The sequence below is a fragment of the Bos taurus genome, chromosome 8 (assembly GCF_002263795.3).
Source record: "Bos taurus isolate L1 Dominette 01449 registration number 42190680 breed Hereford chromosome 8, ARS-UCD2.0, whole genome shotgun sequence".
NCBI lineage: Eukaryota > Metazoa > Chordata > Mammalia > Artiodactyla > Bovidae > Bos > Bos taurus.
The window spans coordinates 67,225,739-67,297,827 of record NC_037335.1 but is presented as its reverse complement, the minus strand read 5'-3'; the positions used below and the strand labels follow the sequence as shown (position 1 = coordinate 67,297,827).

At 42.4% G+C, this 72,089-nt stretch overlaps 1 protein-coding gene across 1 annotated transcript; it reads left to right on the top strand.

Moving 5' to 3' along the window:
• The first annotated feature begins 15,467 nt into the window (after nt 1-15,467).
• SLC18A1 (solute carrier family 18 member A1) lies at nt 15,468-67,352 on the top strand. Its single transcript, NM_001193171.1, is given in 18 exon segments — nt 15,468-15,509; nt 21,684-21,877; nt 23,957-24,171; nt 26,628-26,832; nt 26,835-26,987; nt 27,586-27,644; nt 32,996-33,079; nt 33,942-34,034; nt 36,318-36,407; nt 36,643-36,686; nt 42,877-42,937; nt 43,019-43,114; nt 61,275-61,353; nt 62,309-62,360; nt 65,144-65,207; nt 65,492-65,611; nt 65,835-65,968; nt 67,239-67,352. Coding segments are annotated over 16 exon segments (1,572 nt in total). The 5' UTR covers nt 15,468-15,509; nt 21,684-21,877; nt 23,957-24,047.
• Nucleotides 67,353-72,089: the final 4,737 nt, after the last annotated feature.

Sequence of the window (72,089 nt, the reverse complement as noted above, 5' to 3'; positions counted from 1 at the left end):
GCTTTAAGCCAACTTTTTCACTCTCTTTCACTTTCATCAAGAGGCTTTTTAGTTCCTCTTCACTTTCTGCCATAAGGGTGGTGTCATCTGAGCTCTTAGAGACAAGCAGACTCTTAGCTGTAGCATGGGAAACCTAGTCCCCTGACCAGGGATTGAACCCAGGACCCCTGCCTTGGGAACATGGAATCTTAGACACTGGAACCATCAGGGAAGTGCTTAGTGTAGCCTTAAGTGTTGAAACCTTAAAAATCCTCCAAGATAAATTCAGCATTTTTTAAAGAAATTGAAAAATGGTATATAGATTAATTTGTATACATTTAAAAATATATATATATGTGAGTCTGTGTGTGTGTGTGTGTGTGTGTGTGTGTGTGTGTATGAAGGCTTCCCGGGTGGCACTAGTGGTAAAGAACCCACTTGCCAGTGCAGGAGATATAAGAGATGTGGGTTGCATCACTGGGTCAGGAAGATCACCTGGAAGAGATTATGGCAACTCATTCCAGTATTCTTGCCTAGAGAATCCCTTGGACACAGGAGACTGGCGGGCAACAGTCCATAGGGTCACAAAGAGTTGGACAGGACTAAAGCAACTTGGTGCACACATGGATATTTGAATATGAATAGGAGAGAATTCTACTTTTAATTAAATAAACTTTCTATGTAGTTTCAACCCTTTAATATGTGTTTACACTGAATTTTTTCAAATACAGTGTATGACAGCTTTATTATTTATTAGTTTTTAATTAGAGTATAATTACTTCGCAATATTGTGATGGCTTTTGCCATACATCAACATGAATCAGCCATAGGCATACATGTGTCTCCTCCCTCTTGAACCCCTCTCCCTCTTGAACCCCCGTCCCGTATCCCTCCCTACCACATCCCTTTTGGTGGTGACAGTGCACCGGCTTTGGGTTTCCTGTGTCATACATCAAACTCCCACTGGCTATCTGCTTTACATTTGGTAATGTATATGTTTTAATGCTATTCTCTCAAATCATCCCACCCTCTCCTTCCCCACTGTGTCCAAAGTCTATTCTTTATATCTGTGTCTCCTTTGCTGCCCTGCATATAGAATAGTCAGTACCATCTTTCTAGATTCCATATATATGCATTAATATACGATATTTGTCTTTCTTTTTCTGACTGACTTCACTATGTATAATAGGCTTTAGGTTCATCCATCTCATTAGAACTGAAATGCATTCCTTTTTATAGACAGATTTATTTTTTATAAAAATTACAAATCTGATCTTCTCATGATAATTTTTCACAATAGTAGGTACATTTAAGATAGGAATACTAGACTGCTATCATTACACCTTTTATCCTTTTATAGTAGTTGAAGATTTTTAACTTTTAAAAAGTTTTAACTTTTTACTCTGTAAACAGAAAATAGTTATGATCTGTAGTGCATAAGCAAAGTATGAGTCCCAACATTTATTTAATAAATATTGGAACAATTTATTAATAAATATTGGAACAATTTATTATGGGTACTGGGCAGACACTGTTAGGTACAGTTACACCAGTACCTAAACAAAGTCCCTGTACTCATGGCATTTATGAATGGAAAAATCAGAAACCAAACCACATATTAATAAAGTGCCCAGTGATGACAAGCATGATGAAAAATTATGAAACAGAGTAAACAGTAAAAGAATGATCAGATTGGAGAGGAGATTTTATTTTAGTTTTTAAAAATATTTCTTTCTTTCTTTATTTGGCTGTTCCAGGTCTTAGTTGCTGCATGTGGGATCTAGTTCCTTGATCAGGAGTCCAACCTGCAGCCCCTGCATTGGAAATGTGCATTCTTGACCACTGGACCACCAGGGAAGTCCTGACAGAAGATTTTAGACAGTGTGTTCAGGGAATGCACCTCTCAGCCACCTGAGATCTAAATGAAGAGAGAAAGAAAGTCATGGAAGCTCCAGGAGATGTGTGATTCAGGTAGGGAAAGAAGTGCAAAAGTCCTTAGGTGAAAGCGAAGTGGTGCTAGGATGGATTCAACTTAGCAGAGAGTAGTAAGAGAGAGGACTGGGTCAGATGAAGTAGAGCCTTGGAAGCTATGGATAAGGGTTTGAATTTTGTTCTTAGTGTGATTAGAGAGTTTTACAAAGGGATAATGTGATCTGGTTAGGCTTTAAGAAGACATTTTGTTCTAGTAAGCAAAAAGTGAATTGGGGCAAAAGGCAAAGGAGAAATCAAGACCAGTTAGGAAGCTATTGAAATTGTCTGGGGTGAGCAGTGGTGAGTCAAACTAGACTGATGGCTGTCTTTCAGCACACCTCCACTGCACGCTTGCCTTACCTCCATTACAGAACTCATGGCTGTCATGACAGCATTAAGGCTGGTGTCCACTGCTGTTCCTTTCTGTAACCCCAGATACAAACCAGGGGGATCGGCAATGGGATATAGTGAAGAGGGTAGTTAGGAGAAACATTTTGAAGGAAAAAAATTACACAAATAATACTGCTGAAACAGGAATCATTAACTGGGGACCCATGGAAATCTATGAGACCTTGGGCAAAATGTATGCATATGGGTATCTTTCATGGAGATGACCCATAGGTTTTTGTCAGAATCTCAAAGAATCCTGAAACTCTTAAAGAAAACAAAATAGCTAAGTGTCATTAATTGAAAAAGTGGTAATTCCATTTATAGAATCATATTTCTGAATGGTAGTATCAGATATCTGGTATTACTTGGCACCATCTCCAACTTTTAAATTTTATTTTAAAATAAAATAAATGATTTTAAATAAAATAAAAAACAATAAGTATTTATTTATTTATTTGGCTGCACTGGGTCTTTAGTTGTGGCATGTGGGATCTAGTTCCCTGACCAGGGATCAAAGTTGCACTGGGAGCATGGAGTCTTCCCTACTGGGCCACCAGGGAAGTCCCATCTCCAACTTTTAAACAATTACAATTATTTTTATTTTGCAATTTCTTAGAGTCTTATGATGATATCTGTGTAGTACAAGTAATTAAAAAATCTTAGTTAAGTGAATTGAATATGAGAATTTCCCAGTTATTAGAGCATTAATATTTGAACACTGTTCCTCATTTTTTTAAAGTATTTCCTTAACATATAAGAAAGAGAAAGTGAAACAAATATTGTACACATAGAAAAATATAGATAGGAAATCATGAGGGAAATCCTAGCTTTCTTAATAATGAAGAAACTCAAGCTGGAATATCATGAGGTTCTATCGTATTTGTTAAATTAGCAAAACTAACCCAGTGATTCTTTTTTAAGCACTGGCAGGATTAGGGAATAAGAAGGGCACTAACACATCATTCCTGGCTTTATAAATTGGCCAGTCCTTCTGGAGAGCAACCTGATATGGGTTGGGGATCATAAAACTGTTCATAGTGTTTGATCCAATCATTTGTTTTAGCAATCTCTATAATGGGATTATTAACCAAAAGAATATGTTTATAGCTTGTTATGCCAAAATGAGTACTCATAGAGAAAATGAAGTAGTAACCTAAATAGCAATAGTGATCTAGACAAGGATTCTATATTTAGTGGCATGCATATAATGTATAAGCTGGTAGAATTTAAGTATATGGAACTATTTATATAAAATAATAGTGAGCTAAACACAGATATTGACCAATTGCAATAGTATAAACACTTTTGTACACTGCTAAAAGTCAGAAGACATAGTGCAGTGATATAAATAATTGAAAATTACAGAGGTCTATTTTTCTGTTCTAAAATGAATGTTAAATGTTCAAAGTCACATACACCACACACAGAGCATCACCTGGGGAAGGGGTGGAATCCAGTGTTATGTTTAACAGGTTCTGGACCCAGACAGCTTAGCTGAAGTCCAAGTTTCCTTAGTTCTGTGATCTTGAACAAAATTTCATTTGCTTATTTATTGTCTCTAGGTCTCATTTGCAAACTGATGATCACTATGCTACCATCTTCATAAACTTGTTGTAAGCCTTAAAAGAGATTGCTGCAAAGTGTTTGGCAAGTAGCAAGTGCTAAATATGTTTTAAGTAGCATTATTATTGTATACTTGGATCAATCACGTGCATATTAATTACTTTGCCTCAGACTCTCTTCTCACAACTTGATAAATGGCCCATCTCCCTGACTAGTTTGTATTAAGCAGGGACTATATCTTATAATTGGGCTTCCCAGGTGGCACTAGTGATAAAGAACCTGTTTGCCAATGCAGGAGACTTAAGAGACGTGGATTCAGTCCCTAGGTTGGGAAGATCCCTTGGAGGAGGGCATGGCTACCAACTCCAGTATTCTTGCCTGCAGAATCCCTTTGACAGAGGAGCCTGGTGGGTTACAATCCATAGGGCTGCAAAGGGTCAGACACAACTGAAGTGGTTTAGCACGCACGCACGCAGTCACACACACACACACATCTTATAAATAGCTTGTGTATTCTATCTGTAGTACCTAGATATCTGTAGGCATTATCTGTAGTAGTTATCTGTGGTACCTAGTGCAAGGCAACTTGCACATAAACATAATAATTATCTAGTGCGTGCATGCTACATTGCTTCAGTCATGTCTGACTCTTTGCAACTCTTTGGACCGTAGCCCACCAGGCTTCTCTGTCCATGGGATTACCCTTGGAGAGAATAATGGAGTGGGTTGCCATTTCCTTCTCCAAAATATCTAGTAGATGAATGCAAGTGAGTTTCTCCTTTCCTAAGGATGAACAGTTCTCCACTAACATTATACTGCTAAATGAAGGGTTTTTCCTAAGGAACACTCACCCTGTCAGACTATACGCTGGTTACTATCCTCTTGTTTGTTGAAATCTATCCTTATTTTACCCCAAGGAAGGCAAGACCAGTGGATCTAAGCAGCAGGGAATGTGGTTGGAACATGGGACTCAGAGTCACCAGCTCCCGTCTCAGTGTTGACTGTCCCCTTGTGAACAGTGTGACCCTGGATCAGTCCTCAATTCCTTTTGTCTCTGAGTCTCCTTATATCAGGTGGGAAGATTTCATGTCATTGTCTTCAAGGATTTAAAAGAAGACTTCCAGAAATCAACATTGCAAGCAGAAATGTAAATTTACTGTAAATGTAAATGTAACTTACTCTTTTTCACAAACAATTAAAAGGAAGAAAATTATATTAATAGAAGGGCAGGGGAAGAAAAGCTCATGCCAGTGACCTAATTTTCCCCATATAACGTGTGTCTCCCTTTGCTGGAAAATCCGGGTCAAGGAAAACATTATGAAGACAAATCACAGCAAATCAAATCACTAGGTCTATACATTTCCATGTAACAAGGCATAAACAAGAGCAAGATCATCAATATGAAATTTTCAGCCTGAGATGGGCAAAGAAGCTAATTAATATATATTTACATATATCTATATATTTTTATATATATTCATGGCAAATGGATGAGGAAACAGTGGAAACAGTAACAGACTTTATTTTTGGGGCTCCAAAATCACTGCAGATGGTGACTGCAGCCATGAAATTAAAAGACACTTGCTCCTTGGAAGAAAAGTTATGACCAACCTAGATAGCATGTTAAAAAGCAGAGGCATTACTTTGCCAACAAAAGTCCATCTAGTCAAAGCTTCTGGTTTTCCAGTAGTCATGTATGGATGTGAGAGTTGGACTGTGAAGAAGGCTGAACACCAAAGAACTGATGCTTTTGAACTGTGGTGTTGGAGAAGACACTTGAGAGTCCCTTGGACTGCAAGGAGATCCAACCAGTCCATCATAAAGGAAATCAGTCCTGAATATTCATTGGAAGGACTGATGTTGAAGCTGAAGCTCCAATACTTTGCCCACCTGATGGGAAGAACCGACTTGTATGAAATGACCCTGATGTTGGGAAATATTGAAGGTGGGAAGAGAAGGGGACGACAGAGGATGAGATGGTTGGGTGGCATCACTGACGTGATGGACATGAGCTTGAGCTGGCTCCAGGAGTTGTTGATGGACAGGGAGGCCTGGCGTGCTGCAGTCTATGGGGTCACAAAGAGTTGGACATGACTGAGTGGCTGAACTGAACTGATAGATATTTATATATATGTGTGTGTGTTTTCTTTCTGTGTTGGGTATTTTCTAATTCTGACTATCAGATGCAGAGTGAGCTTTATAGGCTTGAAACTGTACTTTGGCCTTCTGAAAACTGAGATCTCTGGTTCTGCTTCATGTTACTTTCATTGTCACTAGGGTCACTGTTGTGTTGTGGAAAGGATGGAGACAGCAGAGGGCCCCCTACGATAAGAACATGACTACTTAAGAGTGAGCAGTGTTTAAACATATTGCACCAATGTTTATGCAATAAGATGTTGGCCTTATCATAATATGGTCATGGGAAAAAGTGTCCTTGACACTCTAGGTGCCCTGTGTCAAAGACTTCCTTTTATTGCTAGATCAAAGACAACTGTTTCTCACCCCAAATGTTTCAAACAAAATGAATCATTTCTGTAAATGCTGATGCATCTGTTTGATGAAATATTATCCAGACTCTTGGACAGACAGAAAAATATCTTAAATATGGGAAAATTCTTCACAATACAGTGTTAAGTAGAAAGTCTATAGGAAATGTCACACAGTAAAATCTCTATTATCTATAGATGTACATGCACCCTTTGAGAAAATATTGGAAATATATATATATATGTATATATGTTAACAGTGACTATCCCAGAGTTATGGGATATTTGCATTCTTTATAATTGTCATTTTATTGATATAATCGTACATTATACTCTTTAATCAGAAATAAAATTAGGAATATTAAGATACACCTGTTTAGAATATTATGGTTTTCATTTTAATAGGCAGCAGTTTCAACTCATGGTAAAATAAGCATGTAATCAGGCAAATTAAAAGTTCTGTATTGCAGAGATCTGGAAGGAATTTGGGACAGAGAAAGTGGTGAAGGAAAACACAGACTCAACATTTGATGGGAACTTGTTGTTTTACCTCTGAGACTAGTTTGATTGTTAAAACTGTAGACCTTGTGTGTGTGTGTGTGTTTAGTTGTTCAATAATGTCCGATTCTTTGTGGCCCCGTGAACTGTAGCCCACCAGTCTCCTCTGCTCATGGAATTTTCCAGGCAAGAATATTGGAGTGGGTACAATTTCCTGCTGCAGGGGATCTTCCTGACCCAGGGATCAAACCCATGTCTCTTGCATCTCCTGCTTGGGGATCAACTAGACCTAACCTCTCCAATTTACAAATGAGGAAACTGAAGTTCAGGGAAGTAAGGTGATTTCCCAAGTTCCAAAAGGAAGGTAGTGGCCAGGCTAGGAAGACAATCTAACTTTCCTAGATTTTATTTTTAATTTTTTATTATTTTATTTACTTATGGTTGCGCTGGGTCTTTGTTGATGTGTGCGGGCTTCCTCTAGTTTCAAAGAGCGGGGGCTACTCTTCATTGTGGTGCTCAGGCTTTTCATTGCAGTGGCTTCTCTTGTTTTGGAGCACAGGCTCTAGGGTGCATGGACTTAAATAGTTGCAGCACAAGGGCTCAATAATTGAAGCACATAGGCTTAGACACTCTACAGTATGTGGGATCTTCCAGGACCAGGATTGAACCGATGTACCCTGCATTGGCAGGCAGACTGTTAACCACTGGACCACCAGGGAAGTCCTAACCTTCCTAGACTTTAGACCATGCTTTTTTTTGCTCTATAGCATCCATAGCTGCCCAGTTCTGGCTTTGTCCCCTAGTATGCTTTTGGATAAATCTGGAAGATTCCCTCTGATGCAGGCTAATTCTAGATGAGCTGCTCTTATCTCCATGTAGGGGAACTTTGGAAGACCAAATTATTTCTAAGACAGGTGGGTGCTCCTGATGATCTGAAATGAGGATTCCAGACCAAGCTCTGACCTTGTGTCTGTCTGAAGCCCCTTCTTTGCTTGCAAAGATGACCTGGGGACAAGCTAGACTTGGAACATCTGGGATTCTCAGGAAAAATTCTAGGGGTTTATTCTAATTTGGATCATTTCCACTTTTCCATCAGTTGTCATGGCAATGTGCACGTACGTCTCAACATCAGAGTCTGACCATTGCCAGAAAAAGGCCTTATTTCCTGGCTTACTTATGATATGATGGGAGGTACAGTGAAAGCTTGAGTGACATTTTTTTTTTCTTTAGCTAAGACAGCACAAGAGATGATTTATTGTACACAGTTTACACTCAGCCACAACTGAGAAGAGAACTAGTCGATAATATCACAGGTCCAGGGCAAAGGACCAAAAGGGACCGCTTTGATATGAGCAAGGTGGGTCTCTCAAAGGTGGTTGAGGTGATCAGAATGGCCATAGATATTCCAGTTCCACTGAGACAAGTTCTAGATTGTAGGCATGCAGTCCAACAATTAGTACCAGTGTCCCTGGCCTCTGGCTTCCCTTGTTTCTGTTGCTTCCTTGGGTGTACAAGTTCACTTGGACCTCTGCTCATGTTTCTTCTTTTGTGCTTCAGCCTGCACATTCGATTCTTCCTCCACTTTACTCTCATATCACAGAGGTTTCTCAAAAGATGGCGTTAAGGCTGAGAGCTTGAGTGACATTTTTTAGCAAGCAATGCATATCGAATGAGGCTTCCCAAGTGTCTCAGTGTGTAAAGAACCTGCCGGCAATGCTGGAGATGTAGGAGATGCAGGTTCAATCCCTGGGTTGAGAAGATCCCCTGGAGGAGGGCGTGGCAACCCACCCCAGTATTCTTGCCTGGAAAATTCCATGCACAGAGGAGCCTGGTGGGCTACAGTCCATAGGGTTGCATAGAGTTTGACACACTGAAGTGACTGAGCATGCGTGCGTGCATATTGAGTGAGCACTGATAATGCACTCAGTGTTATGCTAGGCACTGGAAAGCCTCTGAGGAACTAGAGAACACTGGGCTAAGCTCTGTAACCTCAGGCAGACAGATTCTCTGACCCTGTGTCACGTCTTTTTTTTAAATTGAGGTGTAATTGCTTCACAATGTTACATTAGTTTCTGCTGCACACTGTGCACATCTTTAAAGTGAAGGTAACCTTACTATGGGGCTTTCCTGATGGCTCAGTGGTAAAGAATCTGCTTGCCAGTACAGGAGACCTGGGTTCAATCTCTGGGTTGGGAAGATCCCTTGGAGGAAGAAATGGCAACTCACTCCAGTATTCTTGCTTGGGAAATCTCATGGACAGAGGAGCCTGGCAGGCTACCGTCCACGGGATCACAAAGAGTCAGACACGACTTAGCGATTAAACAATAACAAACCTTACTATAAAGAATGTTTCTAAGGAAGTCAAGTGAAAGTTGCTCAGTCGTGTCCGACTCTTTGTGAACCCAAGGACTATACAGTCCATGGAATTCTCCAGACCAGAATACTGGAGTGGGTAGCCTTTCCCTTCTCCAGGGGATCTTCCCAACCCAGGGATTGAACCCAGGTCTTCTGCATTGCAAGCGGATTCTTAACCAGCTGAGCCACAAGGGAAGCCTTGTTTCTAAGGAGCTAAAGGCTAAATTGTAGAGACAAGATTAACATGTACGATTTGACAGTGAGAACATGTAAAAGAACATGGGATGACTTGCTGGAATGCTTAAGTGGCAACAGAAAGGTCATCTAGGACTTAGTGAGGTCAAGTTAGTCTCCACAGAAAGGCAGATCTTTTTGATTAGACAGAATTTGGAGCTAACTTGAATTAGGGAGCAATATTGCGTGTCCCATGTGATTGTTGAGTAAGGTTGCATAGATTCTCATGGTTAGCAAGACGTAATAGCTCTGAAGCAGTTCATGGTGGGTAGTATGGCACCCCACTCCAGTACTTTTGCCTGGAAAATCCCATGGACGGAGGAGCCTGGTAGGCTGCAGTCCATGGGGTCGCTAAGAGTCGGACACGACTGAGCAACTTCACTTTCACTTTTCACTTTCATGCATTGGAGAAGGAAATGGCAACCCACTCCAGTACTTTTGCCTGGAAAATCCCATGGACGGAGGAGCCTGGTAGGCTGCAGTCCATGGGGTCGCTAAGAGTCGGACACGACTGAGCAACTTCACTTTCACTTTTCACTTTCATGCATTGGAGAAGGCAATGGCACCCCACTCCAGTACTTTTGCCTGGAAAATCCCATGGACGGAGGAGCCTGGTAGGCTGCAGTCCATGGGGTCGCTAAGAGTCGGACACGACTGAGCAACTTCACTTTCACTTTTCACTTTCATGCATTGGAGAAGGAAATGGCAACCCACTCCAGTGTTCTTGCCTGGAGAAGCCCAGGGATGGGGGAGCCTGGTGGGCTGTCATCTCTGGGGTCACACAGAGTCGGATGTGACCGAAGTGACTTAGCAGCAGCAGTGCATTTTGAAGAGGAATTGATTTTAGGGAACTTAAGAGTTTGGAAATTCCCCCAACAAATAGAGGAATTCAGTCAGAGTAGAGTCAATGTGTTATTATTTTTCTGATAAGTGCATAGGATCTAATATGTACCTTCCATGTGCCGGATGTATTTCTAAGTGCTTGCTGTTAATTTACTCACTGAATCTTCACAGGAACTCAATAAATTAACAAAGCACTATAAATTAGCAAAGTTACCAAAAACTCTCTGAGGCACAGAAAAATTAGATAGTTTCTCCAAAGTCTCACAGCAAATAAATGGCAGAAGTAAGACCCAAACTCTGCTAATCTAGGTGCTTCATCTCTGTTTCCTGGTATTTGTGGAAAGATATTTATAGAAAGCATGGCTTTTGTTCCTATGAGAAATTACAATTGGCCTTTCATACACACGATGAAGTTTGGACATTTCCACAGGCCCTCTGATCAATGGTTTGTAGGATGGTAGCTCTTCCAACTCTGGTCTATGAATTAAAGTTAATAAGAAGGGACTTCCCTGGTGGTCCAGTGGTTAAGACTCTGTGCTTCCAAAGCAGGGGGTATGGGTTCGATTTCTGGTTGGGGAACTAAGATTCCATGTACCTTGCACTGAGGTTTAAAAAAAAATTTTTTTTTTAATAAAGTTAATAAGGGGCCATGACTGGGGCTCTAATTCTAAGGGTTAGCAGTGGATTTTAAAACCCTCAGTCCTGGTTGTGGAATTCTGCTTACATTCTCAAGGATGGGTACATTTGGTAGCTGAATTCTGAATGGAAGGTTGAATTTCCTTATTTTCATTCTTAAGCAATAGGTTCTGGGAAACAACAAAACTCCTTTGGGGCTTCCAATATCCCAGCCAGTCTTATGCTCAGAGAGGCAAGAATGTTTATAGACATTGTGGACAATAGTAATAAATAGTTACAGAGCATCTCTACTGGGCAAGATTTCAGGTGCTGTGTGGAATACAAAGTTGACTAAGATTAAAAAGAAAAGAAACTGTGCTTAAGTAGTTTATAGTCTAGAAACAGATAACTTAATTCAAGGAAAAATGTCACAAATGTTATATTATATCTCTGCATCTGGCTTTTGGTCAGCCTTATTCTTTTTTGTTTGTTTGTTTTGTTTGGAGGGGTTTTTTTACATTTTATTTTTATTTATTGGAAGAAATATTAAAAAAAAATTTTTTTTAATTTTGGTTCTGCTGAGTCTTTACTGTGGCCTTTGGGTTCTTCACTGCATGCTTTCAGTTCAGTTCAGTTGCTCCGTCGTGTCTGACTCTTTGTGACCTCATGAATCACAGCACGCCAGGCTTCCCTGTCCATCACCAACTCCGGAGTTCACCCAAACTCATGTCCATCGAGTCGGTAATGCCATCCAGGCATCTCATCCTCTGTCGTCCCCTTCTCCTCTTGCCTCCAATTTCTCCCAGCATCAGAGTCTTTTCCAATGAGTCAACTCTGCATGAGGTGGCTAAAGTATTGGAGTTTCAGCTTTAGCATCAGCCCTTCCATTGAACACCCAGGACTGATGTCCTTTAGAATGAACTGGTTGGATCTTCTTGCAGTCCAAGGGACTCTCAAGAGTCTTCTCCAACACCACAGCTCAAAAGCATCAATTCTTGGGCTCTCAGCTTTCCTCACAGTCCAACTTTCACATCCATACATGACCACTGGAAAAACCATAGCTTGACTAGATGGACCTTTGTTGGCAAAGTAATGTCTCTACTTTTGAATATGCTATTTAAGTTGGTCATAACTTTCCTTCCAAGGAGTAAGTATCTTTTAATTTCATGGCTGCAGTCACCATCTGCAGTGATTTTGGAGCCCAGAAAAATAAACTCTGACACTGTTTCCGCGGTTTCCCCATCTATTTCCCATGAAGTGATGGGACCAGATGCCATGATCTTCGTTTTCTGAATGTTGAGCTTTAAGCCAACTTTTTCACTCTCCACTTTCACTTTCATCAAGAGGCTTTTTAGTTCCTCTTCACTTTCTACCATAAGGGTGGTGTTATCTGCATATCTGAGGTTACTGATATTTCTCCAAGCAATTTTGATTCCAGCTTGTGCTTCTTCCAGCCCAGCGTTTCTCATGATGCATTCTGCATATAAGTTAAATAAACAGGGTGACAGTATACAGCCTTGATGTACTCCTTTTCCTATTTGGAACCAGTCTGTTGTTCCATGGCCAGTTCTAACTGTTGCTTCCTGATCTGCATACAGGTTTCTCAAGAGGCAGGTCAGGAGGTCTGGTATTCCCATCTCTTTCAGAATTTTCCACAGTTTATTGTGATCCACACAGTGAAAGGCTTTGGCATAGTCAATAAAGCAGAAATAGATGTTTTTCTGTAACTCTTGCTTTTTCGATGACCCAGCAGATGTTGGCAATTTGATCTCTGGTTCCTCTGCCTTTTCTAAAACTAGCTTGAACATCTGGAAGTTCACAGTTCACGTATTGCTGAAGTCTGGCTTGGAGAATTTTGAGCATTTACTAGCTTGTGAGATGAGTGCAATTGTGCGGTAGTTTGAGCATTCTTTGGCATTGCCTTTCTTTGGGATTGGAATGAAAACTGACCTTTTCCAGTCCTATGGCCACTGCTGAGTTTTCCAAATTTGCTGGCATATTGAGTGCTCCATGGGCTTCTCTTGTTGTGGGGCACAGTTTCTAGAGCACACGAGATCCGTAGTTGTGGTGCACAGGCTCTCTAGCTGTGGCGTGCAAGCTTAGGGCATGTGGGTTCTTAGTTTCCTCATCAGAGATCGAACCTACTTCCTCTATATTTTAAAGTGGACTCTTTACCACTGGGCCACCAGTGAAGTCTCAGGTTATTTAAATTCTATTGTTGTTGTTCAGTAGCTAAGTCATGTCCAACTCTTTACAATCCTGTGGAATGCAGCATGCCAGGATTTCCTGTCCTTCACAATCTTCCAGAGTTTGCTCAAACTCATGTCCATCAAGTCAGTGATATCATCCAACCATCTCATCCTCTGTCATCCCCTTCTCCTTCTGCCTTCAATCTTTCCCAGCAACAGGGTCTTTTCTAATGAGTTAGCTCTTTACATCAGGTGGCCAAAGTATTGGAGCTTCAATTTCAGCATTAGTCCTACCAACAAATATTCAGGGTTGATTTCCTTTAGGATTCACTGGCTTAATCCCCTTGCTGTCCAAGGGACTCCCAAGAGTCTTCTCCAGCACTGCAGTTCAAAAGCATCAATTCTATGGCTCTCAGCTTTCTTTAGGGTTCAACTTTCACATCTGTACATGACTACTGGAAAAACCATAGCTTTGACTATCCCAACCTTTGTCATCAAAGTGATTTCTGGTTTTTAATATGCTGTCTAGTTTTGTCATAGCTTTTCTTCCAAGGAGCAAGTGTCTTTTAATCTCACAGCTGCAGTCACTGTCCGTGGTGATTTTGGAGCCCAAGAAAATAAAATAATTAAAATTCTATAGTGCTTTACAATTTTGGGGATAGCTTCCCTGATGGCTCAGAGGGTAAAGTGTCTACCTGCAATATGGGAGACCCAGGTTCAATCTCTGGGTCAGGAAGATCCCCTGGAGGAGGAAATGGCAACCCACTCCAGTATTCTTGCCTAGAAAATCCCATGGACGGAGAAGCCTGGTGCAGGCTACAGTCCATAGGGTTGCAAAGAGTTGTACACACCTGAGAACTTCACTTTCTTTCTTTCTTACAATTTTTAAAAGTTGCACACAGATAATTTCATGTGATCTCATAATAATCCTTCCCCCTCCCTATATTGGCCAGTTTTGTTCTTAACCAACTCCTGCATAGATACAATGGATACTAAAGGAAAGGAGGTGGGAACACTGACTGGTAAGATGTAGCTGGGGCTGTGTGTCCTGAGCAGAGCAGACTTGAGTCAAATTAGGCAGAGCTGGTACCCCCTGGTCATCAGGGGGAAATGCCAGGTTAAGGGAGGACTTTGAAATGACATAACGAGAGGCAGTAAAAAATTAGAAAGGAGGGCCCTGACCAGAGAGGAGAAGATGAAGTGGTGTTGATAGTAGGTAGAGAGTTCCAGATAGCCAAGCGTACAGACATGAGGCTTAGGACTGTATTGAAGAATCAAAGGAAAAAGAGCGAGATAGCCAACTCATTGGAAAAGACCCCAGTGCTGGGAAAGATTGAGGGCAGGAGAAGAAGGGGGTGACAGAGGATGAGATGGTCGGATGGCATCATCGACTCAAGGGACATGAGTCTGAGTAACCTCTGGGAGATGGTGATGGACAAGGAAGCATGGAGTCGCATAGAGTCAGACACGACTTAGTGACTGGGCAACAGCAACAAGCAGATGAGAAGCAACAGGCAGAAGCACCCATCACGGACAAGTCACACCAGGGCACTCTCCTACCATGTTCTGCACTGTAAAAGGACAGCTGCAGGCTCCCCTGGGTGGCACTGGCCAAAGGAAATTCAGACTGAGTCTGGAGGGACCTGGCTGCAGGGATAAGGGAGCTAATTTCTGGGTCTGCTGCCTTCATAGGCAAGGCTTTCTCCTTAAGAGCACTGAGGGAGAAAGGAAGCTAGTGGGCATGTGGGGAGGTGGTTGAATGTCCCCATCCTCAGTCTACTTATTTATTGCTGTTTATTACTTATTTATTGCTTATTTATTGGTGTTTTAAACGTCTCTTTTCCATTTATCTGAAACAGGCTCTTTCCCTGGTTTACAAGACAAAGACATTCCTATGGGGACATAGATCCCATTTGCAGGGCCCACAGATGGCTCAGTGGTAAAGAATCTGCCTGTCAATGCAGGAGAAGCAGGAGACACAGGTTTGATCCCTGAATCAGGAAGATCCCCAGGAGGAAGAAATAGCAACCCATTCCAGTATGCTTGCCTGGAAAATTGCATGGACAGAGGAGCCTGACGGCCAGCTGGTTCGGTCAAAAAGAGTTGGACATGACTGAGCGACTGAGCATGCACACACAATGCCATGTAGATCACAGCCATTAATGCAACAATCCCCTGGCTGCCTTTTTAGAAGCCTCTGACAAGAACCAAACCTCTCCAGTCTGAGGCTGGAATGCTGACCTATACTTGATATAAGAGGAAGTTGGGACTGATTGTTAAATATCTGAAAGCAAGAGAAAGAGGAAGCAATGAGAAACAAAAGCACCCTCTGTGTCCCAGTCACAGGACCATTTACTCTGGCAGGCCACGTGGACCACAGCCAAATGTAAGTGTAATTGGGTTATATATGTTCTTTGGTCTGGAGAAAAAAGCTGTCTGTCTGATGATGCTGTGTTCCAGCCACTTTAACTGGAGTGATAACAGAACCACTGTCAAAGAGCCTCTAAGTTCTATTTCAGTTCCAGATTATTCTCAACAGGCTGATCTGGCTAGAAATGGATTACTCCTGGGGACTCAGCATCTACAAGTCTAATGACACACAGACTGAGCTCTTACTTTTACTGGTGACTTTTTATTTTTAAATCTTTTCAAAATAATTTGCATAATAAAGAAATCTATAGTTTTTGCCATTTAGCATCAGTCAGTTCAGTTCAGTCGCTCGGTCGTGTCCAACTCTTTGTGACCCCATGGACTGTAGCATGCCAGGCTTCCCTGTCCATCACCAACTCCTGGAGCTTACTCAAACTCATGTCCCTTGAGTCAGTGATGCCATCCAACCATCTCATCCTCTGTTGACCCCTTCTCCTCCTGCCTTCAATCTTTCTCAGCATCAGGGTCTTTTCCAATGAGTCAGTTCTTCCCATTCAGCTTCAGCATCAGTCCTTCCAATGAATATTCAAGACTGATTTCCTTTAGGATGGACTGATTGGATCTCCTTGAGTCCAAGGGACTCTCAAGAGTTTTCTCCAACACCACAGTTCAAAAGCATCAATTCTTCGGTGCTCAGCTTTCTTTATAGTCCAACTCTCACATCCATACTTGCCTACTGGAAAAACAATAGCTTTGACTAAGTGGACCTTTGTAGGTAAAGTAATGTCTCTGCTTTGTAATATGCTGTTTACTTTTCTTCCAAGGAGCAAGCGTCTTTTAATTTCATGGCTGCAGTCAGCATCTGCAGTGATTTTGGAGCCCCCCAAAATAAAGTCTGTCACTGTTTCCACTGTTTCCCCATCTATTTGCCATGAAGTGATGGGACCGGATTCCATTTAGCAATTAGATGATGGAACTGTTATGCCATTTAGCATAACCACTAATATAACTTAGGTATATTTGTCTTATGTTGGAGAAGGGCATGGCAACCAACTCCAGTATTCTTGCCTGGAGAATCCCATGAACAGAGGATCCTGGTGGGCTACAGGCTATGGGGTTGCACACGACTGAAGCAACTGAGCACGCACGCATGCATTTGTCTTATGTATATGAAATTTTTATAGATTAAAAAATTGCAATGCACATAAAATTTAAAATTGATTATAATAAAATTCACATAATAAAAAAATTATCATCTTAGCCATTTTAAAGTGAAAGTTCAGTAGCATTAAGTATATTCATATTGTTGTGCAACCAGCCAAACTCTGGAAGTTTCTTAGCTTGCAAAGCAGAAACTTACTTCCTCCTCCCTCCAGATCCCTGAAACCTTTTTACTTTCTGATTCTATGAATTCCACTACTCTAGTTAGCTCAAATAAGTGAAATCAAACAGCATTTGTCTTCTTGTGACTGGCTTATTAAACTTAGCCTAATGTCCTGAAGGTTTATCCATGTGGCATGTGTCAGAATGTCCTTCATATTTAAGGCTGAAAAATATTCCACTGTGTACAAATATCACATTTGTTTATCTGTTCATTCATCAGTGAACACTTGGCTTACTTTCCCCTTTCGACAATTGTGCACAATACTACTGTGAATTTACATAAAGTTTTATACTCTACTTTCTTACTTCCCAATGTAATATTTCAGTTCAGTCACTCAGTCGTGTCCAATTCTTTGCGACCCCAGGAATCACAGCACGCCAGGCCTCCCTGTCCATCACCAGCTCCCGGAGTTCACTCAGACTCATATCCATCGAGTCAGTGATGCCATCCAGCCATCTCATCCTCTGTCGTCCCCTTCTCCTTCTGCCTCTAATCCCTCCCAGCATCAGAGTCTTTTCCAATGAGTCAACTCTTCGCATGAGGTGGCCAAAGTACTGGAGTTTCAGCTTTAGCATCATTCCTTCCAAACAAATCCCAGGGCTGATCTCCTTCAGAATGGACTGGTTGGATCTCCTTGCAGTCCAAGGGACTCTCAAGAGTCTTCTCCAGCACTACAGTTCAAAAGCATCAATTCTTCGGCACTCAGCTTTCTTCACAGTCCAACTCTCACATCCATACATGACCACAGGAAAAACCATAGCCTTGACTAGACGGACCTTTGTTGGCAAAGTAATGTCTCTGCTTTTCAATATGCTATCCGGGTTGGTCATAACTTTCCTTCCAAGGAGTAAGCGTCTCTTAATTTCATGGCTGCAATCACCAAATGCAGTGATTTTGGAGCCCCAAAAATAAAGTCTGACACTGTTTCTACTGTTTCCCCATCTATTTCCCATGAAGTGATGGGACCGGATGCCATGATCTTTGTTTTCTGAATGTTGAGCTTTAAGCCAACTTTGTCACTCTCCACTTTCACTTTCATCAAGAGGCTTTTTAGTTCCTCTTCACTTTCTGCCATAAGGGTGGTGTCATCTGCATATCTGAGGTTATTGATATTTCTCCCGGCAATCTTGATTCCAGCTTGTGCTTCCTCCAGCGCAGCGTTTCTCGTGATGTACTCTGCATATAAGTTAAATACGCAGGGTGACAATATACAGCCTTGACGTACTCCTTTTCCTATTTGGAACCAGTCTGTTGTTCCATGGCCACTTCTAACTGTTGCTTCCTGACCTGCATACAGGTTTCTCAAGAGGCAGGTCAGGTGGTCTGGTATTCCCATCTCTTTCAGAATTTCCTACAGTTTCTTGTGATCCACACAGTCAAAGGCTTTGGCATAGCCAATAAAGCAGAAATAGATATTTTTCTGGAACTCTCTTACTTTTTCAATGATCCAGCGGATGTTGGCAATTTGATCTCTGGTTCCTCTGCCTTTTCTAAAACCAGCTTGAACATCTGGAAGTTCACGGTTCATGTATTGCTGAAGCCTGGCTTGGAGAATTTTGAGCATTACTTTACTAGCGTGTGAGATGAGTGCAATTGTGTGGTAGTTTGAGCATTCTTTGGCATTGCCTTTCTTTGGGATTGGAATGAAAACTGACCTTTTCCAGTCCTGTGGCCACTGCTGAGTTTTCCAAATCTGCTGGCATATTGAGTGAAGCACTTTCACAGCATCATCTTTCAGGATTTGAAATAGCTCAACTGGAATTCCATCACCTCCACTAGCTTTGTTCATAGTGATGCTTTCTAAGGCCCACTTGACTTCACATTCCAGGATATCTCGCTCTGGTTGAGTGATCACACCAACGTGATTATCTTGTCATGAAGATCTTTTTTGTACAGTTCTTCTGTGTATTCTTGCCATCTCTTCTTAATATCTTCTGCTTCTGTTAGGTCCATACCATTTCTGTCATTTATGGAGCCCATCTTTGCATGAAATGTTCCTTTGGTATCTCTAATTTTCATGAAGAGATCTCTAGTCTTTCCCATTCTGTTGCTTTCCTCTATTTCTTTGCATTGGTCGCTGAGGAAGGCTTTCTTATCTCTTCTTGCTATTCTTTGGAACTCTGCATTCAGATGCTTATATCTTTCCTTTTCTCCTTTGCTTTTTGCTTCTCTCCTTTTCACAATAGGTCCTTACTGTTTACCTAGTTTTTTAATATATATACCTGACTTTTATATACAGTAGTATATTTTTTATATGCTTTATATAAGTAGTATATATTTCATATACAGTAGTATGCATATGGAGAAGGCAATGGCACCCCACTCCAGTACTCTTGCCTGGAAAATCCCATGGATGGAGGAGCCTGGTAGGCTGCAGTCCATGGGGTCGCTAAGAGTCAGGCACGATGGAGTGACTTCACTTTCACTTTTCACTCTCATGCATTGGAGAAGGAAATGGCAACCCACTCCAGTGTTCTTGCCTAGAGAATCCCAGGGATGGGGGAGCCTGGTGGGCTGCCATCTATGGGGTTGCACAGAGTCGGACACAACTGAAGCAACTTAGCATTATGTATATATTAATCCCAAAGTCCTAATTTATCTCCCCCATCTCTTGTCTTTCAAATTATAAAATATCCATATCTTTTAAGGAAGTAATTGCACTTTTAAAGAATCTATTCTAAGAAAATAAGCTAAAATATAGGGGAAATATCACAGGTAATATAAATGTAATATTTAGGTATAAACATGTATATTTTTTCCAGTTTGACACATAGCCTTCATAATAAACCTTTTTTCCTTGTTTTAGCATCAACATGTCAGTCCTTAAAATCCATACACTTAAATCTTTTTCTACAGTTGGACATTGAGATGTTTCTAACTTTTCCCTCGCTGCTGATAAAAATTTTGTACCTGTGATATTTCCCGTATATTTTAGCTTATTTTCTTAGAATAGATTCTTAAAAAGTGCAATTACTACCTTAAAAGATATGGATATTTTATGATTTGAAAGACAAGAGATGGGGGAGATAGGAGTTTGGGATTAATATATACATACTACTGTATATAAAATAGGTAAATAGTAAGGACCTATTGTATGACACAGGGAACTGTACTCAAAAATAACCTATAATGGAAAAGAGTCTGAAAAAATTTATACATACATATTAATATATAACTGAGTCATTCAAAACTTGGAACTAACACAACATTGTAAATTAACTGTTCGTCAATTTAAAAAATTATCCCAAAGCAGAAAATGAAAAAAGACGAGATAGAAAGCCAAATTGCTCATTAAAGAATTGTATCTATTTGCACACTAATAGTGTATTTGAATTTATATTTCCCTTTATTCATAGTGAGCTTCCCACGTGGCTCAGTGGTAAAGAATCCTCCTGCAATGCAGGAGTCAAGGGTTTGATCCCTGGATTAGGAAGATCCCCTGGAGTAGGAAATGGCAACCCACTCCAGCATTCTTGCCTGGGAAATTCCATGGACAGAGGAATCTGGCAGGCTACAGTCCATGGGGTCTCAAAGAGTTGGACACAACTGAGCATATACTCACACCAGCTTTTCCCCCGCTAACTTTAGAAATTTAAACAGGAGGAAGATAAGAACTCACCTCTGTTTGATAGACAACACTCTGATTATTAACAATGATGAGCATTTATGAGAACACTCCAAACTTGGCTAGTCTGTAAGTAGTAGTATGGCTACAGTTAACTGAAAATATATAATTGTAGCCTTGCCAACTTCTTGAGTTTTAGCCCAGTAAGACCTGTATTGGAATTCTGACCTCAAGAACTCTAAGATAATATGTTTGTGTTGTTATAAGCCATTAAGTGTGTGGTAATTTGTTATATCAGCAATAGCAAGCTCATATACTCACCTCCTCCTGTTTCTGTTGTTTCCTTCCTATTTCTTTTTCCAGTTTTTAAATCTCTCTCTTTTTTTTAAGCCCTAAGTTAAAAATTCCCTAGTTAATTTAGACAATTAGGAGGGGCTACAACTTGCACAGTTAGGGAAAGTGTGCTGCTACTCTGCTCAGAAGTTGTATTTGCTCTTTTATAAATTATTTATGTTCTTTGCATGAGCTTCCCAGGTGGTGCTAATGGTAAAGAACCTGCCTGTTAAAGCAAGAGTCACAAGAGTTAGATCCCTGGGTCAGGAAGATCCCCTGGAGTAGGAAATGGCAATCCACTCTAGTATTCTTGCCTAGAGAATCCCATGGACAGAGGAATCTGGTGGGCTACAATCTGTGGGGTCGAATAGAGTTGGACATGACTGAAGTGACTTAGCATTCATGTTCTTTGCCCTAATGATGACTCTTCAATGTCGTAAAAGTATAGGGCCACTCCAAGCTTCCATAATGAGCCATATTCTCTCATGTAACCCATCCATCCGGTCACCAACACAAGAAATATTTACTGGAGGCTGCTATGTGCTAGGCATTGAGCTAGCATTGGGATATAAAAATGGAAGTGCACAATAGATGCCTCCAAAGAGGCCATGGGAGTTGGATTTTTATACTTGAGAATTGCAGTTTTTTTGTTTTTTTGTCTTTTTTTTAATTGGTCCTGTGGGTGTTCTAATATTTGTTTATTTCCAGAAAGCAACTGGATATGTGGAGCTCTTTGACTAAGTAACAAGGGACAAGATCTGTACCCTGGTTCCGTTGTATCTTCCAATTTGTATTCAGACCCAGACAAAAGTTAACGTGTTTGATGATAGATAAGCGTGGATGGAAAACAGTGTATCCTAGTGCATCTTTGTTTAGGATGATTTCTCCCCGCTCTTTGTGCTCTTCAGTGCTGCTTTCCTCCCTGTGACGCAGGGAGCTAAGGTTCCAATTAAATCTTTGTGGACAAAGGGCACACGTGGCCTCCTCAGATAACCTGTGGCAATAAATCCACCAGAAGGCACACTTTATGAGAAAAGTCCGTGCTGAACTGTTAACAGCTGGCAATACCTCACTGAGTACCTGATACCAGGTGAACTCTAAGGTAAGATGTTTCTCTCTCTGGCCACATTTAATTCTTCTTTATAATTTGTGTCTCTGAATAGAGAGTTATGACTTTAAAATTTACTACTGATTTGTTGACAAATTCCTGGTTTTGTTTGGTTTGTTGTTCCCTTTGGTTTTGATCACTTATATATTTTTGGTCTGTTCTCAGAGTACTTATTTTATTCCATTTTATATCTTTTAGTTTTCCATTGTTTTTCTTTTAGTCTTTCTTATTTTCTTATGTATGCATTTCTTATATATCCTAAGTCAATTTGTATTTAGAAATAGCTTTTCCTTATATTCAGAGAAATGAAGGTTCTTAAATGATTTGCAGGCATTTTCTGCTTATTTCTTAATTTCTGATCTGAAAATTTGGTTACATGGGCACTCCTCAGTCACTTGGATCTGTAGTGTGGATGGTATTTTTCCTCTAGCCCTTGCCTTAGAACAGAGTAGCTCACTGCTTGGGTATTTCCAACATGTGAAGTTGGCTATTGAACCCCGATGATAATCATTTAAAATTATTTATTTCTTATATTATGGAATTAGTTAATTCTAGAAGTTAAGTTATAGAATAACTCAAAAAGAAGATAATTTGTCATTGATTATAATAACTCTTGTGTGGCTCTTGTGTGTGTATCTTTCTATTCTTTTAAAATGGTGCATCTATATTTTTTATATAATTGAGATCAGGCTATAAATAAAGTCTAATATCATTTTTTCTTAACATATTAATGATATTTTCTAAATCATCAAAAATATTTGAAAACATAATTTTGAGAACTATTTATATTCTACCATCGAAATGTATCATTTCTTCACTAACATAAATAGGATTATTTATTTTAAACATTTAATTATTTACTTGAAAATATTTGTATTTCTGATTATTTTCTTAAGATAGGTTTCAAATGAAGGGGAACACAATTTTTTGAGCCTGATATGTTTCTTGACAGTAATCTATTTCAAACATTATAAAATTGGAATTGTTGATGCTACAACAGAAACAACATAAAAGAAAGTGGAATTCTTCCCAGCAACTGTTCTCACCTGAAGTTTAACAAAGTGCTGTGACTTCTTGCTGACTAAAGAGGTGAAGTCCTAAGTAGAAAATGAATCATCAAAACTAGGATTTTACTTACACAGAGTAGCACAAATTTCTGAGCAAGCTTAAACAAAAAAATAGATGTGTTTCTAGTACCACAGAACAAGGAAAGGGCGTGGGGTACTTTCCTGAAAGTTAAAAAAAATAATTGGGGATTTTGTTCTAGTTTGTCACTAATTGTGTGACCTGAGACAAACCTCTTAGCTTCTTGAATCTCAGATTTCTCATCTGTGAGATGAAAAGGCTGGTCGAGGTCAGTGTTTCTCGCTGGCAGCAAAAGTTTTAATAACACTGTGGCACATGGGCTACTTTGGGGTGGTACATAGATGTAGAATATTATTTTTTTGACATAGCACATAAAGTTATGTTTTTAAACAATAGTGTTTCAGCTTTTAAACGAGTGGCTTTAGAGGAAAAGATTAAGTAAATAACAATACAAGTAGTCCTCAGATATGCCATAAACTACCAAGGTGGTGTGCAAATGTCTGATGTTTGAGAAACACAGAACTCCATGATACTCTATAAAGCCTGCTTAATGTGCAGGGTAAAGTTCCAGATATAAAAAGCTGATAAGCAGTGCTTTCTTGGAAGGCATTCCAGGAATGGGTTATGGAGATGTGTAAGAAGAGAACAGAGATGCGAGCACGGAAAAGTTCAAATACCATCTGATCTTTGGGAGTCTGGGATTAGCCGATGCAGACTATTATATACAGGATGGACAAACAAGGCTAGGGAACTATATTCAGTATCCTGTGGTAAACCATAATGGAAACGAAGATGAAAAATAATATATACATAGATATAACTGAATCACCTTGCTGTACAGCAGAAATTAACCCAACATTGTAAGTCAACTATACTTCAAGAAAATATTTTTAAAACGTGAAAAAAACAAACCAAAACAAATACCATCCTATCTCTTGAACTCTTTGTGCTTCTCATTTTAATCATGAGTTTCACTTTTCTGGACAGAATTTCTCCCTTCTTTCTGCAAAGATCTGTAACTATAACAGGATCCTCCCTGAGAACCTGGTGGAGAAGTTGCCCTGGCCCAGCCCTCAGCATGCTCAGGACAGTCTTGGATGCTCCTCAGCGGTTACTGAAGAAGGGGAGAGAGTCCCGGAAGCTGGTGCTGCTGGTGGTGTTTGTTGCTCTGCTCCTGGACAACATGCTGCTCACTGTGGTGGGTACGTTTGGGGGTCTCGGTGCTGGGGGTTAATTTGCTCTGTGCCCCAGGGGGCAGCATGTGCTCTGTTAGAGCTCTGCAGTGAATGGACTGGAGACTTTTTCCTTTTGTGCTTGAAGACACCAAGATTGCTAAGGATTGGAGGAAACAGCAGGAAATGGAGTCTGAAACTTACCAACCTTTGCTGAAAGACCCCAGAGGTTCAAAGAGAAGGAGGTTCAGAGAGTATCTGATCGAATCAAAGAGCCTGACCTGGAGCCAGAACTGGAAATCCTTTTCTTCCTCCCCCTACTCCTTTCCAGGGTGCTAATTATTTCAAAGGCCTCTGGGATAGTGAGTAACTTCTCACTGTGTTGCTTTTGTCTGTTCTGTCAAAATAACACACTCTATGCTGTGCTTAGTTGCTCAGTCATGTCTGATTCTTTGCTACCCCTTGGACTGTAGTCTGCCAGGCTCCTCTGTCCATGGGGATTCTCTAGGCAAGAATACTGGAGTGGGTTGCCATGCCTTCCTCCAGGGAATCTTTCTGATCCAGGAATTGAATCCGGGTCTCCTGCATTGCAGAATTGCAGGTGGATTCTTTACCAGCTGAGCTACCAGGGAAGCCCAACATATTCTATGTAGATTTCCATCTCCTTATCCAAATCTTACTTTCCTGTGGCTCATCCCCTCCCAGTTCTTCTTTTTAAGTTGGTAGTATACTAATCTTTACATTTAGTTATGCAGGTATATAAATGGGTGCCAACATATTTCCCCTCGGATAAAATGCATGCATGCTGTGTCGCTTCAGTTGTGTCCGACTCTTTGAGACCTTCTGGACTGTAACCCACTGGGCTCCTCTGTCCTTGATATTTTCCAGGCAAGAATACTGGAGTGGATTGCCATGCCCTTCTCCAGGGGATCTTCCCCACCAGGGATTGAAGCCATGTCTCATTATGTCTCCTGCATTTGCAGGCAGTTCTTTACCACTAGCACCACCTGGGAAGTCCCTTGGGTAAAATATATGCTTCTAAAGAAGAATCTTCTCGAGGCAAATTGTAGATCCAGTACAGTCAGTTCTTATTTGTGGTAATTATGCTCTACAAAGTTTCTGTGAACATTGGGTTTATTTATCTATATTCACATTTATTTATGGCTTCACTTGGGGCATGCTGGGTCTTAGTTTCCTGACCAGGGGTCGAACCCATGACTCTGCAGTGAAAGCATAGAGTCTTAGCCACTGGACTACCAGGAAAGCCCCTGAGCACTGGACTTAGTTAATATTTAGTCAGTTGCCTGCAATGCAGAAGCCATAGGAGACTCAGGTTCGATCCCTGGGTCGAGAAGAACCCCTGAAGGAGGGCATGGCAACCCATTCCCGTATTCTTGCCTGGAGAATCCTATGGATGGAGGAGTCTGGTGGGCTATAGTCCGTAGAGTTGGGCACAACAGAACTGACTTGGTGTACACACATGCATGCATGCATTTAGTCAATTAATATTTTAATAACAAATAATTGCTCCTTGGGAAAATACACACATATACATGCATACCCCATATAATCTTAAATTTAAAAAAAATGTTATCTGTCCTGGTAGATTGTATTTTTTTTTTTTTACAAAAGAGATAGTGAGGTTCAGAAGTGTTAAGTGACTTGCCTGAGGCAGCTCCACTAACAGGTGCCGAGTGGATTCAAGCTCTGCGCAACTGGCCCCAGAGCAGCACGTTCTTGCCCTGCACTGCTCCTCCCCACCTCATGCTCCGCATATCTGTGTGAGAGTGAAACAAGAAGGCAGAGTCGGCCTTGTTCAGCCTCAGGTGCAAAACTGAACATCTGATGACTCAGTGTTTTCTGCATGTATGTCTGAGAAAAACCATACTAGCTCTGTGAGCATTGATTTTGGTGATTACAAATAAATGTTAGCCAGTGAGTGAATGAGCCAATATGGAATCCATGAATAACAAGGACCAGCTGTATGATGGTTAGAATTCAGAACTTGGGCTAATAGGATAATTTGGGCAGGCACAGTCTTTTTTTTTTTTTGGCTGTGCTGGGTTCTTTTTGTGGCTCACAGGTTCTTTGTTGATGCACCCGGGCTTTCTCTAGTTGTGGTGACTAGAGGCTACCCTATAGTTGCAGTACATGAACTTCTTATTGCAGTGGGTTCTCTTGTTGCAGAGCACAGGCTATAGGGCACAGGGACCTCAGTAGTTGTGGCACACATGTTTAGTTGCCCCACAACATGTGGGATCTAAGTTCCCAGACCAGGGATCGAACCTGTGTCCTCAGTTGAAAGGTGGGTCCTTAACCACTGGACCACCAGGGAAGTCCTGGCACAGCCTTTGAGTAGACTTCAGATCATGTCACTTAGACATCTCCATGAGCATCAATCTGGATTGTGTGGTAATGTCCCTGAATTGACTAACAGTCAAAAGACAATCTGGCCTTAGTGCTCATGACTTGTACTTCACTTTCAGTGCCCATTGTGCCCACCTACCTCTATGCCATAGAGTTCAAAGACATCAACGGTTCTCTGTACCTCGGCTCTGCCACAACTACCCAGCCTTCCCTCACTCCCGCCTTTTCCACCATCCTCTCCTTCTTTGAAAACAACACTGTGGCTGTTGAAGAAAGTGTGCCCAGTGGCATAGCAAGGACAAGCAGCATTTCTGGCACCATCTCCCTCCAGTCACTGAAGCCATCCCAGCACATGGAAACAACTGCTTTCAAGCCACAGAATTCCTGAAGGAAGAGAACTTATGGGTTGGGGTTCTATTTGCTTCCAAGGCTCTGATGCAACTTCTGGTCAACCCCTTCGTGGGACCTCTTACCAACAGGTATCTTGATGGGTGCAGTGCCATATAGGGGACTCAGGGACTCAGAAATAGGAGGATGGGCTAAGATATCATAAAGATGGTTAGAAGGGATAAAGGTGATTACTTGTCTGCATCCCAGGCAGTCAGCTCTTTGGGAAAGACAACGCAATATTGGCGTAATGCCACGAGTTTCAGGTTTTCTTTGTAACATCATGACTGTTTAGTACCAAGAAGAGAACCAGTGAACAGAAGTATTCTATTGGTATTATTTCAGTGCCCTGGAACATGGTTTAAATGGGGAAAGGGTGGAAATAGGACAAGCCTATTGCAGTCTAGAGTGCTGGCCTCTTAATACTTCATGGTTGGGATTATTCTGATGTTTCAAAAAGATATGCACTCTGCTTAGGTTATCTTTTCTGGAAAAGAGGATTTGGGTCCTGGCTGACAGGTAAATTTGCCTGTTTATTTATATGTATTCATGTATCATATTCCATCTCTATAACCTGCATTCAGAGACACTCAAATAACCACATTTCTGTTCCCAATTACATGAAACAATATAGTGCAAATATATGGATGGCTATTGGACTTGTATCTCTTTTTTTTAATTCCCTTTTAGGATCGGATATCACATCCCCATGTTTGCTGGCTTTGTTATCATGTTTATCTCCACAGTTAGTAAGTAATTTGTTCCTACTATTCTTCACTTCATTGATTAACTTTAATTTTATCGCGTGCATTACAGGGAAGATAGCAGAGTCAAGTTAGCTAGACATCTCACTAAGTGGCCTATGACACTGATTTAAATGCTTTACAGTTTTGTTATGAGGACCAGAGCAGTAGAGACAACTTAGTCTGTGTGGCATTTGTATCTGTGCTCAGTTGCTCAGTTGTATCTGACTCTTTGTGACCCCTTGGGATTATCCCAGCAAGAATACTGGAGTGGGTTGCCATTCCCTCCTCTAGGGGATCTCCCTGACCCAGGGATCGAATCTGAATCTTCTGCATCTCCTTCCACTGGCAGGTGGATTCTTTACCACTGAGCCAACTGGCAGGCGCGGCATTTGTATATTACACTGTAAAAGAACAGATAGTTCACTTCATTCAGCTGGGGAAAATTGTGAAGGCTGTTTTAATATGTATAATATAGTGTGTGTGTGTGTGTGTGTTTGAGTAATCCCTTGAATGAGTTTAGTACAAACCTCCCATCTTTGAGAATAGGTCATAGTATTTTGATTTACAAGGGTAAAGGGCAACTAACAAAAACTCTAAATTGGTCAATAGCAACTGGCAAATTATAAAAAGTTTACTGCCTTCAAAGCCTTCAAGGAAGGCCATGAAAGGTTATAGATTTAGAAAATAAATTTGCTAAGGAAACAAGAAAGAGAAAGACAAATAGTCTACCTAGCATCAGATAAATGTTCCAAATAAAATGGAGATAAAATAAGAATATTAAGTGAAATAAAATATACCTGGAAATTGACCCTGAAAAAATAAGAAAGAATGAATATGGGGTGAGGGTGAGGGGGTGGGGAGAGGTTAATAAAGGGGAAGGCAGCTTGGTGCCTCTGCTGCCTCTCCTCCAAGTAACACACCCATACTCCCTCTTGTTTCTCTTTTCCACATTATTTGTTTATTTATTTATTTGTGGCTGTGCTGGGTCTTTGGTGATGTGTGTGGGGTTTCTCTAGTTACGGTGAGTGGGGGCTGCTCTCTAGTTGCAATGTGAGGGCTTCTCATTGTGGTGGCTTCTCTCGTTTCAGAGCACAGGCTCTAGAGTTCATGGGCTCAGTAATTTTGGTTCAGGGGCTTAGCTGCCCTGAGGCATGTAGGATCCTCTTGGCCCAGAGATGGAATTCACGTCTCCTGCATTGACAGGCGGATTCTTAACCACTGGACCACCAGGGAAGTCCCTCCCTCTTATGTTTCTTATTACCTTTCTATTACTTTTCTATTTTTCCTATTGATCCTCCTGAAGTTTCCATCCCTTCCAGCATAGAACTTGACTCTTTTCTACCAGTGCCTAACAGGAAGTTGTTTCATTCAGGGCTAGAAGGTACAAAGTGCAGGAGCTCCATGAGTGAAGTTCTATCTGAGACCATCAGCCTACTTGCGACATTCTAGTTGAATCACAGAAAATGAAGAGCTTGAAGTTGGAAATCTTTATTGAACTTCTAGGAGCTCAACCTAGGCTGAAAGTGATGAAAGTGAAAGTTGCTCAGTCATATCCGACTCTTTGCAACCCCATGGACTATACAGTCCATGGAATTCTCCAGGCCAGAATACTGGAGTGGGTAGCCTTTCCCTTCTCCAGGGGATCTCCCCAACCCAGGGATTGAACCCAGGTTTCCCACATTGCAGGCAGATTCTTTACCAGCTGAGTCACAAGGGAAGCCCAAGAATACTGGAGTGGGTAGCCTGTTCCTTCTCCAGTAGATCTTCCTGACCCCAGAATTGAACTGGAGTTTCCTGCATTGCAAGTGGCTATCAGGGAAGCCACTGAGCTATCAGGGAAGCCCCAACCTATGCTAAGCAGTAAGTTAACAAGTAATAAGGTGCTCTGTTTCATCAAATGAGATAGATATAATTCATTTCTATGGTGCATATGTATGCCTTGATGGTGAAAAGTCACTGAGGGAATGTAAAGAATAAAAAGATGTGGTTCTACACGTCTTGGAGTTCTAGTAACTCCAAGATTTCTTATTTATTTTTGGCTACTTTGAGTCTTCATTGTGGCAAGCAGAATCCTTCGTTGTGTTGTGTGGGCTTCTCTCTAGCTGTGGTGCCTGAGCTCCAGAGTGCATGGGCTCTCTAGTTTGCAGCACACGGGCTCTCTAGTTGAGGACTGAATGGGTTCAGTCATTGCCACACATGAGTTTAGTTGCCCCAAGGCATGTGGGATCTTAGTTCTCTGACCAAGGATTGAATCCCTGTCCCCTTCATTGGAAGGCAGATTCTTTTTTTTTTTTTAAATAAACTCCATTAATAAAAAACTTATTTATTTATTTATTTGCTTTATTTTTGGCTGTACTGGGTCTTCGTTGCTGTGCACGGCCTTTTTCCGGTTGTGGTGGATGGGGGATATTCTCTCAATCTCATCGTTGCGGTGGCTTCTCTTGTTGCAGAGCACAGGCTCTAGGCGTACGGGCTTCAGTAGTTGTGGTGCATAGGCTTAGTTGCCCTACAGCATGTGGGATCTTTCTGGACCAGGTATCCTATCCACGCCCCCTGCATTGGCAAGTGATTCTTGACCACTGGATCCCAGGGGCTTCTCTCGGTACTTGATGCCTGCCTGAAAGACACGACAAACACGCTGCAAAATAAGATAATGCAGTGTGCTGGTGGATCCCATACTTTTTAGCATAAGGTCCTTGCCTGATTCTCTGACAAGAACTCATGTTTTGAAAGCTTTCTTATCTACCAAACTGTGTGTATTAAGTAATAATTATTATTTCTAGGCCATAACCAGTATTGCTATACTGAGTTGGCCTAACTCTAGCAAACATTTGGTGTTTAGGGGATCCTATGTAGCATTCTGGAAAAGGCAATGGCACCCCACTCCAGTACTCTTGCCTGGAAAATCCCATGGACGGAGGAGCCTGGTGGGCTGCAGTCCATGGGGTCGCAAAGAGTCGGATACGACTGAGCGACTTCACTTCACTTTTCATTTTCATGCATAGGAGAAGGCAATGGCAACCCACTCCAGTGTTCTTGCCTGGAGAATCCCAGGGACAGGGGAGCCTGGTGGGCTGCCGTCTATGGGGTCGCACAGAGTTGGACACGACTGAAGCGACTTAGCAGCAGCAGCATGTAGCATTCCTTCAGGGTTTTGTCTTTTTTTTTTTTTTTTTAAAAGTATTTATTTATTTTCTTTTTGGCTGGACTGGGTCTTCATTGCTGCACTGGCTTTTCTCCAGCTGCAGTGAGGGGGCTATTCTTCATTGCAGTGCTCAGGCTTCTTATGCCTGTGGCTTCTGCTGTGGAGCACAGTCTCTAGGTGCGCAGGCTCAGTAGTTTCGGCTCCAGGGCTCTAAAGCACAGGCTCAATAGTTGTGGCTTTCCGGCTTAGTTGCCCTGCAGCAAGTGGAATTTTCCTGGACTAGGGACTGAACTCATGTTCCCTGCATTGGCAGGCAGATTCTTATCCACTGTGTCACCAGGGAAGTCCCCTTCAGGGTTTTTAAATACTAAATGAGGTTGCTGATGCCCATCACTCTCCCTAAGGGTCCCTAGCTGGAAAACAAGCAATGTAATTAGGAGTTAAATGGTGGCCTGTGTTAGGGGTACAAAATTACTTTGGTCTTCTAAACAGGGGGGACCAACCACCCAGTTTGCCTGGGATTGAGGGGCTTCCCAGGATGTGAGACTTGATTTTAAAACCTAAAAAAAAGGTCCTAGAGGCTTCCCTGGTGGTCCAGTGGTTAGGACTCCATGCTGCCACTGCAAGGGGCACAGGTTCAATTCCCTGGTTGGGGAACTAAGGTCCCACATATTGTGAGATGTGGCCAAAAAAATAAAATAAGATAAAGTAGTTTTATTTTCGGTTTTTTAAAGAATCTCCATACTGATCTCCATGGTGGCTGTAACAATTTACATTCCCACCTACAACGCAAGAGGATTCCCTTTTCTTCACTCCATCTCCAGCCTTTATTGTTTGTAGATTTTTTGATGATGGCCATTCTAACCAGTGTGAGGTGATACCTCATTGAAGTTTTGATCTTCATTTCTTTAATAATGAGTGATGTTGATCATCTTTTCATATGCCTCTTGACCTAGATGGGTGGAATGGGTGGATGCAAAGGAGGTCCAAGAAGGAGGAAATACGTGTGTGTGTGTGTGTGTGTGTGTGTGTGTGTGTGTGTGTATATATATATATATATATATCTGATTGACTTCATTGTACAGCAGAAACTAGCGCAACATTGTAAAGCAGCAACTATACACCAATAAAATAAATAAATAAAAATAAAATAAAATCATGAAGGTCCTGGGCAAACAGGGATGAGTTGGTCTAACTATTTTCAGAGGACACAGGGGTAACAGACCTTGAACAGATTGAAATCAGAAAGCCTGGGAGAGATCATTGGAAGTGTGGCCGGGAAGAGGCCAATCATTTGCATGTTTGGGAGACGGTGTGATCATGTGGGGAAGTAATGGGGGAAGATTATAAGCACAGCCATTGTAATGAATGGGCAAAGGGGTTCAACATTGCTGATGCAAACATTTTGGAAGCAAGTCTTCTCCCTTTCTGCGGTGTTGTCTTAGAATCTGGGATGAGACATGTCTGGACTCATCAACCTTACCTCTAACACTCTGTAATTTAGTCTCTGATAACATAGTCCTGTTTGGCTCTCAGTTTCACGCGTGCTTGTTAGTCTCTAGTAGACTGCATCTCTTCAAGGGCATGAACTGGGCGGTCTCTGTTTCACATTGCTGCAGAGTCCAGCACAGCTGCATGGTCAGTATTACTTAATAAATACTCACTGATCTGACTTGGCTAAAAGATTTTCCAATATGAGGGGAAGGATCCGATTGAATCACAAGATATTCTTGTCTACCCAATACCCATGGACCTTCAAGTACACAAAGCTTTTGTTTCCCACTCCAGATGACCCAATAGGACCCAGCTATGGCAAAGATCAAATCAGGTTGTTGCATATGGAGAATCCAAAAGTAGGGTCTAGGGACTAGTTCTCAGTCCAGGGCATTGGGTTACATGTTCAGCCCTGACTCCAGTGGGCAGGATGTTGGGCTTTCAGCAGGAAATGTGGGCACCCAGCCATCTGTCCACCATGTGGTGCATCAGTTTATGCTTCTTTGGTTTCTCAGTCTTTATGTCAATTATAATGCAATCCTAATTAAGGGAGAGGATTAGAAGAGCAGCTCTGAAAACAAGGAGCAGTAATCCCTCTGTATTAAAACATGAGCATAATGGCTCATGTCTGTAATATCATGAGCCCATCTACTGGTGGCCAGACCATCAAAGGCCATTTGCTAACTGGGGAATTCTTGCTATTCTCTTTGCCCAGTGTTTGCCTTTTCTGGTACCTATACTCTGCTTTTTGTGGCCCGAACTCTTCAAGGCATTGGATCTTCATTTTCATCTGTTGCAGGTAATGCTGACATCTTAAACACACACACATTTCTTACCATCTCTTACTATTAATACCTTCAGACCCTATACAATTTATATGAAGAAATTAAGGAAACTATCATCAGAAAATGCAGAAGTTGTGATTTAAAAACAAGATAATTATAGAGTTGCTGTCAGGGCCTGTAAATCCCTAAGCCTGATGTAACTTTCTCTGGTAATATTTAGGTTGAGTTAACTCAGGTCAGACCAAGCCCAAGGCAAAAGGTGCAGTCGGCAAGGTTTTAATTTAATGCCACTTTGTGGTCTTTTCTCTGTTCCCCTCTTAATGGGAACAGTATTATAGAAACAGTAATATTGATACTATTGGTAACAACATCCCAGTTTGCAAAGTATTATCAAATACATGACTTCATGTAATCCTATGAAGCAGAGATTTTATGCCATTGTACATGTAAATAAATGGAAGTAAGAGCCCAGCCCACACTCCTAGGTGCTTTCATACTCTTCCATGGGCACCTTCATTGAATAGAGCAGTGTTCTGTGTCCATGGGTTTTCCTTCCTTTGACCTACTCCCTATCCATGGATTCAGGGAAATGTACCAGGAAATGATAAAGTGATATGAAATACAGGATCATTGGATAATGGTATTCTGCATTCAGAGACGTTTGCACTTCCAATAATATTCTGAGCAGAGGGGTGAGTCATGTGGGCATTTGGGGGACCCTTGGGGACAGTATGTGTAAAGTACTATGAGTTAGGTTCTGTAAAACCCTTCCAACTCTAGTTAAGATGACTCCTGGAGATATAATAGGGCCGAAACCAAGGACTCCGTGAGACTGGCAGAGACAGTATGCTAATTCTGCTGCCTTTCTCCTTTCAGGTCTTGGGATGCTGGCCTGTGTCTACACTGATGACCACGAGAGAGGGCGGGCCATGGGAATTGCCTTGGGGGGCCTGGCCTTGGGAGTGCTGGGTGAGTGGCACCTGGGAGATATCTCCAGGAGGCAGATATTTCTAAGGTCTTTAAGGAAACAGTATTTTCCTGCCTTCTCTGTCCAACCATGTTTTGATTCCTTCTGAAATTCTGCCCAGGGAAAGCAGAATCTCTTTCCCTTTAAGAAGCTGAATAGCCCATAAGGGGCTGGGAATGGTCCAGACACCTAGTCTACTCAAGGAAGTGAATCTTCACATGTTAGCAGCTGCTGCCTCATCTCTGCTTCCATATATGGCCAGTGCTTTCAACTGGGGACCATGCTATTTGCCAGATTTTGTGCTAAATATATACATAATCTTTTTTAAATCCTCACCACCACAGTGTGAAGGAGGAATGATTGTCCCCATTACACAGATGAGGATTAAAAAGGTTCACAGCCATCCGAGGTCACACGGCCAAGAAATGCCAGAGCCAGAATATGGACTCAGATTTTCTAGGCTCGAATCCAAAGCTCCAAATCCTAAGGTTATACTTTCTTTGAGGTTCATTCGAAATCTAGTTTACTCGATTAGTCCAACAAGACACAAACTTTTACTGAGTACATATTATATACCCTGTGTTGTTGCTTAGTCTCCAAGTTGTGTCCAACTCTGTGACCCCATGGACTGCAGCACTCCAGGATTCCCTGTCCTTTGCTATCTCCCTGAGTTTACTCAAACTCATGTCCATTGAGTCAGTGATACCATCCAACCATCGCATCCTCTGTCACCTCTTTTCTTGCCCTCAGTCTTTCCTAGGGCATTATGTACATGCCAAGTACAGTGCTAGCACAAAGGGCATATAGCTCAGAAGTCTCAGATGTGGTTCCTGCCCTCTAAGAGTTTGCAAGTTAATTGAGAAGAAGACACCAAGCATCTCTCCCCTGGCCCTACTCTTTACCCCCATGGTGAGGACAGGGAACCAAAGTTCTACTCTGTGTTAGTATCCGCTTCCCCAAACATCCAAGCTAAAACTTGGGTGCCTCCTTGTCTCCTTTATCACCTTTCACTCCCAAATGAATAAGCCCCCTATATCCTTCTTGCTCAAGACCAGTTCCTCTTCACGTCTCACTTAGAACATGGCATCAGCTGCCTGCCTAATCTGTATGTTGCCTCCTTCCTCCAAGGTGCCTCCAGAAGAAGCTTCCTATGCCCAGAGCTTGTGGTCCTCCCCTACCAGAAAAGCACTGGTGCTTTCCTCTTGCCCACAAGACCAAATACATGCTTTATTTGCACACATGGAGCCCTTGGCTCTTCAGTCTCAACCTTCTCCACTCTCCTGTCTCCCAAACACTCCTATTTTAGTAACAGGGTTGTTGTTTAGTTGCTAAGTTGTGTCTGACGCTTTGTGACCCCATGGACTGTAGCCCACAAGGCTCCTCTGTCCATGGGATTCTCCAGGCAAGTATACTGGAGTGGGTTGCATTTCCTTCTCCAGGGGATCTTCCTGACCCAAGTATTGAACCCACATCTCTTGCATTGGCAGGTAGATTCTTTACCGCTGAGCCACCAGAAGTTCCCACTCTCCTGGTCTCCCAAAGAGTCCTATTCTAATGACAGGGAGTTTCTTATATTGCTTCTTGATCCACACTTCTTTTTTCTGACACCTCTGTGTTCTTCATACATGCTTTATGCTCACCTGTATTAACTACTTAACAAAGCCCCTACGACTACTTGAACTCACTCTACTGTGATTACATGGGCTTCCCAGGTGGTGCTAGTGGTAAACACCCACATGCCAATGCAGGAGATGTGGATTTGATCCCTGGGTTGGGAAGATCCCCTGGAGAAGGAAATACAACACATTATATTGTTCTTGCCTGGAGAATCCCATGGACAGAGGAGCCTGTTGGGCTACAGTCCATAGGGTCACAAAGAGTCAGACATGACTGAAGCAACTGAGCACATATGCACTATGATTACTTGGCATTTTGCAGATGGAAACTTTACTTTTCTTTCCCCAGTTTTTAAAATTTTTAATTATTATTTTTATTATTAGAGTTTAATTTCTTTACATGGAACCTTTACTTTTCATCATGTTCTAATTATTTGGGTCACCCCCACCCCCAACCCCGCCATGCCTACTCACACATTTCTTCCACTAGAAACTGAACCCCTTGAAAGTAGGTCTTCTTCATCTCTGAATCTGCAGAGGCTCATGTTCTCCTGCAAGGCTCAGCCCCTTGCAGGCCCTCATGAAGTGCTCACTGGATTAACATGAATGGGTCATGCTCCCTGGGAACCGGTCCTCACCTCTGGAATCCATGGCTGTTTTCCTTTTCAGTAGGGGCTCCCTTTGGAAGTGTGACATATGTGTTTTTGGGGAAGACTGTACCCTTTCTCATCTTGGCCTTCCTGGCTCTTCTGGATGGAGGTGAGTCACCATAAGAGGCACCAGACAGGTGAGAGTCAGGTTGGAAATGGATTATGTTGTGGTGTCCGGGTAGACATGTCTGGGTGGATCGGGGGCTGCCCCCTTGTAAGAAAGAGGGAAGCAGCTCAGGGAATTAGCTCTGTAAGGAGCAGAGTACTGACAACGCGGCCATCATTGGATCTTCCAACTAGTAAGTGGACACACTGAACTAGTTCTCTCTCTCTTCCTTTCTTAGCACTCCAACTCTGCATCCTGCAGCCTTCTAAAGTCTCTCCTGAGGTGAGTGAATACCAAGCTCCATTGCTGATAGAGAGAGAATGGCTGAGTGCAGTGACCCAGGCTTGCCTGGACCATCCCTATTAAGCCACAAGAAGAAAGGGGAGTGGAGCTGGAGAAAGCTAGAACTGTCCTGGATTCCCAAGAGGGTCATATTTAGGATCGTGTGGGGGAGGGGGAGGAAGTCTGGCTTGATATTGGACCAAGATGGGGGAAGGGCCTTATAAAGAGTCAGAGAAACCTTTGACGACGACGGCCACTACTACTGAGTCATATATAGTAATTCAGAACCAGGATGACAATGACACTGGGACCTGAGTATTCATAGTTATAACATCTTAACATCTCAAAGGTAAAGAGGACCTTGGAGGCCATCCAAATAACATTTCCCCCCAGAGCAGCCTTACAGACTGTCATTCTGTAGCAGTTAAAATCAGAGTTGGTCTTTATCTGACTCCAAGACAGAGATGGCTCTGAGACATTCATATCAGACCATGAAGAGAGATAAGAAAGTACAGACAATATGGGAAAGTTTGATCCAAAGATCTTGATTTTGTAGCCAAGTCAGACAATACTGTTGGTATCCTTTTGTATCCATTCAGCCAGTCTTTGTCTTTTGGTTGGGGCATTCAACCCATTTACGTTTAAGGTAATTATTGATAAGTATGATCCCATTGCCATTTACTTTATTGTTTTGGGTTCGAGTTTATACACCGTTTTTGTGTCTCCTGTCTGCTGCTGCTGCTAAGTCACTTCAGTCGTGTCCGACTCTCTGTGACCCCATAGACGGCATCCCATCAGGCTCCCCCGTCCCTGGGATTCTCCAGGCAAGAATAGTGGAGTGGGTTGCCATTTCCTTCTCCAATGCATGAAAGTGAAAAGTGAAAGTGAAGTCGCTCAGTTGTGTCTGACTCTTAGCGACCCCATGGACTGCAGCCTACCAGGCTCCTCCGTCCATGGGATTTTCCAGGCAAGAGTACTGGAGTGGGATGCCATTGCCTTCTCTGGTCTAGAGAATACCCTTTAGCATTTGTTGGAGAGCTGGTTTGGTGGTGCTGAATTCTCTCAGCTTTTGCTTGTCTGTAAAGCTTTTGATTTCTCCACGCTACTTGTGATTGGTGTCTGAAGTGGGGTTCAGTCTGTGGGGTCCACACTGTGAAAGTGAAAGTGTTAGTTGCTCAGTCATGTCTGAGTCTTTGCAACACCCGAGACTGTAGACTGCTAGAGTCCTCTATCCGTGGAATTCCACAGGCAAGAATACTGGAATGGGTTTCCATTCCTTTCTCCAGGGATTTTCTTGACCCACGGTTCGAACCTGGGTTTCCTGCATTGCAGGCAAGTAATTAGTATTGGAATTGAATTGAATTGTCAGGACACTCAGTTGGTCCAGAGAACTGGAGAATTCCTTGGTATGAAAGCCCCACCCCTGTGGTATCAAAAGTATGACTAGAGAAATGATTGCCTTTTAGTACTTTTTTGAATAATTTTGATTTTTGGATGGTAATGTTCTACATATTTTAAAAAAGTGGTTCCTTTTCTGGCTGGCATACCATTGTATACATTCCATGTTTTATGCTGTCTTCTATGTTTGAGCATTTCAGTAATTTCCAATATTTTGTAGATATGAATAGTGGTGCAATTAATAATCTTGTGAAAGTGAAAGTCGTTCAGTTGTGTCCAACTCTTTGTGACCCCATGGACTATACAGTCCATGGAATTCTCCAGGCTAGAATACTGGAGTGGGTAGCCTTTTCCTCCTCCAAGAGATCTTCCCAACCCAGGGGTCAAACCCACGTCTCCCGCATTGCAGGCAGATTCTTTACCAGCTGAGCCACAAGGGAAGCCAAGAATACTGGAGTGGATAGCCTATCCTTTCTCTAGCGGATTTCCCAACCCAGGAATCAAACTGGGATCTCCTGCAGGCGGATTCTTTACCAACTGAGCTATCAGGGAAGCCCAATAATCTTGTCAGTTCAGTTCAGTCTCTCCGTTGTGTCCGACTCTTTGCCACCCCATGAATCGCAGCACCCAGGCCTCCCTGTCCATCACCAACTCCCGAAGTTCACCCAGACTCATGTGCATCGAGTTGGTGATGCCATCCAGCCATCTCATCCTCTGTCATCTCCTTCTCCCCCTGCCCCCAAATCTCTCCCAGCATCAGGGTCTTTTCCAATGAGTCAACTCTTTGCATGAGGTGGCCAAAGTATTGGAGTTTCAATCTCAGCATCAGTCCTTCCAATGAACACCCAGGACTGGTCTCCTTTAGGATGGACTGGTTGGATCTCCTTGCAGTCCAAGGGACTCGCAAAAGTCTTATCCAACACCACAGTTCAAAAGCGTCAATTCTTCGGCGCTCAGCCTTCTTTACAGTCCACCTTTCACATCCATACATGACCACTGGAAAAACCATAGCCTTGACTAGACAGACCTTTGTTGGCAAAGTAATATCGCTGCTTTTTAATATGCTATCTAAGTTGGTCATAACTTTCCTTCCAAGGAGTAAACGTCTTTTAATTTCATGGCTGCAATCACCATCTGCAATGATTTTGGAGCCCCAAAAATAAAGTCTGACACTGTTTCCACTGTTTCCCCATCTATTTCCCATGAAGTGATGGGACCAGATGCCATGATCTTCGTTTTCTGAATGTTGAGCTTTAAGCCAACTTTTTCACTCTCCTCTTTCACTTTCATCTAGAGGCTTTTTAGTTCCTCTTCACTTTCTGCCATAAGGGTGGTGTTATCTGCATATCTGAGGTTATTGATATTTCTCCCGGCAATCTTGATTCCAGCTTGTGCTTCTTCCAGCGCAGCGTTTCTCATGATGTACTCTGCATATAAGTTAAATAAGCAGGGTGACAATATGCAGCCTTGATGTACTCCTTTTCCTATTTGGAACCAGTCTGTTGTTCCATGTCCAGTCGAACGGTTGCTTCCTGACCTGCATACAGGTTTCTCAAGAGGCAGGTCAGGTGGTCTGGTATTCCCACCTCTTTCAGAATTTTCCACAGTTTATTGTGATCCACAGTCAAAGGCTTTGGCATAGTCAATAAAGCAGAAATAGATGTTTTTCTGGAATTCTCTTGCTTTTTCAATGATCCAGTAGATGTTGGCAATTTGATCTCTGGTTCCTCTGCCTTTTCTAAAACCAGCTTGAACATCTGGAATTTCAGTGTTCACATATTGCTGATAATCTTGTATATATGTATTTTTCTAAAATTGGAGATAATCTTTTTTTTTTTTTGGAGATAATCTTTAGAGTAAATTTCAAAAAGTAAGATTGTTGAGTCAACAGGTTTATTGAACTTCTTTAGGTACATTTTATGATTTAGATCTGCCTCTTTACTTTGAATTATATATGGGAGAGGGAATGATCTTTTTAGTTGTAGTATCTCTGAATAGTACAATCCATCCCTGTGTGTATGCAGAAAGGGTTATCATATCAAAACTATTAAACCCATTTATCAAGTCAACGATTAAGCTACGTTAATTGATTTACAATGTTGTGTTAGTTTCAGGTGTACAGTAAAGTGAATCAGTTATACATATACATATATCCACTCTTTTTTAGATTCTTTTCCCATGTAGGTCACTACAGAGTATTGAGTAGACTTTCCTGTGGTATACAGTAGGTCCTTATTAGTTATCTATTTTATATATAGTAGTGTATATGTGTTGCTCTCAATCTCCCAGTTGATTTCTCCCCCACCCCTTATACCCTGGTAACCATAAGTTTGTTTTCTACATTTGTAACTGCATTTCTGTTTTGTAGATAGCGTCATGTGTATCCTTTTTTAGATTCTACATGTGAGTGGTATCGTGTGGTATTTGTCTTTCTCTTTTTAACTTCACTTAGTCTGACAATCTCTAGGTCTATCCATATTGCCACAAATGGCATCTTTTCATTCCCTTTTATGGCTGAGTAACATTCTATTGTGTATATATGTACCACATATTCTTTATCCATTCCTCTGCTGATGGGCATGTAGGTTGATTCCATGTACTGGCCATCGTAAATAGTGCTGAGATGAACACTGGAGTAAATAAACTACTAAATCAAGATCAGATCAGATCAGATCAGTCGCTCAGTCGTGTCTGACTCTTTGTGACCCCATGAATCGCAGCATGCCAGGCCTCCCTGTCCATCACCAACTCCCAGAGTTCACTCAGACGCACGTCCATTGACTCAGTGATGCCACCCAGCCATCTCATCCTCTGTCGTCCCCTTCTCCTCCTGCCCCCAATCCCTCCCAGCATCAGGGTCTTTTCTGATGAATCAACTCTTCGCATGAGGTGGCCAAAGTACTGGAGTTTCAGCTTTAGCATCATTCCTTTCAAAGAAATCCCAGGACTGATCTCCTTCAGAATGGACTGGTTGGATCTCCTTGCAGTCCAAGGGACTCTCAAGAGTCTTCTCCAACACCACAGTTCAAAAGCATCAATTCTTCAGTGCTCAGCCTTCTTCACAGTCCAACTCTCACATCCATACATGACCACAGGAAAAACCATAGCCTTGACTAGACAGACCTTTGTTGGCAAAGTAATGTCTCTGCTTTTGAATATGCTATCTAGGTTGGTCATAACTTTCCTTCCAAGGAGGAAGCGTCTTTTAATTTCATGGCTGCAGTCACCATCTGTAGTGATTTGGGAGCCCAGAAAAATAAAGTCTGACACTGTTTCCACTGTTTCCCCATTTATTTGCCATGAAGTGATGGGACCGCATGCCATGATCTTCGTTTTCTGAATGTTGAGCTTTAAGCCAACTTTGTCACTCTCCATTTTCACTTTCATCAAGAGGCTTTTGAGTTCCTCTTCACTTTCTGCCATATGGGTGGTGTTATCTGCATATCTGAGGTTATTGATATTTCTCCCGGCAATCTTGATTCCAGCTTGTGTTTCTTCCAGTCCAGCATTTCTCATGATGTACTCTGCATATAAGTTAAATAAACAGGGTGACAATATACAGCCTTGATGAACTCCTTTTCCTATTTGGAACCAGTCTGTTGTTCCATGTCCAGTTCTTACTGTTCATAGGGTTCTCAAGGCAAGAATACTGAAGTGGTTTGCCATTCCCTTCTCCAGTGGACCACATTCTGTCAGATCTCTCCACCATGACCTGCCTGTCTTGGGTAGCCCCACGGGCATGGCTTAGTTTCATTGAGTTAGACAAGGCTGTGGTCCTAGTGTGATTAGATTGACTAGTTTTCTGTGAGTATGGTTTCAGTGTGTTTGCCCTCTGATGCCCTCTTGCAACACCTACCGTCTTACTTGGGTTTCTCTTACCTTGGGCATGGGGTATCTCTTCACGGCTGCTCCAGCAAAGCACAGCCATTGCTCCTTACCTTGGACGAGGGGTATCTCCTCACCATTAAATCAAGATAGAAAGTGGTAAATACCATGGATTAGGACATAGTGCTTAGGAAGTTTAAGAGAGAAAAGTTCCAGCTACTGAGTTAGGGAACACTGTGGATAAGAAGGGGCCATTTAAGCTTGACATTGATGAATGCCTGAGGTTTGGACCTATTGGAAAAAGGAGGAAGGGAGTTTAGGGAAAGGTAACCATGATGACCAAAGGGCTTGCTGGTGTGCTTGGAAGGAAGGTAGATGACTAAATTTAGCTGGAATGGAGTTTTTTGAAGGACAGGCATGTTATCATTGGACATTCAGGCTGACATTTTAATCTATATGTTCAGGCTTCTTTGGTAATGCCAGTCCAGTATGGTTCCGCATTGTCAGAACAAAGCATTCAGAAGGCCCGAGCAGCTCTGTGAGTTGTCACCTCTGGGCTCACTTCTGGAACTCAGTGATTTGCCTGTGGTTCTCCCTGGATAAATGTCAGTTCTGGGGAGATCAGTGGAGGGGCTAGGCATCCAGACACCTGTTGCCCAGTGGCAGCCTTGCTGACAACCCATTCTGATCTGCTTGGTGGTCATTTGAAGGCAGGACTTATGTCTGGAATATGTTGTCCCACCCTTTGTGACTGCCTTTCACACAGGGGCCATGTGGTTGCCACCAGCTCACTCTGTGACACTGGGTACATCACTTCTCCTTCTGTGACCTGTGGGTGGCTGACCTCTGCAGTAAGGGAGCTGATGTAGGTGGTCTCTACGGTCCTGCCTGCGTGCTCTCGGATTCTGTGAAACAGGAGAGGCGTATACACTGTAGAGATGAAGTTTTTTGTTTTCCGTGTTTTCAGAGTGCCAAGGGGACTCCACTCCTCACGCTTCTCAGAGACCCTTATATCCTGGTGGCTGCAGGTAAGCTGACATTGCCTTCCTTTAGGAGGGAGGGTCTGAGCTTCAGGACTGCCTCGGGGGCTCACTGGACTGTCTCCCCAGGCTCCATCTGCCTTGCCAACATGGGCGTGGCCATGCTGGAGCCCACACTGCCTATTTGGATGCTGCAGACCATGTGTGCTCCTGAGTGGCAGCTAGGTAAGTGACCTTGGTCCTCAACATGAATTTTGGCAGAGGTATGGGCCAGGGACCCTTTCTGAGGCTATCAGTAAGCATCATCAGGGCCAGATCTTGAGAGTCATAGAGGGACAGCATTCTTCCCTCATCAAATTATCTCTCCTGTCTGCATCTGTGAGTCTAGCCTGATTGGGTATGCAGTTCCTTCAAGAAGCAGTCCCCAGTACACAGAATGGGAGGGCTTGACAGGGGTGATAGAGGGGCAACTCACCTAGCTGTACGGATGAATGACTGCCCGTCAGACGACCTTGGCTTTTCCTTTCTGCTCCATTAATTTGCTATGCAAACTTGTGCAAATCACGTCAGCTTTCTGAGCTTCACTTTCCTATCATTAAAATGGCTATCAGAGTACTAAGAGTTCAGAGGGTAAATTTGACCCTGATGCTGGGAAAGATTGAAGGCAAAAGAAGAAGAGGGCGGCAGAGGATGTGAAGGCTGGTTGGCATCACTGACTCAATGGACATGAACTTGGGCAAAGTCCAGGAGATAGTAAGGGACAAGGAGGCTTGGCGTGCTGCAGTCCATGGGGTCACAAAGAGTTGGACACGACTTAGCAACTGAACAACTGAGGAATAAGTGATATAATCTGTGAAAATGCTTTTTACCTGTAGAATATTAGCAACTACCACCATCACCATCATTGATATTGAGCTTGCCACAAAGTTCGTTTGGGTTTTTCTGTGTTATGGAAAAACCCAAATGGACTTTTTGACCAATCTTACAGTTTCATCTTTCCCACTCACTGTCCCCCAGATTACCCTTTTGCTTTTTTTTTTTTTTTTAACCTCTAGAAAGCTGCTAATGGAGTACACTGTACTGTGAGGGGGGCCTCCAGCCCCCTCTGCTCCACGGACAGATGTCCTCATGAGTCATCTGAGGGAGGAGGCCCTGGATCTTTCCAGGAAGCCTAAGGAAAGTCAACAGAGAAGGTTATGTGCAAATTGCTCAGTCACTGCTGGGAGGAGCGCTTATGTGGCCAGAGGGGGAACTGATAAGGACCTGATATAGCTTAATGTGCAATGACAAGCACTAAATCTAATTTTTTAGGGGACCATGCTAAGCAAGGCTCCCAGCTGCACTCTTAGCGCCAAATTGGATTTTTCCAAGCTGCAGCTGCCTCTGACCATGACAGTTAATTGAGTTGGTGTTCAATGCAAATAAACATCCCCTGCCCCAAGATGCTTGGGCTCTTGGGCAGACGGGCCACCAACCATAGCTCAGAATGGGCCCTCCCCAGCCCTTCTTCACCCCACAGGATATTAAAAGCAAACTAGCCATCAGTCAGTAACTGGTGAATTGCTGACTTTGGGTTTATTTTTAATCACCCTGACAGTTTCTGTTAGGGTGCACTGTTTCTGCTCAGGATACAAAGAAACAGAGAGAGAGGCTGGTGAGATCTGATGAAGTGCACAGGCTTGATGTCAGACAGTGCCTTGAGCAGGCAAGGCTGCAGTAGAAAGTGCTTAGGAGAGTGAGTGAGAGACTGAGGAGTTCTTGTCCTCCACCATCCCTTACAACTTTCTTCAGTGCCCTCTGCATCTGTAAGTCTAAATACAGAGATTCTCTCCTGGAGAGTGTATTAAAATTCAGATTGCAGTTCCCTTCCAACGATTCAGTAGAAACAAGTTGCATTCCTGGTAAGTTTCCCGATGATGCTGATATGGCGTCAGTGACCACACAGAAAAAGACTGCTCTCCATGCAGACCCCTCTCCAAGTTATTGGGAGGAACAATTTGTAGTCTGTGGCTGAACACTCTCCAAGTAGCCCGCTCTGTGTCCACTACTCTCACCCAGTGGAGGAAAAACTCAGGCTTTGGAAATATGCCCACACTTACTGGGTGTGTCCTTGGATAAGTTACTTAATGTCTTCAAACTCCACTTTTTTTTTTTTTTTTTTTCATTTGTAAAAATGGAGGCACTTTTCTGGTTGTTTTCAGGGTTAAATAGACTTATGTATTCTAAGGGCTTCCCAGGTGGCGCTAGTGGTAAAGAATCTGCCTGCCAATGCAGGAGACACAAGAGATTCATCCCTGGGTTGGGAAGACACCCTGGAGTAGGAAACAGCAACCCGCTCCAGTATTCTAGCCTTGAAAATCCCATAGACAGAGGAGCCTGGAAGGCTACAGTTCATGGGGCCACAAAGAATTGGACACGACTTAGCGCGCACACACACATATTCTAAAGGCATTAACATGGCACTTGGGATACAGTATATACTCAGGAAATAAAACCCATTTCTGTTTTTATAATTGTTTTTGTTGAAATCACTTTAGCAGTCACAGCTATGTGTAATCCCCAACCCTTGAAGATATGCTGTGAAATATAATATATCTGTAGAGATACAGTATGGAACACCTCATTTGCACAAAATGCTAATGAATTGCCAGTTACACTCAGATCCTAAAGAACAAGCCACCTTGGTTGAGGAAAATATCATTCAGGAAATCCCATGTCACTTGAAACGATGTCAAGGAGATGGATCTAGCAGGCCTGTGCTCTTCCTGCTGGTGCCCATTTCCAGATATGAGGTAAACAATTGAGTGGTTGTTGTTGTTTAACTGCTAAATCATGTCTCTTTTGTGACCCCTGACTGTAACCCGCTAGGCTTCTCTGTCTATGGGATTTCCCAGGCAAGAATACTGGAGTGGGTTGCTGTTTCCTTCTCCAGGGGATCTCCCTGATCCAGGGATCAAGCCCAAATTTCCTGGATTGGCAGGCAGGTTCTTTACCACTGAGCTACCTGGGAAGCTTCAAACAATTGAGTAGCTAGACCATTAATTTTTTTTTAAACAATGAAACATAAATACATGGTTACATGGTTACAGTTTGAAACAGATTGCCACCTGCACAGATAGACTAGACAAATATATTAAGGTGCGTTTCGCCTCCAGTCCATAGAAGAGGATATTAAAAGCAAACAAGACATCAGCCAGTAACTGGTGAATTATTGACTTTCGGTTTATTTGTAATCATCATGACAGTTTATATTAGACAGCACTGTTTCCTCTCCATACAGAGAGAGAGAGGGAAGCTAGTAAGACTGAAGGAAACTCATCCTGCTGATTCCATGCAGCTCTTTATGCCAGAGCCATCTGTGCTGCCACACTGCTGCTGTGGGTGGAGGAAGCACCTGCCATCAGAGGGAGAAGGTCTGGGTTCAAGTCTTGAGCGTGCTACCCTCTGGTTATGGTGGTGCTGGTTAAGGATGATACTCAGGGGGGCACTTACTCTGTTCCAGGAGCCTTGCCAAATGGTTGTTTTACGTTAATGGTCACTTATGCCCGATTACTAGCCCGTCTGGTAGGAATTATTATTCTCATATTTCAGAGATATCTTAATCTGAACCAATTTCCCACTGCCCTCCCAAATCCTGAGCCCTCTGGAAGTCTCTACCATAGGCAAGTGTCCCTATTTGTTGGGGTCCTTTAATGGACCAGAACCTGGTGGTCCGGAGTCGATGATAAGAAAGTGAAAGAGAGAGCCGGACGGAGGGAGAGAGAGAGAGAGAAAGAAAGAAAGACACGGGGACTGAAGCTCTGATGGAGCAAAGGTGCTTTAATGATCTTTCTGTGAGTATGTATAGGCTCTTGTACAAGAAATTTCTTTTGACAATGATAAAGATCAGAAAACCAAATGTACAGCAACCGTTACCAAGGGAACAAGGGATTAATAATGGTCACCAGGTCAGGAGACAATCCATATCTCAAGAAAGGGGATTGAGACTAAGCAGTTTTGTCATAAAGAGAATGTTTACTGAAGGAGATTCAAGCCCCTCTCACATAATGACCTCAGTTCTGGAAGCAGCTTGCTGTTCCACTGATAAGGAACAGAGGACTTATGAGAAACAGCACGTAGGAATCCTCCTGTTAAACACTCCCTGATAATTCCCCCTTATTTATTTATAATATTTGTAAAAAGTGTTCTGACCATTAGAGTTTGTTTAGTTTTAACAATTTTTGCATGAAGGTAATGGTAGATGACAAATATAATTGTCGAGACAATCACCAAAATTACAGTTCCAGACCCGATGCTGTGAGTAATGCTTTGAAACCATCCGCGTGGGTCTAGCCCAGATAATTGATCAGCTAGTTGTTCAGCTAAAGTTTCCAAATTAGTGGAAGAGGGCAGATTATTAGAAAAGGTTTCAAAATTTTCTTTTTGTAATAATTGTACATTCAGAAAGGCATTATCATGTACATTTTGTAAATGAAATTTGATTTGTTCTCAGTTGTAGGCACTATTATTGAATTGAACAGGAGTAACACAAAATTGAGTAGAATTCCAATCACATTTTAGCATCACCTGTTTTTGTACATCTGTTAATTGATCTCCAATCCATTTGACGGTTGTTTTTAGTTCCTGTATTTCATCTTGAATATCCTCATCTATCTGAGCCTAAGTGGCCCACATAGTATGAGCATCTTTAGTCCAATTTTAGATAAAACTATGTGTTTGAATTGAGGTTTGTAAAACAACACCAGTGACGGCAGCAGTGGTGCAAATAGCTATTAACCCCAAAATGCCAAAAATCAGCCATCCAGTGAATCGTTTAGATCGCTGGAGCAATTTAGTAAGTAACCAGGAAGCAAGTCCAGCCATGGGACCTTCTTCCCAGGGCTGCTGGAGATTTATTGGTAACCACAGACTATGTCAAGATCGAAGAATCAAAAGGGATTCATTTCTTAAGGAAACAGAAGGGTTAAGGCAAGTATATAATTTGCAATTTATACAAGTTACAGAACATAAAGTTTTATTGAATTGTAAATTTCCTATAGCTACAACAAAAGGAAGTGGAACACAGGCTTGTATGAAATATGATTGATTATAGTGAAAGAAATAATTACTATGACTATGATTGGTCCCTGTGAAATGTCCAGTCTAAGTCCCAAGTTCTTCGGTGCTCACAGCAAGTTTCCAGATGTCCCATTGTTTAGGCCCAATCTGTTTATCGAGGACGATTTGAGGGCAAGAAGGTGTCATTTCGCCGTCAAGCCAGCCAAGGAGTCCTTTTCATGGAAGTGTTTCATTGAACTGTTGGTAGTCTTCTATGCTACTTGAGTCGCATAGTCACACACAGTGCTGCCAATATCATCTGAGCAGTTTGATACCCACATACCATGGGGTCCCCAGTCAACAATGATGTAATTGGCCATAAACATTAATTTCCCTGATTTAGCTCGACATTTATCTCAATAAACAGGAGTATATTTAAAGTCTTTATAAGTAAACCCCTTACATTTTAACTTTTCCTAGAGTTTTGGTAGTATTGACATGGTTTTTATAAAAGGACAGGACAGTAAACAGTCCAAGCAATGTGTAGAAGTTCCTTTTTGGGGGGCAGGACGAAAACCCATGTTTGTCGACTAACATTAATACATAATTTTGTTGGGCCCATGCATAAAGGAAGGATTTTATAGCCTAGAGAAATGTTAATTAGTCTTCCTTCTTTCTCAGCATGAGAGGGCCCCTCCAAGCTGCATGGAGGGGGCATATGTGTTGAGTGATTAGTGGATGTGATTGGTCCTATATCTGTCCATTCTATAACCTACAATAAAAAGGGGGTGTTAGGCCCCCCTATAAGCCTAATAAGTGTGATCAATCAAGTCAGCCTGAGCGGGGGAACAAAAGCAAGCAAAGCAAGCATCGTGACAAAAATATTTTCAGGATTCCGAGGCATTCCCTATTAAGAAATCAGGTTTTCAGCTTGATTAGTAAGGGTTTTTATCTGTCCCCAAGTAGGGAGATCATAAGGTCGATGACGTCAAGTGCGGCGTTTTTTGGAAATTTTTGAAGCCGCCATGGCATATACTGGAATTTCTTCCTCCTGGGGTTTTTGTTGTTTCGTCTCTAGTTTGAATGTTGGGGGCCCCCTTAGGTCGAATCTTCTGAAGAGGAAGCCATGTGAGTTCGTTGGATCCATCTGGAGAAACAGAAGCATTTCCCTTTCCCTGTAAGATTAGTTTCCTAGATTTCCATTGATTAGTTAACCCGTCTTGATACCAAATGGTCAGAGGAAGGGAGGTGTCCTTCAATGTCTTCAAATGTTTTTCTGCCTTGTCAAAATATCTCCTTGAGGTAAGTTTAAAAAATTTAAAACAAAGCTATATTAACAATAGTTATGGGCTTAAAGAATATATTGCTTTGGAATCTAGTAAAGTCTGCTCTGGAATCTAGTAAAGTCTGCTCTGGATAAGGAAGATAAAAGTGTTCACGTTCCTGTGTATTCCCCCTTATTTAATTTTTTATTTGTAGTCTCAGTGTGTAATGTGTTTATTTAATTATGCCTTGTGTTTGTGTGTTATAAGGAGTGTCTGTAGTCTGTTTAATAGAGAATGAATGTAAAAATTATTTGAACTGCTTAGAAATATAGGCAGGGTCATTGTCTGTTTTTATAGAATTAGGTGTTCTCATTATTGCAAAGTAAGGTAACAGGTGGGTTATAACATGTTGTGTAGTTTCACCTCGGAGAGGTGTGGCCCATGTAAAAGAATTTGTATAGATAGAGACAGGTAAGAAGGAAGAGGAAGAGAGTTCAGGGCAATGAGTTACATCCGTTTGACATGAGATTCTCTTTCATTTGTCATAAACCTTTTTTATATTTTTGTATTCATCATTTTATCTGCCATTTCTTGTATCTTTATTAAAAGCATATATCTTACTTTTCTTTAGCAACTATGAAGTGTCTTGTATATTAGCATTTTATAGATTGGTGAATATATTTATTATATTATATATTATAATATATACATATTTGTTTTCTATATATATTTATATATATATTTATTAATAGTCTAAAATCTCTTTAGTTTTTCTGTAAGAAAAACTTTTTGTAAGAGGAAGTTAGTGTTCAGTAATTAATGTTTTAAAATCTTACTTTATTTGCAAATGACCTAGCAATTTAATAAACTTTTATCATTTAGTTTAGTACAATTCTAGAAATTTAAGTTACCCCAATCCTAAGAGATTATTTTTAGATAGATTTTTTTAAAAATATAATTATTTTTAATAGGGTTTATCTAAAAGTTTTCATCTCATTTATATATTTATATATATATAAAGAGTTACTTTTTTGTTGACAAATTTAATTTTACCTTAAACCTAGGCATAATAAAAGTATTATACAATGTTGATGACTTATGACATGTCTTAATTATATTAGCAAATAATTATATTTATATTTAAATAAACATTATATTTAATATTGAATATTTTTTCAGTTCATGTGAACTTGAATTTAAATAGAGCTCATTAACTTCATATTATCCCAAAACAAAGACATACATTGAGACATAGATAATTTTAGATAGACAGACAGACATAGTTTTCCTCTTGAAATTTAAAATATCTTTTTGATATATATATATAATTTTTTTTTTCCTGAGTTCCACCCATTTGTTTATGGCTGGAGTTACAGATAGAGTGGGCTGTGTATCCCAAGGACATGATAAGAGTTAATTTTAGGTTTTTTCTTAGGCCTGTTTTTGTTTCCCAGGCAGAATTGGAGCACCAAAAAAGTATTTTAACAAGTTAACCTTTTCTTAACTGCACGTATAAGAAGAACCGGTTTTGCAATTTCAAAAAATATTTTATTTTAAACAGTTTTTTTCTGGAGTCTAAAGAATATCATGGCTACTCAGTGTCAAAAATATCATTTCTCCTTTTTGTAGTTACAGTATATTATTAATGATATATGCATGAGGGAATTGCTGTCACATTGGATGTAAAGTCTTGGCTACAAAATTTTGACAAATAGTAGGACTGTTAAGCATACCTTGAGATAACACAGTCTATTGAAATCTTTTATGAGGCCCGATGTGATTAGGAAAAAGGAGAGAGAAAGTGAATCTCTCAGTCTAAAGGGTGTAAAGGTATATTAAAAAAGCAATCTTGTAAATCAGTAATAATAATGTGCCAATTTTGAGGAATAGTAGTAGGTGATGGGATCCTTGGCTGTAATGCACCCATAGGTTTCATAGATGCATTAACTTTTCTAAGGTCTGTTAAGAGATGCCGTTTGTTAGATTTCTTTTTTATAACAAAAATAGGAGCGTTCCAAGGAGAGCAAGATTCCTCAATATGTTTTAATTCTAATTGTGTGTCTATAAGTTCTTTAGCAGCCTGTAATTTTTCTTTCATAAGGGGCCATTGCTCTGTCCAAATAGGCTCGTCATTTTTCCAAGTTATTTTAATAATTGCTTTGTTTGTTAGATGAGCAGTGGTCATTAGGAAAAATGTGGAATGTATATCTGAGTTTGCCATTGTATAAGTCCCTTCCTATTAGATTAAGGGGTGCATCTATCACATAAGGTCTTAATGTTGCAGGCTGGCCTTTTGGTCCTTCATATGGGTAGATTTGAACATTTTGATAAATTTCTTGTACTTTGGTTTGAGAAATTCCTGCAATTTGGCAAGAGATTTTTTTGTATAGGCCAGGATTGGGGCCATAAGTGTTTGGAAATAATAGTAATATTAATATTAGATCCAGTGTCGAGGAGACCAGAAAATCTTTTATCATTAATTTTTATATTTAAATTTGGTTGGGCATATTCAGGTACCAATGATATCCATAAGGATTGTTTTTGATCTGTACTGCCAAATCTGCCTGTCCATACATTATTAAAGAGTTAATAGAAATGTAAGGTAAAAGAAGTAATTGAGCAATTTTGTCCCCCTTTTTGAATTGTCATAGAACCTGAGATGACATCATAATTTGAATCTCTCCTTTATAATCTGAATCAATTATTCCAGGGTGAACAGTAATTCCTTTAGAAGTCAAACTAGATTGGCCAAGTAAAAGACCGAAGGTTTGTGGGGATAGGGGTCCAAAAAGTCCGGTAGGTTTTTTAGAAGGGACTGTTTGAGGGTAAAGGAAAAAATCATTTAAGGCTGGTATATCGACGGCAGTACTGCCAGATGTTGAGGGTTTGAGGGATTGAGGGAAAAGATAAAATTTGCCCCTGGTTTTTGTTGAAGGGGACCTGGGGGGTCCCCTGCTTGGAGTTTCCTGGAATAGGTTTTCTTTCAATATCAGATTTAGATTTACAATATTTGGCCAAATGCATTCCTCTATGGCAGCGAGGGCAGATTCTTGGAAGTTTTTTATTAGCCTTCTTAGGGCAGTCCCTTTTCAAATGCTTTTTATCTCCACATGTAAAGCATCCTTCATTTCCCTTTCTAAAGGCAGCAGCCATTGTCTCAGCTAGCATTTGCATCTCTTGAGTTTCTGATCCTAGATTGCAACAAGCCTTCAAATAATCAATAATAGTCCCAGTCTCACAAATTGGAGGGATAGCTTTTTGACATTCCAGATTTGCATTCTCATAAGCAAGTAATTTCTCTAGCTCTTTTTTTGGTTTCTTCTCCAATTACAGTACGGGAAATAGCAGTTTCTAATCTAGTTAATTGCACAATTGCACTCATCTCACACGCTAGTAAAGTAATGCTCAAAATTCTCCAAGCCAGGCTTCAGCAATATGTGAACTGTGAACTTCCTGATGTTCAAGCTGGTTTTAGAAAAGGCAGAGGAACCAGAGATCAAATTGCCAGCATCTGCTGGATCATGGAAAAAGCAAAAGAGTTCCAGAAAAACATCTATTTCTGCTTTATTGACTATGCCAAAGCCTTTCACTGTGTGGATCACAATAAACTGTGGGAAATTCTGAAAGAGGTGGGAATACCAGACCACCTGATCTGCCTCTTGAGAAATTTGTATGCAGGTCAGGAAGCAACAGTTAGAACTGGACATGGAACAACAGACTGGTTCCAAATAAGAAAAGGAGTTCATCGAGGCTGTATATTGTCACCCTGTTTATTTAATTTATATGCAGAGTACATCATGAGAAACGCTGGACTGGAAGAAACACAAGCTGGAATCAAGATTGCCGGGAGAAATATCAATAACCTCAGATATGCAGATGACACCACCCTTATGGCAGAAAGTGAAGAGGAACTCAAAAGCCTCTTGATGAAAGTGAAAGTGGAGACTGAAAAAGTTGGCTTAAAGCTCAACATTCAGAAAACGAAGATCATGGCATCCGGTCCCATCACTTCATGGGAAATAGATGGGGAAACAGTGGAAACAGTGTCAGACTTTATTTTTCTGGGCTCCAAAATCACTGCAGATGGTGACTGCAGCCATGAAATTAAAAGACGCTTATTCCTTGGAAGGAAAGTTATGACCAACCTAGATAGCATATTCAAAAGCAGAGACATTACTTTGCCAACAAAGGTTCATCTAGTCAAGGCTATGGTTTTTCCTGTGGTCATGTTTGGATGTGAGAGTTGGACTGTGAAGAAGGCTGAGCGCCGAAGAATTGATGCTTTTGAACTGTGGTGTTGGAGAAGACTCTTGAGAGTCCCTTGGACTGCAAGGAGATCCAACCAGTCCATTCTGAAGGAGATCAGTCCTGGGATTTCTTTGAAAGGAATGATGCTAAAGCTGAAACTCCAGTACTTTGGCCACCTCATGCAAAGAGTTGACTCATTGGAAAAGACTCTGATGCTGGGAGGGATTGGGGGCAAGAGGAGAAGGGGACGACAGAGGATGAGATGGCTGGATGGCATCACTGACTCGATGGACGTGAGTCTGAGTGAACTCCGGGAGTTGGTGATGGACAGGGAGGCCTGGCGTGCTGCGGTTCATGGGGTTGCAAAGAGTCGGACACGACTGAGCGACTGATCTGATCTGATCTGAATATTTTAGTGTAGCTACCTGTAGGCTCTTCTTGAGGAGTAATTCGATCCCAAGCTTCAAAGACCACTGTTTTTAATTGTTCATGCAACAAGGGAGGGCATTGTATTTGAGCTTCTATGGTATCAAATTGTCTGGCGTCAGTTAACATTTCAAAAGTAATTTGGTTTTGGGGAGTGCCAGCTCGAGCATTCTTGTTAGCATGATCTCTGGCTATATCATGAAACCACATTGTCCATTGAAGATATTCTCCTGGTTTAAGGTGAGCTTTTATTAAAGTTCACCAATCATAGGGAATAAAGTTTCCAATAGAAGATGCCACAACATTTAGAAGCTCTTTAGTAAAAGGCAAATGTAAGTCATACATAGTTACAGCCTTTTTCATTTGTTGCATGTAAAAAAGATTAATACCATCATATTGAGGTATTTTGTGCCCTTGAGCATCAGGATTTCTTCAAACTGGAAAGACGGAGAAACCATCAGTGTCAGAAACTTGTGATTGCAAAGCCAGTAATTCAGAGAGCCTCTGTTGTGGAGGAGAGCAAGTAAGTGCTAATTTTTTGCAAATATGAATCTGTGTTAATGACTTATCATTATTATCTAAAAAAGTATTGCCGGTTTTGGTGTCAAAAGGTGTCTCAAGAAAGTCGTTGTTAGAATCATTAGGTTCTAGCAAAGGAGAGACTTTTGGATTTGTGCCTGCTGTCAGAGGAGGAGCATTTGGAGCATCTGAGGCAGGGCTTGTAGGAAAATTTTGAAATATTTTATGTTGTTTTAATTGGGCTTTTTGTAAAGTTTTATCATTTAATTTATATTCATGTAATAAGTGTTCTGTCTGTTGTCGAATATTGGGAGGGCTAGAATTTACCTTGAAATGGCAGAATTACAGCTTTAATGAGAGCCCATAGGGGCCAGAAATCAATGGGAATATTTTTTCCTTGCCTGGCAGCTCATTCAACATTTTCTTTGACCCAGTGCCAAATTTCTAAATCAAAACTGCCTTTATCAGGGAACCAAGGAGTACACTCAACCATTGTTTGAAAGCAAGCCTCTATTCATTGGCACGAAACCAAAAGTCCCTGAGCTTTAAACAAATAGTGAAGTAAAGTAGAGAAATGATGGGGCTTTCCAGCCATTTGACCTGTGTCTTAGTACTTACTGACTTCAATAGGTCCCGACCTCAATAAGTCTCTTGAGTCACTCTGTCAGAAATGCCACGTATGCCAGAGTCCCTGTTCTAGGCGCCACTTGTTGGGGTCCTTTAATGAACCGGAACCTGGTGGTCTGGAGTCAATGATAAGAAAGTGAAAGAGAGAGCCGGAGGGAGGGAGAGAGAGAGAGAGAGAGAGAAAGAAAGAAAGACATGGGGAACCAAGCTCTGATGGAGCAAAGGTGCTTCAATGATCTTTCTGTGAGTATATATAGGCTGTTGTACAAGAAATTTCTTTTGACAATGATAAAGATCGGAAAACCAAACGTACAACAACCGTTACCAAGGGAACAAGAGATTAATAATGGTCCCAGGTCAGGAGACAATCCATATCTCAAGAAAGAGGATCGAGACTAAGCAGTTTTGTCATAAAGAGAATGTTTACTGAAGGAGATTCAAGCCCATCTCACATAATGACCTCAGTCCTGGAAGCAGCTTGCTGTTCCACTGATAAGGAACAGAGGACTTATGAGAAACAGCACGTAGGAATCCTCCTGTCAAACACTCCCTGATACCTATGCCCTCAGCCTCTTCTCTGAACACTTCTTTCATCTCCTTGCCCTAAGACCTAAATGTTTTCTGAGAACACCATTTTCCCACACTCCCATTGATGGAAGTTCTGGGGCTTCCCTGGTACTTTAGATGGTAAAGAATCCACCTGAAAGGCAGGAAACCCAGAAAGATCCCCTGGAGAAGGAAATGGCAAACCTACTCCAGTATTCTTGCCTGGAGAATCCCATGGACAGAGGAGACTGGTGGGTTACAGTGCATGGGGTCACAAATCATCAGACACAACTGAGCGACTAAGCACACACACACACACACACACACACACACATTCCTTCAGACTTGGCTTTCTTTTGCTGCTTCTAAGTCATTTCTTCCTCATTTTCCTTCAACTCTGATTCCCAGGGATTTCCCTGGTGGTCCAATGGTTAAGACTTTGTGCTTCTAAAGCCGTGGGGCAGAGGTTAGATAGATTCCTGGTCAGGGAACCAAGATCCCACTGGTTCATGCTGCCTGGTACAGCCTTGAAGAAAAAAAGACCCTGATTCCATTGAAGATCATGTCATCAGATTATACCACCCCACCCCTCTTCATTGCAATTATCTACTGATCCCTGAGGTATCCCTTCTCTTTCATTAAATCCACCAACACCTGGTTCATATTCTTTTCACCTTTACTCCTGTCACCACTTTTGACTTTAGTATCCAGGTGGCTAACTCGACCAACATCTCAGCCTATTCCTTAATCTACTTTCTTGCAATGATCTTCTCCTCTCCACCATAACCAATCAAAGTTTCTGTAATATGGACCTTGAAATCAACATTAATTGAAACACCTCTGAAATGTCAACTCCAGGTTATCACCTTCTGTATTCCCTGCTCGGGTCTTCTGATCAGTATCAGTTCAGTTGCTCAGTTGTGTCCGACTCTTTGTGACCCCATGGACTACAGCACGCCAGGCCTCCCTGTCCATCACCAACTCCAGCAGTTTACTCAAACTCATGTCCATTGAGTCGGTGATGCCATCCAACCATCTCATCCTCTGTCGTCTCCTTCTCCCGCCTTCAATCTTTCCCAGCATCAGGGTCTTTTCAAATGAGTCAGCTCTTTGCATCAGGTGGCCAAAGTATTGGAGTTTCAGCTTCAACACCAGTCCTTCCAATGAATATTCAGGACTGATTTCCTTTAGGATGGACTGGTTGGATCTCCTTGCAGTCTAAGGGACTCTCAAGAGTATTCTCCAATACCACCAGGGTATTATGTCTTCTAATATCCTTATATTAACACATTTTGGCTACACTGAGATCAGCAGTCCATTCAGTTCTTTCTCTGTTTACATCACTACTCATGTGTTCACTTCTTTCTTATTTATGTATTGGCTGTGAGGTATGTGGGATCTTAGTTCTCCAGCTAGGGATTGAACTCATATCCTTGGCATCAGAAACACAGAGTCTTAATCTCCAGACCACCAGAGAAGTCCCTGCACTTCTTTCTTTACTAAGTTTGTAGTTCATATGATGAATCTGCATCCATCATTAATGTCACTCCTTTGAAAGCATTGTTAATGCCTTTGCCCCATCTGCTCTTCCTCTGGGATTGTCACATGAGAAGCCTTAAGTCTCGTTAAGTCTGTCTGGTTGCCCACTCCTTGCCTGCACCTGAGCAGTGAAATGAGGATATAGGAAAACACATACTTGGCTATTGGTCTCACCTTGTATCAATGGCCATAAATCTAAAATTAAAAAAAAAAAAGAAAAGAAATGAAAAGTTTTTAAAGAGGACAAGAAAAAAAAAAAAAAAAAAAAGCCATGAATCTAAAGTGGACTTTCACACTATCACATTTAAAATAATCTTTCTTTTAAGTCCCTAGTTTCATTCTTCCTACTTTCTGAAAGGACTGGCTTACACTATTCCATTCAAACCTCCTCCACATTCTCATCCCTTCACCTTCATCATTCTCAATTCCTAGTCACTCATTGAGGAAATAGAAGCAACAAAAAGGGACCTTGCATGTTCTCATCACTAGATATACTTACTTCCCTGGACCTGTGTGCACATCTAGGGCCTTCTCTGTATGGTTGAAATGTTCCAACTCCTTTAGAGGCCAAACTTCTTTTTTCTTTCCTTTTCTTTTCCTTTCCCTTCTGGATTCCATCTCCTCTCATCTATTTAACTAGCTACTATCACCTTTGCAATCACCTCCTCTTTTGTTAACTTTTAAAGGAAGGAGTCCCTGAAGGCTCAGACCATAGATGCATGTTCTCTCTCTGATCTTTCATGGGTCATCCCAGCCATTCCCCTGGCTTTAAGAATTGAATTGGTAGGGACTTCCTTGGTGATCTGGTGGCTGAGGCTCCACCCCACCAATGCAGGCAGCCCAGGTTTGATCCCTGGTCAGGTGGCTTCCCAGTTGGTGCTAGTGGTAAAGAATTTGCCTGTCAGTGCAGGAGATGTAAGAGACTCAGGTTAGATTCCTGGGTTGGGTAGATCCCCTGTAGAAGGAAATAGCAACCCACTCTAGTATCTTAGGGCTTCCCTGGTAGCTCAGAGGTTAAAGCGTCTGCCTGCAATGCGGGAGACCAGGGTTCAATCTCTGGGTTGGGAAGATCCCCTGGAGAAAGAAATGGCAACCCACTCCAGTACTCCAGCCTGGAAAATCCCATGGACGGAGGAGCCTCAGTCCAGTTCAGTCGCTCAGTTGTGTCCGACTCTTTGCGACCCCATGAATCGCAGCACGCCAGGCCTCCCTGTCCATCACCAACACCCGGAATTCACCCAGACTCACGTCCATCGAGTCAGTGATGCCATCCAGCCATCTCATCCTCTGTCGTCCCCTTCTCCTCCTGCCCCCAATCCCTCCCAGCATCAGAGTCTTTTCCAATGAGTCAACTCTATGCATGAGGTGGCCAAAGTCCTGGAGTTTCAGCTTTAGCATCATTCCTTCCAAAGAAATCCCAGGGCTGATCTCCTTCAGAATGGACTGGTTGGATCTCCTTGCAGTCCAAGGGACTCTCAAGAGTCTTCTCCAACACCACAGTTCAAAAGCATCAATTCTTCGGCGCTCAGCCTTCTTCACAGTCCAACTCTCACATCCATACATGACCACAGGAAAAACCACAGCCTTGACTAGACGAACCTTTGTTGGTAAAGTAATGTCTCTGCTTTTGAATATGCTATCTAGGTTGGTCATAATTTTCCTTTCAAGGAGTAACCGTCTTTTAATTTCATGGCTGCAGTCACCATCTGCAGTGATTTTGGAGCCCCCAAAAATAAAGTCTGACACTGTTTCCACTGTTTCTCCATCTATTTCCCATGAAGTGATGGGACCGGATGCCATGATCTTCGTTTTCTGAATGTTGAGCTTTAAGCCAACTTTTTCAGTCTCCACTTTCACTTTCATCAAGAGGCTTTTGAGTTCCTCTTCACTTTCTGCCATAAGGGTGGTGTCATCTGCATATCTGAGGTTATTGACATTTCTCCCGGCAATCTTGATTCCAGCTTGTGCTTCTTCCAGCCCAGCGTTTCTCATGATGTACTCTGCATAGAAGTTAAATAAGCAGGGTGACAATATATAGCCTTGACGTACTCATTTTCCTATGGTAGGCTGCAATCCATGGGGTCGCAAAGAGTTGGACACGACTGAGCAACTTCACTTTCACATGGATGGAGGACCCTGAAGGGCTACAGTCCATGGGGTTGCAAAGAGTCTGACACAACTGAGTACACGAACACAAGCACAGGGAACTCGATCCCACAGCTGCAACTAAAGATAGTGTGTACCGCAGCGAAGATGTCCCATCGCAAAACCAAGACCCAACGCAGACAAATAAATAAATATTAAAAAAGAAAACTAATTTATAATCCAATTAGTTGAACCCTTTTATTTTTCTTTAGTATCTCTCTTCAGAACTGGAGACTTGTCCATTCAATAAGCCTCCTCCTATTTGCATTAGGTGTTTTTGTTTGTTTTTCCTGCTAAAAAAAACCTGTTTTGGTTATTCAGTTCTCAGTTTAAATACTACCTCCTCAAAGGAGTCTTCCCTAACCCCCTGAATCTACGTTATCCCTTATTCCTGGTCACTCTTGCATATCACCACTTTAAACTTTCTTCACAGAACTTATCACTGTCTAAGTCATCTTTTTTCATTTATTTATTTACTTGTTTGTTGTCTATCTCCCTCCCTTGGAATGTAAGCTCCCTGGAGGCTAGGATTTTGTCTATTTTATTCACTCTTCTAATCCTGGTTCCTGGAATACCTGCTACATAGTAAAAGCTCATTTAAAATACTGAAAAAATGAAATAAAAAATAAGACTCATCAGAGAGGGTAAATTTCCCATGGTCACAGAGTGGTTAAGCCACAGTTTGAACCCAGCAGCAAAGCCCATGCTCCAGGGTGCTTGACTCTATTTTCACAAAAAACAATGGGACAAGGGCTTCAGTTTACAATATTCTTTAACATTTATTAATATCTAATTTGCTTCTTCATGTAATCTAGTGTGATAGAACCACAGCTTTGTGTTTACTGGATGTGGATACCAAAGATCAGAAAGGTTTAGTAACTTATTCAAAGTCACCATCAGAGGGAATTCCCTGGCTGTCCAGTGCTGGACCAGGACTCCATGTTTCCACTGCAGAGGGCATGGGTTCAGTCCCTGATTGGGGAACTAAGTTTCCACAAGCTGTGTGGTGTGGCCAAAAATAAAAGGCACTGTTAGAGCAAGAGAAGAGCAGGTAAATAATAAGGCAGAAATTTTACTTCCCAGGAAGTAAGTACTGTATGTCTTTCTCTAAAGCTCATGCTCTTATGCTGATAATCACGGGTATTTTATACATGAGAATGGCTCAGCAAAGTCATTCATCAGGAAGTCTAAGAGGGGAGCTAGAGGGGGAAGTGACGTTAAATGTGTTTGTTCAGTCGCTAAGTTGGTTTAACTCTGCGACTAAACCAGAGTTGGTTAAACTCTGGTTTAACCTTATGGACTGCAGCATGCCAGTCTTCCCTGTCCTTCATTGTTTCTCAAAGTTTACTCAAACTCATCTCCATTGAGTTGGTAGTGCCATCCAACCGTCTCATCCTCTGTCATCCCCTTCTCCTCCTGCCCTCATTCTTTCCCAGCATCAGGGTTTTTTCCAATGAGTCAGTTCTTCACATCAGGTGGTCAAAGTATTGGAGCTTCAGCATCAGTACTTCCAATGAGTATTCAGGGGGTTGATATCCTTTAGGATTGATTGATTTGATCTCCCTACAGTCCAAGGGACTCTAAAGAGTCTTCTCCAGTACCACAATTTGATAGTATCAATTCTTCAGTGCTCAGCCTTCTTTATGGTCCAGCTCTCACGTCTGTACATGACTACTGAAAAAACCATAGCTTTGACTATATGGACCTTAGTCAGCAAAGTGATGTCTCTGCTTTTTAATACACTGTCTAGGTTTGTCATAGCTTTTCTTCCAAGGAGCAAGTGTCTTTTAATTTCCTAGCTGAAGTCACTGTCTGCAGTGATTTTGGAGCCCAAGAAAATCTAAACAAAGCCCTGCTCTTGAGGACAGCAGAGGCCTGGGAGCCCTATGTCATCTGCTCTGGGTTTGCACAGGGATCTCTAACCCACAAAACAATGGTTTGGGATCCTTGAAGGTAATGGGGAGACTTCACTGTCTTGTAAGACCCAAGATGTTTCAGAGCAGCCTAAGGTGAGGACCTGTGTCTTTCTGCAGGTCTAGCCTTCTTGCCCGCCAGTGTGTCCTACCTCATTGGCACCAGCCTCTTTGGTGTGCTGGCCAACAAGATGGGTCGGTATGTAGCCTGGGGATCTGGGAAAAGTCAGATGGGAGAGTCTTCTGAGGTGTTTCCTGCACCTGGGATGATGGATGATAGCTTGTCTGAGGTTGAAAATTTAGAACAAGTACCGGCAGATGCTTGTTCTAAGGGTGGGAATGGATAGCTGGTGAGGGCAGTATAGAAAAAGGATTGGTCCTGAGCTTGTTGCTATGGAAGATGCAGTGAATATATGAGGGGCAACCTTTACTTTCCAGATGTTTGTTGTCCAGTTGAAGAGATAAAATAAACTCCACAGAGAACAGGTATGGAGAAAACAGTACCCAGAGACAGGTGGTTATCAAACTGCCTTCCATGGAGCCCCAGGGAACTCTCCAAAGGCCACCAAGTATAAAAAGGGTTGGGGGCTAAGAGGTATAAATCTGAATTTCTTTCCTCCAACTACAATGAGAACAGCTTTAATTTTACCTTTGGAGTGTGATATAAAAATTTGAAAAGTAATTTTAAAAGCATTTCCATAGGAAATCAGAGAAGGAAGGACGTTTGGTGTGTTTTTGTGGTTTTTGAGATGGACCCTGAAGACCAGATAGAATATGTATCGATGAGAGATATAGGCTGAGTTAAGCAACAGCAACATTAAGTTAGAGCATTGTTCCCAAGGGTAAAGGACCTTCTGAGTCAACTGATTCCTCTTCTAAGGGAAGGAAGACCATGTCTCATTGCTCCTTGTCTGCTTCTACTCTGGGAAGAGGTGTGGAGCCAGGGAAGAGATGAGGGGTGAATAAGGGACTGGGGAAGGGCTCACCTGAGTACAAACTGGTCCTGTAGAGATGTGTTTATCTTCTCGCATCCCAACGGGTTCCTGGAATTAGGGATAGCAGGACTGGCCGTGAGTTGGTGATGGGTAGCAAGTGGAAGGAATCTCAACCCTTAGGCGCTATTTGAAAAGTGCTGTTTTTTTTTTTTTTTTTAGGTGGCTGTGCTCCCTGATTGGGATGTTGGTAGTAGGTACCAGCTTACTTTGTGTAAGTATAATAAGGTCTTTTGGGGAGAGTCAAAGGGTGGGGAGAGTGTCAGACACTTAAAGACAACTTTCCTTTGAAATGAGCAGAGGATTGACTTGGCAAGGACTGTCAGAAAGACTGTTTCTGTGTAGGTAGGAATTTACCCCTGGGGGAGATGCTATGCCATCCCACTGAAAGGAGGTGGGGAAGGAGAGGGAGAGGGCAATAGGGGCAGCTGAAGACAGAAATCTGAGGCTTTATGGATGGCCACATGAAGCAATGGGCTTCTCAGGTGGCACTAGTGGTAAGAGAACCTGCCTGCCAATGCAGGAGATGAGAGAGATGGGAGTTCGATCCCTGGGTCAGGAAGATCTCCTGGAGGAGGAAGTGGAAACCCATTCCAGTATTCTTGCCTGTAGAATCTCGTGGATGGAAGAGCCTGGTGGGCTACAGTCCACAAGGTCACACAGAGTCGGACATGACTGAAGTGACTTAGCATGCATGCACGTGAAGCAATACACGTTGGCATCTATTTCTGGGGTCTGTGCTGCTGCTGCTGCTAAGTCGCTTCAGTCGTGTCCGACTCTGTGTGACCCCATAGACGGCAGCCCCCCAGGCTCCCCCGTCCCTGGGATTCTCCAGGCAAGAACACTGGAGTGGGTTGCCATTTCCTTCTCCAATGCATGAAAGTGAAAAGTGAAAGTGAAGTCGCTCAGTCGTGTCCGACTCTTAGCGACCCCATGGACTGCAGCCCACCAGGCTCCTCTGTCCATGGGACTCTCCAGGTAAGAGTACTGGAGTGGGGTCTGTAGAATGGTGCATTTTATGCCTTCACTTACATACCTCACAGTGACAGGATCCTAGGAGCCACTAGAGGAACCATTATCTGTGCTTCCGTCTGTAGCACCAGAGTGTTTGGTAGAGGAAGAAAGAAAGAAGGGCTTTTCTATTTCCAGAAGTCCCCTCCAAGCCCTCTAAACCTACATTTTCTCCTCTCCAGCATGGAGATCAGAAGCACCCTTGCCTCCTAGGCTTGAGGGGGAATGAGATGGCCGCAAAGCCCTGAGTACAGTGCTCAAGAAAGGCAGGAAGTCCTGATCTGGGGCTGGGTCCAGTCCCAGCTTGGCCATTTGTTGCTCATGTGACTCTGAGTTCATTACATCACCTCCCTTGGCTCAGCATCCACATCTGTGTACAGGGGATCCTGATGCCATTTCGAAAGATTACCCAGACCAAAACTGCAGTGGTGTCTGGCTCATAGGGAGCCCACTGTGAATCTTAACCAGTACTAGTAATAAAATAGAAATATCCCCCATGGGCTTCCCTTGTGGCTCAGTGATAAAGAATCCTCCTGCCAATCCAGGAGATGTGGCTCGATCCCTGGTCTGGGAAGATCCCATATGCTGTGGAGCCACTAAGCCCATGTGTCACAACAATTGAAGCCTGCATGCTTAGAGCCTGTGCTCCACAAGAGAAGCCACCACAGTGAGAAGCCCACACACTGCAATGAAGAATAGCCACTGCTCACTGTAACTAGAGGAAAAAAAGCCCACTTGGCAACAAAGACCTAGCACATCAGTCAATAAATAAAATTTAAAAAGAAATAATTTAAAAAATTAATTCATTCCTAAGACCCTGTTTTTAGCTGGTGACATCTAAATGGTATGTAAAACCTCTCAGGGGTGAGTATGCTAGTGTAGCAGGTGTAGGAGACAAATGCCCAGGGAGGGAGGTAAGGACCCAGCAAAAGAGGAAAACAAGGCTTCCGTTGGGGATCGGGAGGGTAAGAGAATGATGTCATAAGCCGCTGAAGCAGCGACACAAACCACGCCACCCGCCCCTCTAGCTGTGGGTAATCGGTTGTTGGCGACTCTTTTATCTTCTTGGTCCACTGGCTTCAAGTCAGGGTTTTACTAAAACCTCTGTATGCTTCTCTACTTCTGCCTTGCAAATAGATTCATCTGTACCATTTTTCTAGATTCCACATATATGCGTTAATATATAGTATTTGTTTTTCTCTTTCTGACCTACTTCACTCTGTATGACAGACTCTAGGTCCAGAAACACAGACACAGACAGGGGTGGGGATGGGGGGAAGGGAAGGTGGGATGAATTAAGAGATTGGAGTCGACATATATACACTACTGTGTGTAAAATAGCTAGCTAGTGAGAAGCTCCTGTATAGCACAGGGAGCTCAGCTCAGTGCTCTATGATGATCTAGAGGGGTGGGGTGGGGAGGTGAGGGGAGGGAGGTGCAAGAGAGAGAGGATGTATGTATGCATATGGCTGATTCAGTTCATTGTACAGAAGAAACTAACATAACACTGTAAAGCAAGTATACACCAATTAAAAAAAAGATATAAAATATAAAAAAATAATACCACCACCACCTGTGGATGATATTGCAGATAGAAGAGAGAGGAAACTCCACTCTTGGTATAATGAGGACAGAAGTGTGTGTCTGGGTGGAGTGGGTAGAACAAGGGGAGGGAGAGTCCATGGGCCACTCATTGCTGTGACTCCAGGGTCAAACCTGAGGTTCACACTTAATCTCACTGCTTATGTTCTGAAACTCTTGATGGGACATTGAACCCAAATGGCACCAGTTTAGATTTCATCTCTGTAAATGGAAGTAAAGATTCTTTTTCATCAGAGGTGTAAGAATCAAGAGATAACACACGTGGCACATTGTACCTGGTTGATAAATGCGTTTCATAGGAAAACCTTTGTTTTTGTGTTGTCCCACCTGACCCCCCCTTCCCCCACCGGATTCCTGATAATTCTTCCTCCTTTCCTCCTGCAGGTTCCTCTGGCTCATGATATTTTTGGTCTCATTGGCCCCAATGCAGGGCTTGGCATTTCCATAGGTAAGAAGTACCCTTAAAGGAGACCGGAAGCCCCTGAATGTTGGCTCGAGATCAGATCAGATCAGAGGGGGTACATGGAAAGGCAGGGGGGATAGGATAGCAGCCTGCAGGGGTGTTGAGAGACAGGCTCATGACTCCTGGTGGGTATGGGTGTCAGTGAAGAGGGAGGACAGACAGCAGGCAGAGAGAGTGGAGTAAAGCACAAGGGGTGGAAGGGGATGTTACAGACAGGGAGGGGGCTGTGTGTAGGACTCATGGCCGTGCCCTACTTGCTCTGACCACAGGCATGGTGGATTCCTCTATGATGCCCATCATGGGACACTTGGTGGACCTGCGCCATGCCCCAGTCTATGGCAGTGTCTATGCCATCGCTGATGTGGCTTTTTGCTTGGGCTTTGCAGTAGGTATGTTGGCAGAGAAACAGGAGAACACCAGGACGTGGTAACCCAAATCTCCCTTTATGGGCTGTTTACCTGCTCATAAAGTGGAGCCAAGAGGCTAGTCCTCCTAGGGTTCTGAGATATTTGGCCCTGGGGCATCCTCTGGGTCACCTTCGGCCCCTAGCATGGTGTCCTCCAAGCGATCAAGAATCAATAGATGCTTGCAGATTTGCTTTATTCCTCACAGGTCCATCCACCGGGGGTGCCATTGTGCGGGCCATTGGCTTCCCCTGGCTCATGGTCATCACTGGGGTCACTGACATCATCTACGCTCCTCTCTGCTACTACTTGAGGAGCCCCCCTGCCAAGGAGGAGAAGCTTGTAAGGGGCTCTCACTACTGCTGAAAAAATAATTTGTTTCTTTCATGCCTCTCTCGTTCCTTTTAATCCTGTGCTTCTTTTTTTATATATCTGTTTTTATTTATTTATTTGACTGTGCTAGGTCTTAGCTGTGGCATACGGGACCTTAGTTGTGGCATATGGAATCTAGTTCCATGACCAGGGATTAAACCCAGGCCCCCTGCTTTGGGAGTGCTGAGTCTTAACCACTGGACCACCTGGGAAATCCCTATCTTGTGCTCCTATTTCCTCCATCTTTGACAGGCTCTCTGCTTTGCCATGTTTTCTGATTCCCCTTTCATCTCTATCTTTCCTTTGTCCCCTTCCTTACTTTTTCCTTCTCTACACAACCACTTTCTCTCTTACACTGGTCAGTTAGAAAGGGTCCTAAGTACAGAAGGAAAATGGGAGGCTTGTGATGCGTTGGGGTCAAGGACCATCAAAGGCATCATGTGCTTGCAGTACTTACTAGCAAAGTGTGAATTGCCAACTCATGCCCACAACATGGACAGAATTCCACTGGGCACATTCATGCATTCATTCATTCACTCACATCTGTCATTATCCTTATCAGGTCTTTTCCTAGAGTACCAACAGCCCAGGGGAGAGAACCACAACAGATTATTTTAGTTAATAGATACTTTCTTCTTACTGCAGCAGGAGCACCTTGAGGGTCTGGGTGGGTTGGGGGCAGAAGTGTGTGCTGCATGCTAAGTCACTTCAGTTATGTCTGACTCTTTGCAACCCATGGACTGTAGCCTGCCAGGCTCCTCTGTCCATGGGATTCTCCAGGCAAGAATACTGGAGTGTGTTGCCATCCCCTCCTCCAGGGGATCTTCCTGACCCAGGGATTGAACCCGTGTCTCTTACATCTCCTGCATTGGCAGGCGGGTTCTTTATCACTAGTGCCACCTGGTAAGCCCAAGGGTGTGGATATGGAGGCTGCTTAAAGGAACAGAAAGACAGGAAAGTCCGATGAGGGGTGATGCCCATTTCAGCTGGCTCCCAGCTATAGCCTGTGCTACTGCTATTAGGATTCAATGAAAAGCTTATCAGATGATTGTCTTGACCAGCATGGTTCCACCTGGTGCTTTGGGTGGACTGTGCACATATAGGAAACAGAACGAGGGTCCTTTTCTGGTTCCTTGAGTCTTTTCTGAGCAGCCCTAGACTTGGATGAGCTAGTTTGAGAGGGGGAAGGGGAAGCTGGTGAGAGATGGGCAGTGATTTCTCTTCCTGCTTCTTGCTGCAGGCAGTTCTGAGCCAGGACTGCCCCATGGAGACCCGGATGTATGCAGCCGAGAAGCACACAAGGCAGTTTCCTCTGGGGGAGGACAGCGATGAGGAGCCTGGCTGTGAGGAGTAGCTGCAGAAACCAGCCCCTGGACCTTGTCGCATGAGGCTCAGACTTCAGTGACCACTTTGTTCCTGGACCTAGATCACCACGGACTGTTCAATAAGCTTCACTTCTATTTCCCCTGATGTCTCCTTTCCTCCCCTCCCATGGGTGCTGTCCCCAGGTTCTCTCTTCTCCTGTGTCACTCACAGCTCTCCCTCTAAGCTTTGATGCCTCAGCTGGCCCACCTTTGATGGGAAGACAGAATGCTGTTTCTTCCTTGGCTTCTGTAAGGCTGTGATGGGTTCTGCAAGGAGTGACTCATTTCATGGAGGCGGCAGTGAGCATTGTGTTCCCTGAAACCAGCGGGGTGGCTGACAAACCTCATTTCATCTGTTATCTGATTTTCTCTGGCAACTTCCCAACAGTCTATAAGAGTTTTGTTCTCTGTTCCTCGAAGTGGTCTTCCCTGAGTTTCCCTAGATGAGTTAAAGCATCCTTAACCCTGTACTGCTGCTACACGGCCAACTTAGGACATCCTTTGGCTGTTTTTTTCCAAGCTGAGGGTTTTCTCTGTGGCCAGACCTGCAACTGCTGAAATCAGTCTGTCTTCAGTGACAGGAGGGCTCCTATATTCTTCATTACCAAGGGGAACTGGAAAAAATCTGCTTCTCTTATGCTTGAGTTACTGACATTCTCATGATGTCCCCTGTGGGCTTTGTCTGCCTTACCTTAAATTTCTTAGATTCTGAGAAATAAATATAAGAGGATAGAAAATGCGATTTCATGGGAAGAAGTAAAGCAGCTGTGCTAAAATCCCTTCCAACGGTGGGTTTCCTAACACAAGGATTATAATAAGGCATTGTTCACATTTGCTAATGACTAAATTATTCCCTAATGCAGACATGGCAAACTTTTATAGCATAGGAGAGTGTGGATGGAAATATAGTAGGTCCTATAAATATTTTGACATTTAGCAAAAATTTTTTTGAAATAGTTGCTAAAACATAAGATTTCAAAGAGATGGGAGACACAGCAGTTACCTTCAAGTAGCTTCCTATCCCTTTAGGCAAACTGGATATATGTGTATGTGCTCAGTCACTCAATTGTGCTCAACTCTTTGCAACCCCATGGGCTGAAGCCCGCCAGGCTCCTCGGTCCTTGGGATTTCCTAAGCAAGAATACCGGAGCGGGTTGCCTTTTCTCCACTACAGGATCATCCTGACCCAGGGATCAAACCCACATCTCTTGTGTCTGTCTCCTGCATTGGCAGGCAGATTCTTTGCCACTAGTGCCACTTGGGAAGCTCCAAAGTGGGTATACACCAAATAAAAATGATCAGCGCTGCAAGTTTGTATATACTCTATATTCCAGAATAAAGAGGCAGGGATGCTCATGGTCTGGGTGGGGAATAATGGTGGAGATGGAGGCAGAGGCAGGAATGGAAAGACCCACAGGCACAGACTTGGGGTTCCTGGATGTTAGATTGGGGATGATCAGACTTTACTCTGGAATGGTGCCTGGCTTTGATGATGGAACTCCTCTGCAAGAGTTTGGTGGGTTTAGTGCAAGCCCTGAATCATCAGAGCACATTCCAGCTGAACCTCAATGAATTCGTACCACTTGGACAATGGGTATGCGATTTATGGATGTGTTTTTAGGGAGTTGGCATTAACTAGACTTACTTGACTTGCAAAACCCCACTTATATCATCATACTTAATATCAACATTTAGTCAGGATGATATTATCTCAGATTTTGAAGGAGCTCAAAGATAAGATTAGAAAAAAAAATATGGAATCTGAGACTGCAAATTTAGACTGAGTGTGTGGCCACTGTGACTCTTATACAAGGTGGGAGTGGAATAGGGTAGGGTGTGGAGGCATCAGGGGCACTGACAGTGGTGTGTGCGTGCATGTGTGCTAAGTTGCTTCAGTTGCGTCCGACTCTGTGACCTCATGGACTGTAGACCACTAGGCTCCTCTGTCCATGGGATTCTCCAGGCAAGAATACTGAAGTGGGTTGCCATGCCCTCCTCCAGGGGATCTTCCAGACCCAGGGGTCGAACCCAGGTCTCCTGCATTGCAAGCAGATTCTTTATCATTTGAGCCACCAGGGAAGCATGACAACAATACACTGCTGATTCTCACATCCACAAGGAGGACAATTTATAATGAAGGACAGGCTTGTTACAGAAATTGTTCACACATTAAAGAAATAAGAAAAAAAAAGAAATAGGAAGAGTTTTAAAAGGAGTAATCCATCTTTAACTTGCCAGTTAACATTTAGCAATTTAAAACACATTTAAGGAAAAACAATGGATGCAGTTTAGTCAGTCTTTCAAAATAATGTTGATAAGAGTCAACACCAAACACTACAAAGTAAGTCAGGACACGTTTTTTTTTTTTTAATTATAGGTCAGAAATAGGTAAAAATAATATAGCCTATATATGGAAGATTATTTAAAAAAAGAGAATCCCATAAAAATAGAAAATGAATTAGTCTTTATTAATGCTTTTACAAGTGATATTAGGAAAAGAATTCATGGTAGATGTTCACATTCACATGTGACACTAAATTCTTTTAAAAATGAAAATACCAACCCAGCAAAAATGAGCAATAAGAAGTTTTTTTGGTTTGGCTTTTAGTTTGGGGTGGTGGTTGTGTGTGTGTGTGTGTGTGTGTGTGTGTGTGTAAGTAGCATAAAGTTTAGATGGCCTCTATCATGGCAAGGTTGAAGAGTCTTATGAAAGGGAGGAGCTGCAGAGGCAGAGACTATAAACATATTTATAGGGTGAGAAGCTCAAACTACCAATTAGATGCAACAAAGGAGACAGTGGAACTCAAACTATTGTGCTCAATTTGTTGTTTAGTCACTAAGTCATGTCTGACTCTCTGTGATCCCATGGACTGTAGCAAGCCAGGCTTCCCTGTCCTTCACTATCTCCTGGAATTTGCTTAAATTCATGTCCATTGAATCAGTGATGCTATCCAATCACCAACAGGGCAGGAAAATACTGGGTTTCTCAGAGTGTTGCAAACAAATCAGGCGATATTTTATTTCCAAAGTACAAAAACTGAGTGGAAGCCAGAGCTCCACAAATTAAGGCAGGAACTGTGAAGTGGGAGAAAATACAGAAGGGGCACATGAGAGGATAGACGAGTGGCAGGGAGAGTGGTGTGAAGAGAGACAGGAACTTTCTTCTAGGGAGGAACCAAACCCAAAGGGTAGTCAGTGAAAGAGCTAAAACTTTTAAGAGAGACCCCGTCTGGGTGGCCATTGAGTCTCAGAACACTTCTATAAAGGGCTATTTCAAATACACTATAGAGGGCTTCTCTGGTGGTCCAGTGGTTAAGAGTTCGGCTTGCAGTGCAGAGGACACCCGTTCAGTTCCTGGTCCAGGAAGATCCCACATACTGAGAAGCAATTAGGTCCAAGTGCCACAATGACTGAGCCCCCAGGCCTAGAGCCCGTGCTCAGAAACAAGAGAAAACATTGCAATGAGAAGCCTGTGCACCACAACTGGAGAGTAATCCCTTCACAGCAACAAAGACCCAGAGCAGCCAAAAATAATAAATAAATAAAAATTATTAAAAAAAAAAAAAAAGCACTACAGAGCTTAAGGCAAGAGTTAATATTGGAGAATATTATCCCCACTCAGTTGTTTTACTTTATGGAGTATCATAACTCCAAGATATAGTCCAAACCGAAAAAAATAAATTTTCTAGGAAAATTTAAGTGTTTCTGGAGGCAACCCTATAATGCTCATGTAAGTCAATTCTCTGAGGCTGACCTGAAGAAAGGGTAACATAGTCCTTCCATACAGCATTCCTGGGTGGCCTGAATCTGTCTCTGTCATCTCCAATATCTGTTGGTCCTTCACCTGTAGACTGAGCTTTGTGGGTGATGCACCAGGGTCGCTGTATCACACCAACTAGTCATGCTGAGTTCACTTGTACCGTGTTGCTGAGAGGAGCACAACTGTCTCTGGAAGAAGGGAGGATTGAAACAAGTGGCTTTGGCACACAGCACCCTGCTCCCTTGCTGTGAGGGTCTTGGGAGGAATGCTGAGGTCACAAGGTGATAGAAGGAAGACCAGATCAAGAGTAAACAGACCTGATCCTAGTCCTGCTTGGCCACTAGCCAGCTACGTGTCCTGGGACAGGTCATTTCACACCTCTGGGCCCTGGCATGCCCTCACCCTGCAAATCTGGCTTTCTGTGGTTCCATCTCGCTACTGGCTTATTTTGGGTGCCATCTGCAGTTAGTGCCAGGAGCAGCTCCCGTGTAAAGGGCCTGAGTCAGAGACTCAGTCCATCCATTGCTCCAGCAGCACCTCAGAAATACAAATGTGACTTGAGGCTTGAGTTCTGTATTCAGAAGATTATTGGAAATAGAATATGTTTGTCCTCCTTCTCCTCATCTTTTTGTTCCTCACCATCCTCTTCACCCCCCTGTTCTTCCTCCCCTTTCCCCCTTTCTTCTTTGTTCTTCTTTGAAGGGTGAAGAGCATAGGGTAAGCAGAGGCAGGAGTCCTGATCAAGGTCTGTTTGCATTCATCCTCCAAACTGAGTCAATATACAGTCTCCCAAAGTTACAAGGGAGAAGACTGAGGTTGTTGGGTCGAATCTTGCTTGTTTTGGCTACTCAGACTCTTGGTCCAGATCAGTAACTGACAACTATTTTTTTAAAAAAAATTATTATTTTAAGTTTTATTTTATTTTATCTATTTTGGGCTGTGCCAAGTGAAATACTGGATCTTTAGC